General features: G+C 45.2%; 1 protein-coding gene across 3 annotated transcripts; it reads right to left on the bottom strand.

The window, feature by feature from the left end:
- Nucleotides 1–17,184: 17,184 nt before the first annotated feature.
- Nucleotides 17,185–37,010, bottom strand: LOC136549665 (serine/threonine-protein kinase CTR1-like). Of its 3 annotated transcripts, none has more exons than XR_010781993.1 (17): nucleotides 36,167–37,010; nucleotides 35,448–35,746; nucleotides 35,197–35,338; nucleotides 34,855–34,958; nucleotides 34,409–34,617; nucleotides 34,141–34,236; nucleotides 33,673–33,879; nucleotides 33,448–33,488; nucleotides 32,843–32,911; nucleotides 32,570–32,670; nucleotides 32,377–32,461; nucleotides 32,181–32,279; nucleotides 24,548–24,616; nucleotides 24,338–24,469; nucleotides 24,072–24,166; nucleotides 23,684–23,969; nucleotides 17,185–17,347 (listed from the first exon to the last, which is right to left on the bottom strand). XR_010781993.1 is itself a non-coding variant. In XM_066541044.1 (16 exons), the coding sequence occupies exons 1-16, from the start codon at nucleotides 36,623–36,625 to the stop codon at nucleotides 23,873–23,875; spliced, it is 2,304 nt and encodes a 767-aa protein (XP_066397141.1). In that variant the 5' UTR covers nucleotides 36,626–37,010; the 3' UTR covers nucleotides 23,226–23,872. The 3 variants fall into 3 exon arrangements, 1 of the variants encoding a protein (XP_066397141.1); XR_010781992.1 differs by lacking the exon at nucleotides 17,185–17,347 and adding an exon at nucleotides 23,226–23,576; XM_066541044.1 differs by lacking the exon at nucleotides 17,185–17,347 and having other exon boundaries at nucleotides 23,226–23,969.
- Nucleotides 37,011–72,089: the final 35,079 nt, after the last annotated feature.

Below are 72,089 nucleotides of genomic sequence, written 5' to 3'. Positions count from 1 at the left end.
GAGGTATTGTTGGGACATTATATAAGACTCGGCCTAGGGAAATCAGGACTCGCACGTATATCTCATAGCAAAACGGTTGCGGCCTGGTAAACGGATAAGTATGAATTTTGGAATAAAATCACTTTTTCCCAAAATTGAGGATCATGTGTTTACACTAAAATTTGGAGAGAAAAGCACAGGAACTCGAAACTTCCAAAGTCATACCAATCAAAGAATCGATTGCATAAGGATCGATATCAGCCGATTCGGATACGACTCTGGAGTCGGGTCTCTTTAGATGACGTCAGCAGATAGCGGTGATGAGCTGCGGTTGGCGCTAGGAAACTACATATCGGACTCTACAAAAAGGGAAAGATTAGGGTCCAAGTTATCTTAAATTAAGAATATTTTCTTCTATGCCGAAGATTATAATAAGTCATGCTCGAGTAGGATTCATGTTTAAGCTCCGGGTATAAATATCAAACCCCGGCTATAGTAAAGGACACAATCAATCCAATACAAGTTACTTACTTTTTTCGGCTCCTGGCCACCCCTTAGGAGTAGGAGTAGAGTAGATCTCAGCGAGTACGGCTGCATCGATTCGGTCGACCTCCACTGCTTGTCTGTAAGTACCATCATGGCTTATACTTTTGTTCGTACGGCTGCATCGATCCGGTCGACCTCCACTATGACTCTAGTATAAGTTAGTTATCAATTCTTGTCTAGTTCAAGTAAAGCTGCATCGATCCGATCGACCTCCACTGCTCAAACTAGATTAAGGTCAAGTTATCGACTCTAAGGGTGGCGTTCCTTCGGATAGATTCATTAAGTTACCGATATTGCTTATTGCTTCCATTATTTATTTAATTATAGCAATGTCACTTCGCCCGATTAGGATTGATCTAGATCGGCCTTATATCTTGTTTAACTCATCGTTTGTTAATCTAAATTGATCTAATCTGCACTTTAAATGATGAGTTATGTTTTATCGGTTGTTTTATATCAATCTTGATCAGTGCATAGCGTGCGGTTAAGGCATGTCTGATCTTGAGTAGATCTATTGGCCCCACTAACAGTTCATGTCACGAGACCGTTGAAGTAGGGATATGTTGAAAGATGTGTTAGCCCCACGATTTATTATTGTATTACGGCCTACATGATTCTGCCTCATGCCCCACTAATATTAGTAATAAGTTAGGGTTATCGAGTCTATTGTTGTTTCTACGGCCTGCATGATTCTGCCTCATGCCCCACTAGGTCATAGCGATAGATGAGATCTAATGTGTTCTTTAGATTTATCTTTATTAAATAGGTTGAATGGTGATGAGCTATTTCTTTTATATAAAAAGGAGTTCAGTTACTTGCAGTCATTGACTTAGCATAAATTAATCATTGTTGACATCCTTTTTCCATTGACCAATATTTGTCTAAATAATGATATTCATCCTGAGTGATAACCGATTCTTCTTACACAACCCCTAAGAGCTTTAACTGATTTATTACTATGAATATGCTGGAATTGACTATTTAGTCAATCTCCTTTCATATCGGCTCTCAGAGCCAGCACATTCGGGACGTCTGGCAACACTGGCATGTTCTGCCCTAAATTACTGATAAACTTTCTCTCCTTGTCAATTACAGGGTCAAATTGACTCGCATGTCTCGGGAGGTGTGCGTAGGATCGACCATCCCTGTGCTGAAGTTAGGCGGATCTCTAGCTCCATCGAGCGGACCCTTCCGGCTTGCTTGTGTGCCCTCGGCATGAGAAAATTTCATGCCGACATGATCAGAGAGACCATCCTTCCCACATCGCTCGACTGGGTCGCTACCCGCTCATCGTCGACCCCATCATCCACAAGAAGCGCCTCACCTAGGTGCTGATGGACCGGAGGCAGCAGGCCTCAATATTCTCTACGTCGACACCCTCGATGCCATAGCGCATCCCTCGATCGAAGCTCTGCCTAGTGAGCTCTCCCTTCCACGGTGTGATCCTAGGGATGCAGGCATATCCACTCGAGCAGATGGACCTGCCCATCATGTTTGGCGACCACACCAACTTCCACACGGAGGTCCTAACCTTCGAAGGCAGTGGACTTTCGAGGGTCCTACCTTGCCATCTTGGGGCAGCCATGCTATGCCAAGTTCTTGGCGATCCCCAACTGCACTGTACCTCAAGATGAAGATGCCAGGGCCGAATGACATCATCACCATAGGTAGCACCTTCTCTCATGCCTACACGTGCAACCATGAGCATTACGAGCTCGCCACTGCCGTCATCAACTCCATCCGAGCTCCTAGAGCTTGGGAATTCGATGACTCCAGTAGTCCCTGACTGCAACGGGCCGACCTCCTCGAGTGCCTTCCATCTGACCGAGGAAACCAAGGCAGTGGATATCAACCCCACTGACCCAACCAAGACTGGTTTGGGTCAAGACTAAGCTTCCCGGCCAAATAGGAAAGCGAGCTCACTGACTTCCTACGCGTAAATCGCGATGTCTTCGCGTGGGAGCCTTCCTAACATGCTGAGCATACCGATGGAGGTCGCCGACCATGCACTGCGCATTGTTCTGGGCTACAAAGCCTACCAAGCAATGCCTACGTCGCTTTAACGACGAGAGGCACAGGGTCATAGGCGAGGAGATCACCAAACTTCTAGCAGCTGGATTCGTCAAATAGGTATACCACTCCAACTGGCTAGCTAATCCTGTTCTTGTGAAAAAGAAGAATGGGAAGTGGAGAATGTGACTATACTGGCCTCAACAAGGCATGCCCAAAAGATCACTTCCCTTTACCACGCATAGATCAGATAGTCGACTCCACCTTAGGGTGCAAAATCCTCTCCTTCCTGGATGCCTACTCAGGCTACCACCAGATCACGATGAAAGAGTCCGACCAAACCGCAACTTCATTCATCACCCCATATGGTTCAAACTATTACGTAACCATGCCTTTCGGTCTAAAGAACGCTGGCACCACCTATCAACGGTGCATGCAGCAATGCTTCGCCGACCAAATGGACCTACTCGACCAACCTGACCAAGTCGAGCGGCCGAAATCGACAATCGCCGTCTATGTAGATGACATAGTGGTGAAAACGACTCAAGCTAGCGACCTAATCGCAAACTTGGCCACAACATTCACGGACCTCCGAAGGTTCAGCATCAGATTGAATCCTAAAAAATGTGTTTTCGGGGTTCCGAAGGGGAAGCTGCTCGGATACATCATGTCCAAGCGCGGCATCGAAGCCAACCCCAAAAAAATCATGGCCCATCTCCAACATGGGCCGTATACGCAATGTCAAGTACGTATAGAGGCTCACCGGCTATTTGGCCGCCCTAAGCCGGTTCATCTCCTGACTAGGCGAACGTGGGATGCCTCTCTACAAACTTCTCAAGAAGACAGACGCATTCGTCTGGACAAAGGAGGCATAACAGGCTTTGGAAAGCCTCAAAACGTCACTAACATCGGCCCCAATCCTCAGCGCTCCCAAACAGGGAGAATCCCTCCTCCTCTACATCACGGCAAGCAACCACGTTGTGAGCGCCACCCTCATCGTCGAGAGGGAGGAGCCAGAACACACCCTGAAGGTCCAATGACGGTGTACTTCGTCAGTGAGGTACTCATCGATGCCCAAATCCGCTACCCCTAGGTTCAGAAGCTTTTGTACGCCGTGCTGATGGCGACCCTGAAGCTCCTACACTACTTCACCAACCACAAGGTCATGGTCGTCACCTTGTACCCACTCAGGGAGGTCGTTCGTAACCGTGACACCGCTAGCTGAATCTCCAAGTGGGCTCTCAAGCTCATGGGCCATGTCATCAGGTATGTCCCCTGCACCGCTATTAAGTCTCAGGCTCTTGCTAACTTCATCACCGAATGGATGAAAGTCCAGCTCCTGACCCCGGACGTCACCCACGAGTACTAGATGTACTTCGACGGGTCGGTCATGGCGCCCGGCTCGGGGGCTAGAGTGGTTTTGATCTCCCTGGATGGGAGCAAACACTGCTATGCGATCCTTCTCCATTTTTTAGAATCGAACAATGTCGTAGAGTATGAGGCCCTCATCAACGGACTATGCATCGCCATCGAGCTTAGCGCCATGCGGCTATATGTCTACGATGACTCAGAGTTGGTCGTCGACCAAGTCATGGAGTCCTCTTGCAAGAGCCCACTCATGGCAGTGTACTGCTAGGAGGTGCGCAAGCTCGAGGACAAGTTCTGAGGGATCGAACTGCATCATGTCCCTTGAAAGGACAATGATGCTGCCGACTTCCTCGCAAAATTAGTGGCTAGACAGGAACCACCCGCTGACGGGGTCTTTGTAAACCACCTCCATGAGCTGTCTGCCCGCATCCAAGAGGATCCGACCCAGATGCGCTCCAACACCAATCTGGCACTCAGGGGCTCCGACCCCCCAACATGCCCCGACCTCGATCGAGTGCTCGGGGGCTCCGACCTTGGTGCCTCAATGGCAACATTGCCCGGCAACATTGCTGTGATGGCACTCCATCTGATCTACTGGAGAGCACCACTGCTAGCCTACCTCCTCGAGGAGGTTCTCCCATCGGAAAGGACTGAAGTGCGACGAATCGCTCGATGCGCCAAGACATTCGTCACCATTAGTAATGAACTTTACAAGAGAAGTTCGTCGGGAGTGCTCATGAAGTGCATCCTGACCGACCAGGGGAAACAAGCTTCTCCTTGAAGTCCATACCGAAATCTGTGGACATCACGCGACCCCAAGGTCGTTGGTTGGGAAAGCCTTTCGCCAAGGTTTTTACTAGCCCACTGACGCTGTGAGATGTAGAGGAGGTGGTCCGCAAGTGTGAAGGATGACAGTTCTACGCTTGGCAAACTCATATGCGGGCAGGAGCTTCAGACCATCCCCATCACCTGTCCATTCACGGTCTGGGGCCTCAACATGGTCGAATCCCTCAAAAAGGCCCCGAGTGGCTTCACTCACCAACTCGTGATAGTGGACAAGTTCACCAAGTGGATAGAGGCGAAGCCCATCACCAATATCCACACGGAAGAGGCCATCAAGTTCTTCCTCGACATCATCTATCGGGTTGGTGTTCCTAACTGTATCATCACCGACTACGGAACAAGTTCCTGGACTTCTATGATGGATACAGCATCAGGATCGATTAGGCCTCGATCGGACACCCACGTAGTAACGGTCAGGTCGAGCAGGCCAATGGCATGGTCCTCCAAGGACTCAAGCCCCACATCTTCGACCGACTCAAAAAGTATGTCGGGCGATGGGTTGCAGAGGTCCTAGTGACCCTCTAGAGCCTACGAACGATCCCAAACCGATCCACAAGGTTCACCCCTTTCTTCTTGGCATATGGAACTAAAGCAGTGTTGCCATCCGACCTCGATCACGACGCCCCAAGAGTAAAGGCCTTCAACTGAGACCGAGCCAAGGAGGCTCAGTAGGACTGTGGTCGACCTACTCGAGGAGGCTCGTGAGACGACCGTCATCCGCTCCTGCTCATTACCAGCAAACTCTTCGTAGGTACCATGAAAGAAAAATCAGGGGAAGGACCCTCAAGGTCGGTGATCTCGTACTTAGGACCTAGTCAACCAAGGACAAATATAAGCTCTCTCCACCATGGGAAGGACCAGTACGCGATGGCCGAGGTGATCCAATCGGGCGCCTATCGGCTGAAGGACGACAACATCAACGTTCTCACCAACACATGGAACATCAAACAATTACGTCGTTGCTATCCCTAAAACTCGGTCTTACCGTTTGTTTCCATTCAATGCTTGCTCCTGCAGCGCCCTAGCCTGAGCACTCTCGGCCTGGGTCGCTCGGGGGCTCCACGAGGGTGCGATACCACCCTTCTTCTTTTAACTATCATATAGTAACACTTTTCGTCCAAACAAAAGGGCGTTCCATTCCTTTGATTACCCTATGAAACTTGCGCTTTAACCTCTCCGACTGATCACACCCCACGACTGACCTACAGTTACGAGCATCTAAGACTCGCGAGCCACCCCCGGGTTCTTAAGGTTGTATCCTACGGGTCAATGGGCAGGTGCAAAAAAGAAAGGACAAAAGACAAAATTACGCAAGGATAAAAACAAGGGCAGATGGGACACGCTTCCCCTCACTAGTGATTTCATCACAAAAACAAACTTAAAATATTCACAAATGTAAAACTGTTCACACGGGGGCTCCCCCACGAATTCATCTTTTACATAAACTGACTATTTCTACTCTAAACTCTATTGTGGCCCCCTGGCAGCGTCGGTTGACGATGCGATTGGCGAGGACGAAGGCATCTCGATTGTGGTCGAGACGACGATGCTCGACTCAGATGCAGTCGGGACGACGTTCAGCTCGATAGGGAGCAGGACGACGCTCGCCTCTGACCCGGCCTCTGCTGCCTCTATAGGCTGGACGATGTCTTCCCGGCGCACATCTGCAGCCATGGTCGAACGGCGAGCCTCCATCACCCACTATGCGGTGACCTGCTCAGTGACCATCTATGCGTGCAGCACCAGACTTTCCCGCAGCGCATGGATCTCATCTACGCTCCACCTGTCGGTATATCCTCTATAGATGGCCGCGAAGTCCAGATCAGGGTAGTGGGTCGCCACCGAGCTCAGCACCCCCGATGTCCTATAGAACATGCCGTCGGAGATGAGCACCCGAACTTTATTTAGGACCTCCTGCCAGCTTGACGACGAGCGTACTGGTGCTCGGTCCTGACCCAAACACCTCGAAGACCACCACCTACACAATGTTGCAAATCTGGTCGAGCTCTCCCCTCGAGAGCGTGTCGCTCCTCAAGGGACTGGGCAAGCGCCTTCGTGGCCCGACCGACCACTACTTTGATCATCTCTAGCTCTTGCACCAGAGAGCCGATCTTTCCACCTAGTTCTAGAAACGGACGACAAATTTAGGAGCAAGGAAAAGAAAAAAAATCAAGGCATCAACTGAGGGCAGAATAGGTATGTACCAAGGCGAGCGCTTTCAAGAATGGAGAGCCCTTCCTCTTGTCGGGTCACCCTCTCGAGCAGCCGAGTGTAAGACTCCTCTGCCCCAAGCATCTACCTCCGGAGCACGATGACCTCCCGCTCGGTGTCCAACTTGGCCTTCTGCTCCGCTTCCAGAGCCTCTAGGGACTTCCTGAGCGCCGCCTCGATCTCCGCCAAGTGGGCCTTTGCCATGTTGAGTTTTTGCTCGGCAGTAGTAACCTGCTCGACCGCACGCATCTTCGCTGCCTGTGCTCCCGTCGCCTTGACCGCCCAGTCTTGGGACTCATGGTAGGCGGACTCCAACTAGTGCCTGAGCTCATCGACCCGCCGTGATGCCACCACTTCTTGCTCCATCCGACCGTGCTCTTACCGAAGAAATCGAGACTTGCGGATCGACATCATCTCTAGGTCATGTGAGACAAGAAGTAGGTGTGCTGAGACAACCATTTAAAAGCCAAGGAATCAAAGACAACACCAAGAACGTAGAAAACTTACCTATGCAACGCGTGGCAGGTCGACAGTCATGGCCTGATGGATGAGGTCAACCCTCTCCAAGGCCTCCTTGAGCCTTGCCTTGGTAGGGCGAGATCGGACTCCATCGATAGTCCTCTCTCCTCGAGCAGGTGCTAGAGCTTCACCTCCTCCTCATTGCGAAGGATGAATTAGGGCCTTTCCCGGCTCGCCGGGGCAAGGCCACACCAGCTCGCGGGTCACCCAGACCCGCTGGAAGATCCAGCCATCAGTAGTATCATACGACGACCGGATCATCACCAACTCCTATGATGGCGGGACAGCTGGTGGCTCCACCGCGGTGTCTTCCTCGCCGTCAAAGGGGATGTCCATCGCCAGGACTCCATGGCTCGCCGATGGCTGCTCTACCTCCGACCTGGCTACGGCTCCTCTATACCCCTCTAGCTTTGACTAGGCAAGCGAACCGTGCGCTCCTCCACCGAGCGAGATAGGGATCCTGGTTTCCCTCCTCTCCGCCTCCGCGACTAGCGGGGGAGGGACCATAAGAGTCACCTCCGACCCAGCCTCCGTCGTCACCACGGGGATCGCCGCCATCACGGCCACCGCCTTGCTCATGATCGGTCGGGAATACGCAACCCCCATTAAGGAAGCTCGCGCCGCCACCAGCTTGCTTCCCCCTTCGCTCATCGCAACCCGCCGCAGGCTGGGTCTCCACTCTTCTTGCACGGGAGGTCGAGAGATCCCTAGTCCTACCGGCTCCTAGCCGCTGCAAAAAAGGGCATAAGCGCAAGTTAGTCACACCCAAAAACTCAACTATGAGGGCAAAGGAAAGCATGAATACATACCCAGACGAAAGCGATAGAGCCTTGAAACCTCGTCCGGCTGACGACGAGCCGACTGGACGAGGATCGCTCGGGGGTCACAGTTCATGCCCCCTCGGACCGACCGAGGGTAGGGACATCATGGCCGGACCCCATTCGGCTCGTGAACGGTCACGACCACCAGCTCGAGGTGAGACCACTAGAGCAATCGGTGGGGGATCTCCTCATTGAGGGCCATGCAGCGCGCGGAGACCCCAAGGGAACGAGCGGACGATCGCGCTCCCCCTGATCGATCGGCGCGTTTCGTCACACTCGGAGCAAGCGGCTGAGAAGCCAATGGTGCCTCTAAAGGGCGCGGCGCCATGCCCGCTTCGCCTCTTGTTCTAGGGTGGCGTCTTCACTCGCGGCGTGCTCCCTTGATTCAGGCATGTCGTCGCGTGTCTCTGTACCACGCCCAGTCATCGACGAGCGCGACAGCGGGCTCATGGCGCTCCACCAAGGTCATAGTAGCGCCCCTTCTCCCTTGTCCTTTGAGGCACTCATGTCGTCACCCATCTCTGTGGGCTCCTCCAACTCGAGCTTCGCCTCCACGTTGCTCCGGCTCTCGCCACCCTAGAGCCACCGATTGATCTCCTTCTCCTTATCAAACCACCTCCGAACCTTCTCGGCTTTCTTCACCTTCTTGGTAAGTGCGACCTCCCTCTAGGAAGCTTGTTGAACCGCGCCATCTGGCCCTCTTAGAAGATGCGGCCGGGATTTAAAGCCCGCGAGTCCCTTCAAAATGAGCAACTCAAAATCAATCAAAACATCAAAACAAGAAGGAAAAGGTCATGGGAAAAAACATACCAAATTGGATAGCTTTGCGGTTTGAAGGCATCCGGACATCCCTTCGAGGGAGTCTTCATCCCTCAACTATAGTGTCTGACCAAGATAACTCCAGACTTCATCTTTCGACAACTCCTTCGGCGATGCACGGCCGGGATCCGTCGAACGGGAGTATTCCCACATCGGCCGCATCCTTTCCCCTAGCGGGGCAACCCGACGATAAAAGATGGTGTGGAAGACCCACAACCCATCGAGGCCATTCCACATGAACTTTTGAAGCTCTAGCTCGATGAACACCAACCTTTTCTGTTGATGGGAAGGACCCCACGTCTAACTTTCCATCTTCTCCGGCCTTCCCCCGATAAACGTTGGGAACGGTGCCTCCACCAGGTTCCTGATATAGAACCACTCGCTATGGCACCCACACTGGGGGACTACGCGGGGTAGGGGACCGACGGCTTCGGTCTCTTCTACAAGGCAAACCCCCTAACCGGCGCGGTTTTGGGCGGTTTCCCCTCGGACAGGGCTCGCCCGTTGAAGACTCGCCAGAATAGATCCACATGTGGCTCCATCCCGAGGAAGGCCTCGCAGGCGGTGATGAATCTGGCAATGCAACACCCTAGTTGGGTTGAGATGCTGCAACCCTAGGCCCCACTCATTGAGGAGACCGTGTAGAAACCAATGCAAGGGGTACCTGAGCCCACGCTCATGGAAGGCAAGGAAGAAGACGACCTCGTCGGCCTGGGGTCACAGAACAACCTCCCCCGGTGTGGGAGCCCTCTAGTGCACCACCTCCTTTGACGATAGCAGCCCCTTCGCGGCGACTAGCACGGCCTCATCCATGTTGGAAGGCCTCTAGTTCGACATCGCAACTCGAATTTATGAACAAATCAATGAGTTTTTCCTCTTCCTCGCTCTGCCCTCCTCTCTCCTAAAAACCACCGTGGCACACGAACAGGCTTGGCGAAAAGGAGAAAGGAGAAACGACAGCGATTGAAGAAAGGCGAAAGAATGAGAGGAAAACCCTCTCCCTTCCCCCTATTTAATGCAGAAAGGCGTGCGACGGGACGTGGCCCTAGGCTGAAGGGAAACAACCTGTCCAATGGGACGTCACTTGGCTAACAGGATGTGGCCTAGGCAGGGCCCACCACTACCGCAATCTGGGCACAAGAAATGAGGCGCAACCACACAAAAACAACCCTCTGCCTTCCCAGGCAGGGTTTAGAGGTGGCCCACCGACGGAATCTCCATCAAGGAGAGGCTAGCGGGTCCCTCGAGTCGATCGGACGGCTGCCTAAGAGATAGATAAGGAGCAGTGGGATGCCCCATACAGGTTATGCTGACTCCGTTAGGAAACGATAGGCCAGGATTCCACTCGGACATATTCGATAGGAGCTCCCCGAACCCATCACTATAGCCATCGAGGTAACTTTACCAACCCCGTTTTACTTTTCCAGTGCATGAGCATACATTCATCCATTCTCATGCATGCATTCATAAATTCATTCATACATTCATCCCAAACACCCAAGCATTGCATATGCAATTGAAGTATCGAAACATGTCGCGTCGCGTCACGAAGTGGTAGTCGTCTCATTTGGTATGAGCGGCAACCGACCGAGGTTCGAAGGCTGGCCCGTGAAGGGCTCAAGGCCGCCTCGCATCAAACAGAGCTAGGGAGAAAATGCAGATGAGCCTAGTGGTCCTTGTCCGACCCACTCAAGAGAGGACAGGGTCATCTCAACCTTCTCGTTTGATCCAGACCTCGAGCTGTTCCCATAGAATCTCCATCGAGGGGAGGCCATTGGGCCACCTGAGTCGCTCTCCAGAATGACTAGGGCATCTGTCGGGAGGCGGGATAAGGAGAAGTGGAGTGCCACATGAGGGCTATGCTGACCCTATCATGAACGACTGGACCCGGATTTCACTCGAACATGCCCATTAGCGAGCTCACTGAAGCCCACCACTCGAGCCATCGAGGCAAGTGGCGTTAGCTCACCCCCTTCGGTTGTAGAAACCACGAACGGGTGACTTAGAAATCATGCGATCGACCCTGACCGACCCCTAGTGGCTCAGGGTACCAAGGTGCTCAACCTTCGACCGACTCCCTAGTCGGCCGCAGGCTCATGGGCTACACCCACCAGGTGCGCTCGAGCACAACCGGTGGAAAACGGATTACCAGCGAGTCTCCTCCTCAGGGGTTGGTCGCCAATATCCCTCTGGCATGCCTCCACGGCCTTTGCTAGTCCTCCCCATGGAGGTTGGGTGCCTGTATCCGCTCTATGCGCCTCCGCAGCCTTTGCCAGTCCTCGACATGGAGGCTGGGCACCTAAATCCTACTCGGTTACCCTACGCAGTACAACAAACTGAGGGGAAAACACCAAAGTTCCAATAACAGCCCGCCTCCATGGCACAATGGGTACAGGAATACAAATACAAGCTTTCATTAAGCTAAAAACACAAGCCCCTAGCTTTTACAATATCTCGCGACACATGTGTGAATAGCCCCCTCACTGACTTCACAGAAGTCCCAGAGGGGCTCGAGGGCTCCTGTCGGGTTTATAAACCCGAGGTCCCCAATGGACCCGCTTCCCTACAAAACTTGGCCCAGCACACTGACGCAGCGACAGCACGCGCCTGGCTGGCGTAGATACATAAAGACAAGCCAAGATAATGATCCAGGTCCCCGACCGGAAGGCCTAGCCGAGGTCGAACCGTAGTCCGACTCCAACCCCCTTTCTCTGACCAAGGATACCCTGGACCTCTGCTCGCTGCTCTTTCTTGACCGACACAGTCATCGTCGACTGGGAACGACTGACCGAGGACGCCTGCTCAGTGTGGGCCTAGGGAGCAGGCAGAGCAGATAAGGTAAGACGCTCAAGTCAACCGCAATACCTAAGGACCATACCCTGCCATGCCCTGCGCACCTATAGGACTGGTGCCATCGAGGCATGTCGGGCAAACACGGTAGAGCCTGCCAGATGTGTCTGAACAAAAACAGTACTGTGAGTGCCATCGTTTGCCAGTACCAGGCGAACATGGTAGAGCCTACTAGATGCGTCTGAACATAAACAATATTATAGGCGCCGATGACCATCCGATACCTGATGGTGTGGGTAACAAGACTAGGCAGTGCACGCATACACACTCTCTCTTTTTCTCTGACTTGTAAGGTCATCCCCTTCATCTATAAAAGGTGACGAGCTCTCTCCTAAAAGACCCCCAAAGACTGTTTGACTCGAGGACTCGACAACTCAACAGCTCTAGAGCCCGATAGCTACATAGTCTACACGCTCTCAACAACTGATAAGCTCGAACACATAGAGCATACGCTTCGATACTTAGCGCATGTTTGAGCATCCAGTCACTCTTGTCCACTTGGTTCAGAGTCCAACCAGGCCTCTAACACCCCCTTCTCATTCTTTATTCGTTTGTAACCCCACAACAAATTTCGGGCACCTAGGCTCAGGAATAAAGTCATCGACCGACTAAAACTAGATGTAGGGCACATTGCCTAAACCAATATAATCCTATGTCATCGCGTGCTAGGCCACATCCGATCACAATGCATGACAAAAATACAAATATTTACTTGTTAGCCACATTTCGCATGGACATAAGCCCTCAGCATATCCTCATGTACCTGATTGACTCTTTCTGTCTGACCGTTAGTTTGTAAATGATAGACTGAACTTCTGAGAAGACTAGTACCAAGACATTTCTGAAGTTGTTCCCAAAAACAAGAGACAAAGACTGACCCTCTATCGGAAACAATGGTAAGAGGAACTCCATGTAGGGTCACAAATCGATCAAAATACAACTTGGCATACTTCTTGGCTGAATACCTTGTATCCACCTGGGAGAAAATGGGTGGACTTGGTAAGGCGATCCATAATGACCCAAATAGAGTCATACCCCTTTGTCGTGCGGGGCAAACCCAAAACAAAGTCCATGGAAATATTCTCCTATTTCTAAATAGGGATAGGCAAGGGCTGTAGAAATCCAGGCGTACGCATATGGTCCGCCTTAACCCTTCCACAAATGTCACATTCTGAGATGTATTTGGTAATGTCCTATTTCATATTTGGCCACCAATACAAGTGACGCAAATCATGATACATCTTGTTACTTCCTGGATGAATGGATAACTTGAAATTGTGAGCTTCATCCAAAATTTTTCTCCTAAGCTCATCACTTGAGGGAACCACCAATCGGTTCTTGAACTTCACTACACCTTGATCATCAACACTAAAATGAGGACCACGCCCTTCGACAATTAACTTCTTGATGCTCAGAATTTCTGAAACATCTTGTCTTTGCTCTATAATAATTTGCTCAAGTAAATCCGAGACTAGAGCATTATGGGCTAACACCTCAGGATGGTTGAGAGACAAAGATTCTTCTTCAACTTGATGCGACTTCTAACTTAAGGCATTAGCTACCACATTACCTTTTTCTGGATGGTAATGAACCTCTAAATTATAATCCTTGATTAGCTCCAGTCATCTCTATTGCCTCCTGTTCAGCTTGGACTGAGTGAAAATATATTTGAGGCTCTTGTGATCCGTAAAAATATGTACTTTATTTTCCAACAAATAATGTCTCCAAATTTTTAGAGCGTGCACCACAGCAGCCAGCTCTAAATCATGGGTAGGATAATTCACCTCGTGATTTTTTAGCTGGCGTGAAACATAAGCTATCACACGTCCATCCTGCATAAGCACATATCCCAATCCAGTCCTCAAGGCATCACAATACACATCAAATGGCTTATCAATATCTGGTTGAACAAGAACAGGAGCAGAGGTAAGAAAATGCTTCAGAGCTTGGAAAGCTTCTTCACAAGCCAGACCATACAAATTTGATATCTTTTCTAGAACACTTGGTCATTGGTTGGAGTATTTTGGAGAAGTCAGGAATGAAGTGCCGATAATAACCAACAAGACCAAGGAACTGACGGATCTAATGCACTGACTTTGTAGACTTCCAATTTAACACATCTTGCAGCTTGCTTAGGGTCCATAGAGATACCCTCAGGTGTCAGAACATGTCCTAAAAACTGCACCCGATCTAACCAAAACTCACACTTGCTGAATTTGGCAAACAACTTGTGTTCCCTTAATCGAGTAACTACTATCCGAAGATGTTGTGCATGCTCTTCTTTATTCTTGGAGTACATCAAAATATCATCAATGAACACCACCACAAGCTTATCCAACTCCGGCATGAAGACTGAATTCATGAGATACATGAACAATGCAGGAGCATTGGTGAGACCAAAGGATATGACGAGGTATTCATACAGCCCATATCTAGTAGAGAAAGCGGTCTTTGGTATATCTTGTAGTAGGATCTTAATTTGATGATACCCAGAACTGAAGATCAATCTTTGAAAACAATTTTGCATCAACCAACTGATCGAACAAAGTATCAATACGAGGTAAATGATACTTGTTCTTAATGGTTACCGCATTGAGAGGGTGGTAATCCACACACATCCGAAGAGTGTCGTCCTTCTTCACAAAAATAGCTGGGCAACCCCATGGTGAAGAGATAGGACGGATAAAGCCCTTCTCCAAAAATTCCTCCAACTGCTTCTTCATTTTTGCTAGTTCTTTAGGAGCCATGCGGTAGGGACGTCATGAAATAGAAGCAGTGCTAAGTTCTAACTCAATAGTAAACACCACCTCCCTATCCGGTGGCAACCTAGGTAGATCTTCAGGAAAGACATCTAAAAACTCACAGACCATAGGAATAGAAGCAAGATCAAGAGAAGCTTCAACATGAGCAACAACTGGTAAGGCTAGATCAGAGGGCATAAGAAGAGACATCCTATCCTCGTAAGAAGGAAGCCATAACTCAACAACTCTCTACTTAAGGTTCAAGACTACCCCATAAACTCGCAACCAGTTCATGCCCTAGAATTGCATCTATGCCTTGCCCATGCAGCACCATGAACTAGAGGCTGTAAGTGTGAGTGGCTAGCACTAATCTGACTGTGTCCGTCCGAGTATTAACGCACAACTGCGCACCTAGGACTACTGATTCTATAGGCAATATGAATAGCCATAAGAGATATATTGTTCCTTTGTGTAAACCCCATGCTCATGAATGAATGTGATGCACTAGAATCAAACAACACATATGATGGGTGGGAATCAATGGTAAACATACCAGCCATCACAGGTTCATTCTGCAAAATCTCCTCAGCCTCAGTGAATGTTGACTTGTCTAGAGCGGCTTATGGGCACCTTCTTCTTGATAATCAGTCCTCTTGACCTAGACGGGAGTTGGCTGAAGGCTGGGAAGACTGTGTAGGCTGGTTCTATGGACACTCCCGAGAATAGTGGCCCTCCTTGCCAAACATGAAACAAGCACCCGGCTTGTTTCCCTATCCCTGATATGAGGCAGAACTTGCTAGTCCCTGAGGCTACTAGTTGCACCTGCAGAGTAGGTGCACGGTACTAAGTGAAAGGTGCTTGGTGAGTCTACTAAGTCTAATGGGACGACTATCCACCTAGGGAGTGATAGAACACCCTCCTCACAACCTGCACCTTCTGAGCCTGTGGGTGACTCGAAGATTCAGTGATCACCCGCTTGCACTTCCATTCCTGCCTAAGAATCACACTGAAGTCCCTCCATAGCAATGGCTGCATTCATCAAAGCGCCAAAAGTCTGATATCCCCTAGTGTACAGCTCCTTTTGCAAGATGCAAGAGAGGTCATGGTAGAAACGGTCCGTCTTCTTCTCATCAGTGCCTACATGGGTCCCAGCATACTGTGCAAGATGGTTGAACTTGTTCACATAATCCATCACAGTCATACTCTCTTGCTTCAGATCTAGGAACTCAATCAACTTTCGGTTCAGCTAACCAGCGGGAATATAGTACTCACGGAAAGTAGTGGTAAACTCCTACCAAGTCACACGGTGGTCCACAGGCTACAAGGCGTTGAAAGTATCCCACCACGCACTGGTAGACCCTAGAAGCTGTTGTGTGACAAAGCGCACCTTCTGCTCTTCAGTCACAGTGAGAAGCTAAAACTTCTACTCTAGGATATGAAGCCAATGCTCCACATCTAGAGACTCAGCAGTTGGCGTGAACATAGGCGGGTGTGTCTTCATGAAGTCCTGGTAGGAATAGGGCTCCGCGAGAGCATGGGCACCACCCCCATTCCTGTCCGTTGCCACCGGGGCCTCCACGGGCGAAGCCACCAATACCCTAAGCAAGCATCTCCAAGGCACGGGCTGACTCACGCCGAGCAGCCAACATCTCCGCCATCATCTCCGCATGGGTCATCAAAGGTGGATGGTGGCGGAGGAGGCGCCAGAAGTAGGGCCTCGTTGCTATCCCCATTGGTGTTGCCAATGTCCTCACCACGACTATTATCACCCTGATCTGCGCTAGCGCTGGTACTCCCCCGACCAGACCTTAGGTTCATCTATAAACAAAATAGAACCAACCATTAGGGACAACCCTCCATATTAGGAACAAGAGACTTATAGAAATGATAAGACTTATATTAAAGCATTCTTTTAGGTTATCCTATCAATTCACTAATCCAAATTATACGTGTGAGGAGAGTTTAGTTTAAGCAAGATTCTCTTTTCAAGATGCATGCACCGGCCTACCCAGTTCACTCAAGCCAGAATATAGCAGCATTCGTAAAAAATTTTGGCACATCGCACACTCACTTCCCGTATGCTAAACGATTCTTACGTAGGGTAAGTTAGTGAACCTACAGAAGATTAATTAGATAAAATCAGTGTTGCCTATCCTAGATAGACCATATTACTAGGGCTTATACTTATTTACATAATTTTATCGCATCTTATTTTTCGCAAAACTTTTGTTGGTCAAATTTTAGGTTTTAAAAAGAGTGATAAAACTCATAACTCATTATTGGCTTCGATACCACCTGTGGCAGAACCACCCGAAATAGCACGCTTCTAGATGTGCTCGTCTTCCGCCAGACACTAAGCACCTTAAAAGTTGGCTACATCGGACAGTTCCGTCGAGCACACTCCAATGGAGAACTCGAACAATCCACGTTTTCATTTAGAACCCAATAATGAGAACGAGTTTACAATACTTAGTCCATTTCATACAACAAAAGTTCTCAGAAATACATTATTATAATACCAAGTTTAGAGTGTGGAATTTAAACAGCGGAATTGAAATAAACATCTAACGATAAGATTCAAGGATCCGTCTGTTCCCATCAGAAGAATCTTCCACACAATAGCCACTCCTCAAGCTGCACCTGCAACAGGGGTAAATAAACTCTCAGTACACAATGTACTCGCAAGACTTACCCGATTAGTGGGAATAATTTCCCGACTCCAAAGGATACGATAGGCTTTATGGTATGCTGGGTTTTCTTTTTGCGAAAAACATTACTAGGAGTGAATCCTTATGTACTTGTTTTATTAGCAGTCATGATTAGTTCATTAGCTAATCATTCTATGTAAGCACCTATTCTACTTTCAAGCAAGAGTTGAGCAATCAGATCCATTCATCCCCTTTCATCTTCTAGTTCTTACTACGATGCTAGACCATAGCCAAGTCATATCATATCACACAGCGATTCATGAACCAATGTATCCCAGCTAGGTACCCCAAAACACACACCCCACATGTACCCCAGGCACAAGTAAGACCAACCCACCACTCTCCTGTCAAAGGGATCCAGGTCCCCGTCCAAACTTAGACTCCAAGCCCCCACTTATTAGTCCCGGACTCAATATGGTGCTTAGACCTCCACCATCCCCACCTCCAATCAGTCGGTCCGGAAAGAGCCTGAAACCCACGACAAGTGAGCAACGAGCCTTCCCGCTCCTATAAGCAAGTATATGCTCAGGATAATAAGTCTATGACCTGACTACCATCCACAGCAACGGACGATCCTTAATCGACATGAACAGGAAAAATAGTGTAACCAAGCTAAGCCCCGTTGCCCTGTGGGACATAACCTGTTACACCCACCAATACCCATACCATATCCCTGCCCTGTCTTCATTTTATCATAAGAGTAATTATAATAATCACCTAGTGTGAATAACGACAGGTTACTCAAGCTATCGAAACCTAAGCATAGCAGCTATTCGAACCTGTACTAATAGGACTCATAGGTAGGTTTATCTATGCATGTAGTTTCAATATCAACCCTGTAACGTAAATGCACATCCCATATATATATATAGTGATTATTCAAAATAAGGGTTATGCACCAGGGCTTGCCTTAGGAAAGGCAGATTGTCAGCTATCAGTAGTCGGTGGCTCCGAGACTTCCTCCTATACGACCACCTCCTCGTACTCCTCAATCACCTCCTCATACTCTTGCTCTCCGATGATCATGAACTCTACCAACTCGTTCTCTATATGCATGCAACGATGATGCAACACTTAGTATTTTAGCAACAACAACTCTTAAATAAGAATACATCTACTAATCTACTAAGCTAACTCTAATGATTAAGATACTAAGTTAACTAGTATTTTCATCAAATAAGGTACAAATTCATCTAACACGTAATAACTTAACAACTAAAGTATATTCTTGCTTCTACTAGCGATTTAACATATATTAAAACAAGGAGTATCTAGCTACCATAAAGCTTAGCCTATTCTAAGGCTATAAAAATTACAGCGAACACATAATAATACCAGAAAACTACCATAAAATTTTTTAGAGCTAAAGCTATTACCATTTTACCACAAAAATTCCTACAATTATTAACCTAATAATATTAAGTATTTCTAATTGATTTAATAGACCTCAGTTTCATCACATATATGTATGAAATAATTATAATAACAGATAGAGCACAATTTTAGGAACTTAACAAAATTTGTTTCATAATTTTTGGAGACCTACATGATTTTATATGATTTACCAAAGATCAACTCAAAAATTATATTAGAAAACTTTCTAATTCCTTATGAAAAAGAAAATTGAATTCTCCCATGTGGCCCACACACTGCAGCCCACACGACGCAGCGAGCGCGAAGAGCGCGCGGCGGCCCACGGTGCGGCCCATGCGGCGACGGCCCGTGACGAGGAAATCCCACGCGCGCTGACATATTAGCAAAAATGCCCCTAGACTATGAATAAAATAACCTGCAGTCCATGTTACTATTTCTAGAGACAGCACCTATGCAAAAAGACCCTTGTACTCTCTCCTCTTTACAATGGCATGGTCCCTGGCCTCCCCCACACGCTCCGGCAGTGGCAAGCGGTGGCACTGGCGATAGCGCCGGCCACCCGGGACCCATGCTAACCTAGCTAATAGGCCGAATCTCACCAAGGGGGTCGACGCGAGGCGATGGGCGGCGGTTGCACAAGCCGGGACGCCGTAGAAGGACCTCTCCACGACGGCTGGGCACCCTGCGGCAAAGGCGACAGTGTTCTGGTGAGCCGCAGCAACAATAAGACAGTAGAGGGTAGCGGATGAGCAACGATGATTCACCAGTGACCCAACCGAGGTGCCAACTCAGCCGAAGACGACTTGAGAGAGGCTGGCCACGTGCGCGCTGCGAGGTGAACAGCAGACCGCAAACAGCACGACCGTGTCAGCGGCAAGGAGGCTGGCACTAGAGCTGCGACTAGCGTGCACACGACGAAGAGGGGTTCTAGGCGGGGCTAGTGGTGCGGTCAATTCGACGCGAGATGGCGAGGTTGGAGCTGGCCACGGTGAGGCGGGCTGGGCCTTAATGGCACGGCGGTAGGAGCAAAGCTCCAAAATTAGAGCTCGGCTTGGCTGTAATCAAGGCGGGGTGGGGGCGGTCGGCAAGAGGACGTAAAGGCAGAGGTGCGAGCACGAGGAATTGATGAGAGGATGCTCGTTCTCTGGCTCACCGTGACCGCGACTCAACGACGACGGAAAGCAGAGGGGAAAAGAGAGAAACGGGGCGCGACAAGTGGGCTCAGTTCGTCCTCGCCTTGGCGGGACGCGAGCAGTTGTGGTCAAGGGACCTACGTCCAAGCACGAGGGGACGAGCACGAGTGCCCACGACCGTCCATGGCCCGCGCGCCGTAGCGCCATTAATAGCGTGACGACGGCGTGCACGGCCACATGCTGACGGCACCCAACCGGGCTAGGGAGGGGGCAGCGCGATGCAGCAAGCAGATGTGAGTACGGGAGTGACACGACGGCAGCGGCAATGTCATGACGCGATGCAGCAGTGGGCGGACACGACGACAGCGACAAGCGCGACCACGACGGCACATATGGCGGCGATGCGAGTCTGGGTAGCAGGGCGCAGGGCCAGCGGCTCGCTGCGGCCGGCCTCAGCCAAGCCTAGGAGGCCCGACTGACCCAGCGTGGCGACGTAGGGTGACCGCGCGAAACGCGACCATGTGCGCGGCGTGGGGAGGCCGCGTGGTGACCGCACACACGGCACAAACCAACCCGAGACATGTGACGCGCACGAATTTTAAAGCGTCCAACACGACTAAACGGTTGCTCCAACAGCCAAACCATCTTCACCATGCTTAAGATGGCATATGAGACTACCAAATCGAGCTATAATAATACACCACCTTTTAACCCAATCTCTCAAAATAATTTGCTAAACATAGCAATATCTAGCTGTTGACAGACTTGAAAATTTTCTAAGTTTTGAGCTAGATTTGTTTTCAAGTTCCGTTTCTAGACTATTAGAAATATTAGCTAGTAACATTAATTTTCTATAGCAAATATTTCATTGTCATCTACAAAGTTTGCACTTCAAACTTTATTTAAGTATCACACACATGTTCTATAGTATTTTTGATTCAATAAAAATTAGTTTACACCCCTACTTGTTAATTGTAGAAATCGTGGGGACAACTTTCATTTAGCATTTTTATTGATCGTTTTGAGTTACAGAAATTGATCTACATACTTTATCACATGCATTAACGCATAAACATGATGCTCATGACATGTTTTAATAAATGATTTAGGGTGTAACACCGAGGGTGTTACAGTGGAGGCCTTGGGGTGGTCGGTTGACCAAGGGGTCGGCCGACCCCCTCAGGGCCATCCCCTCAAGTGTGGGACCTCTTGGCTTGATCCTTAATGGGTATATGCAAGTAGGGACCTCTTTAATTCTTTGGATGGTGGGGATGTGGGTCCTTCAATCTGTGTGGTTCATTTGAGAACCGTCTAGAGAAAACACACATCCAATAGTTGATATTGCTTGGAAGTGTGTGTGATGGATCATGAAGGCTTGAGGAAGGGTTGAGAAGGAGCAGTGGGCCCATAGGGGGTTGGCTGACCCTATGTGGTCCCATAGCACCATATTGCCTCCATTTTGCCTTTGCATTCAAATATTCTCCATGTACATGTGGAACCAAGTTATTATAAAAATGTGATCATGTTATGCTCAATTCCTTCCAAGGGTGACACATTGTTGATGGTTTTGACTATGTAAAACCATGACTTAATTCCAGTCAACACTTATCATCAACTAAGGATCCGACCTAGTGACATTCCTAAGACGGATTTGATTACGAGATATAGACTCTATGAGTACACTTTCATGTCCTTTAGTCCTGACTAATGCTCTAGTGTACTTCATGTACCTCATGAACAAAGTTTTTATAGAATATCTTGATAAGTTTGTGGTAGTCTTTATTGATGATATACTAATATATTCTAAGAATGAAGAAAAACATAAAGAACAATTGAGACTAGTCTTACAGAAGCTGAGAGAATCAGTTGTATGCCAAGCTGAGTAAGTGTGAATTATGGTTGAAGGAGATCGCTTTTCTTGGGCATGTGATTTCCAGTGGAGTTGCTATTGAAACGAGTAAGGTCAAAGATGTTTTAGAGTGAGAACCGCCTCAAACGGTTAGTGAGATCAAGAGTTTTCTTGGGATGACTAGGTTACTACAGAAGGTTCATTGAGGGTTTCTCAAGTATTGCCAAGCCAATGATAGCTCTGTTAGAAAAAGCAAAGGAGTTTAAGTGGACAGATCAGTGCCAAGCCAATTTTGAGGAGTCCGAAGAAGAGGTTGATTACAACATCTGTTCTGATTTTTAGCTGACATTACAAAGAGCTTTGCTATTTACTTTGATGCTTCTCGCCGAGGAATAGGATGTGTGATGATGCAGGAGGGAAAAGTAATTTCTTATGCTTAGAGATAGTTGAAGAAGCATGGACAGAACTATCTGACTCATGATCTTGAGTTAACAGCCGTGGTGCACGCCTTGAAGACCTAGAGACACTATTCTTAGGCACAAGTGTGAGATCTATACTAAACATAGAAGTCTGCAATATATCTTCACTTAGAATGATCTAAACTTGGGACAGAAACGATGGTTGGAATTGATCAAAGATTATGAGTTAGGAGATTCACTACCATCCTAGTAAGGCGAATGTAGTAGTAGATGCTCTTAGCAGAAAGAGTTATGTGAATATGGTATTAGCTACAGAATTACCACCTGATTTGTGTGCTGAGTTTGAACAAGTCAACCTAGGGTTTGTTGCAAATACTAAAGGTACATCTATGGAGGTTGAGCCTACTCTTGAACAAAAGATCCAAAGGGGCCAGCAAGAGGATGAGAAGATCCAGGAAATTGTAATTCTCATTAAGGACAAAGTTTGCCTGAATGACACATTTCGTAAATGTTAAAGCCGACAAGTTTGCTGGAATGCTGGAATCAACGTGCCATTTTGTGCAGACCTCCGCCTGCCGATCGTCAGCAATCAATAATTGTTCATGATCGATGTAGGAGCCCATGAAGAAATGGCTATATTAGTTTCTTGGTCATGGTAACCAGTAAAGCTGTTGGGAGATCATCAAAATTGAATCCAAAGATTCGAACTCCACACAGAAGGGCAATGGGTTAGCAACTTAGCTCCTGAAGCAGCGTGAGTACCTGCATGCACTGATGGAAGTAATATGCACAACCACTCCATGAAACAGAAAATATTCCATCAGGTCAAACATATCTGCTGCAGGAACAATATATCTGGCAATCCATGTGAACCCGCACCACAAGCATGCAAGGAGACCGAAAAAGGTTCATGTCTGTTTGGCACACTTGTCTTCAGCAGCAACAATGGTATAGATCAACAGAAGTTAATGCGCCATCACTAAGTAAATTTCAAGACATGTTACACTACAAGAGACGAAGAAACAGGCACACATACGACAGATATCACCTTCTATGGCACTGCATTTGCTCGCTCCGGAGCGGTATCAGAAATGAGGCCTGAACATTGTCAGCCTAAACCTTTGGTTTTCATGGTTACCTATAGTTACATACTGTACAAAGAAATCTAGGAGAAACTAGAATTTACAAGGCACTGGCCAGGGGATTTTCATAAGGGTGTACCCAGTGCAGAGAGCTCCCGCTCTGTGCGGGGTCTGGGAAAGGGTGTCAGTGGCAAGCCTTACCCTCGCCTGTGCAATGCGAGGAAACCGCGACTCGAACCCGGGACCTTCCGGTCACATACGGTAATAGTTGAAAAAGTTAATATGTGTTTGATTTTGTATTTACCTGAGTTAAACATTGTTGCAAATATTTAAGTAAACCTCACATTCAACAATCCATAAATACATGAAAATGTTGATGGGAAACAGAGCTCTCTGAAAATGGTAGCATACCTTAGGCATGGAAAGAAGTTGCCAGGTACACTTCATTTGAAAGTTTATGAGGAGAATTGTATTATCAGAAGGAAGTAATACCATCCAAGGATTATTCAATTATAGCAGGTCAGTATTAGAACACTCCTCATGTTGATGTTATCAGGACCACTCAGTAAAATACATCTTCCTGTACCTGTATAGAATAGGCTACGAATCCGAACGAATCAACTGTGCTGGAACCTTATTAATTAATGGTTTCAAAGTGTCCATAATATTTGCAAATGAGGGTCTTCGCCATGGTTCACTACAGAAGGCATAGCATTCCTATAGTTAGGCCCAGGTCCTTGTGATTAAATTCAGAGAAACAAAGCTGAAAGGGGTATATAGGTGGAACAACAATACATACTTGGCCCAGCAACATTCAATTAATGCGGCTACTAGAGGATTCAGATCTTTTGGGATTTCAAGCCTTCTTCCTTTGAAACCTACAGCAGCAACCACCTGCATAATAGCATATAGCCATACAGAAAACTGAGGATAAATACAGTAATGGTATGCATCACTTCATGTGTATGTTGTTTGTCGATGAGCAGAAAATGTGTTCTCAATGCATTTGATAATCTCCATGAGTGCTTGTGTTGCTTCATCAATGCTGCTACCGGATAATGATACCTGGGCAGGATTCAGGTTACACCATGGTTGTTGCAGTGTCATTAGTTCCCATAGGATTACACCGAAACTGTAGACATCAGATTTCTCATTGGATGGTTCATCTCGAAGCACTTCAGGTGCCATCCATTCAGGCTGATATTTAAAAGATAGGATTATACAAGGCAAATTTCAGTGAAAGGGGAACTTTAGAAAAGTGGAAGAGGCTCTTACAGTTCCAGCCAAAGACTTGGAAGACAGGAAAGTATTAGCTTTCAGTCTTGAAAGGCCAAAGTCACATACCTAAGAGAAGTTAAAACATAAAATGTTTAGCCAAATGGATACCTTAATATCACATTGTGATCAGACAAACAATTACGAGTAAATGATAACATGGAAACTAAAAGAAAAAGGCGAGTCAAGGAAATATTAGATTAACAAATCTTTTAATATGTCTTCTATAAGGAAGAATGTCACAACTGGGAACCCACATGCTATGTCAAGAGCATAGTATTTTTGCAGTTTGGTTAGGGAACTAAGCATCTCTGGCAAATACTTCCCATGAATATGTTTACTAAAAACCATGATCACTGAATACCATGGCAAGCTGAACTTAGAAATGAATCATGACTGCAAGCTGCAAACATCTCCAGTGCTACAAAATCATTACAATAATTATTTGTGTTCTTTCAGTGAATTTTCTCTATCAAGATTCAAGGGATTGTTTGGATGCAATGGGGTTAGGCTCAATCACCATGGACTGACCTGGAAAGGAAAATAAACATCCCCACCCAGAGTGGAGCAAATCACAGGTTACCCAATGGAAAAACAAGAACATGCAAGATTATAGCTCTATTCTCTTCCTAAAAATCATGTTCGCTAGGATTAGACGGTAGTTAGATTCAAATGTCATTGCAATTTTTGAAGTGCACAGGAATATTCACCAAGATAACTATGATTACCAACCACATGTCATCAAAACATGGCAGATTAATGAATCAGGCGGGAAGATTGGTAATGGTTCGAGTAGTTTTAACAGCTGTTCCCATTTACCTTTTGATCGCCATGGACTTGCCAAAATGGTTTCTGAAGGCTATTGATAAGAAAAGGAGAGGCTTCCTTTGGAAAGGCCAGGAGCAGGCTAACAGCGGTAATTGTTTGGTGGCTTGGGAAAGGGTGCAGCAGCTTCTTCAATATGGTGGCCTTGGGATCCATAACTTGGAACTCCTTGGCTGCTCTTTAAGGATCCGTTGGCTGTGGGCTGAGAAAACTGATCCATCAAGACCATGGGCTGGTCTTTCAGTACAAGTCCCCCGCAAGGCTCAGGCCCTCTACAATATTGCATTGGATGACATAGTAGGGAATGGTGAGAAAGTTCGGTTTTGGACAGATAGATAGTTGGATGGCCACACCTTAGCTGAGTTGGTCCCTAACCTGTTTAATGCTGTCCCCAAACGAACAGCCAAGAGACTGTTGCTCAGGCACTCCAGAACCGAAGATGGGATGACATCAAGGGGGCTCTCACAGTCGCCCTGGGCATTCGGTTAACCGAAACCGATCGGTTCAGGTTCCTCGGTTTCTTGACAAATTCGGTTTCTCAAGAAATCAGAACCGATCGGTTCTTTTGAAATCCAGGAATCGACCAAATTCGGTCTTGGTCAATTCGGTTCGGTTTCGGTTCTGACCGAACTAACCGAGGTGCTACCAAAGAGAAAAAGACCACACAGAATCGCACATGCCCCACGCATCGCCGTGCCTCGCGCTGCTCGCCACCACGCTTCGCCTCACCCTGCTCGCCGCCCCGCAATTCGCCTCACCCTGCTTGCTACGGCGCGGGGTGGGGAAGCAGGGGCCATGCGCCGATTGCCGGGGGGAGAAGGAAGCAGCGGGCACGCACCGCCGCGTCGGTCGCCGGGGTAGGGAAGGAGGCAGGGCCGGCCCGCTGCGCCGGCTATCGGGGTGGGGAAGGAGGAGGAGCGCCGCGGGTCGGGCCAAGGAGCAGGAGCGCCTTGGGAGCAGGAGGCCAGGAGCGATGCGGCTTGGGAGCCTAGGTGGGATGTCATCTCCCGAGTGGGGAATTCACTTCTTATATACCTAGGGTTACAAACATGGGCTGAAATACACTGGGCTTTTGGGCCTTTATACAAAGTTCGGCTCTTTCGGTTAACCGACAGCCAGAACCGAATTAACCTGATAAATTCGGTTCTTGAGAACTGGGAACCGAACTAGGAATCGAAATTTTCGGTTTCGGTTAATTCGGTTTCGGTTCCGGTTATTTCGGTTCGGTTCTCGGTTATTTTTGCCTAGGGCGATCTCACAGTACCAGTCCTCATCGAGTACCTGCAGCTCTAGGGACATGGTGGACGGAATAGTTCTGCACCAACAGGTTCAAGATCAATTTACTTTGAAGCTAGCCCAATCCGGTTTATACACAAGTAAATCAGCTTATGCTGCCTTCTGTTGGAGCGTGGGTTGCTGCGTAGGGAATAGGAGTGGGAAATGGTTGGCCTAGGCTTGACTGCCCGGTGGCGGACTGGCGCCGCCGTTCTCGGCGCCTGGACTATCACGAGAACGAGACGGAGCGACGGAGAGTAGTAACGCCAAAGAGTGAGAGAGATTAACTCAATCTCTGGCTAATCTTCATTAAGCAACAATGTTCCATACTTATACCACAATCCTAACAAACTCATAGCTAACTTTAAGGAATAATCAATAAAGATAAATCTCTTTCCTAATCAAATGGATCGGCTAACAAACTCCTGGCGGCGACGAGGTTGGCGCGCCCTGGCTGGTGACTGCGCACTGGCGTGGCTTGGCACGGCCCACTCCTCAGCCACGTCTCGCCTTGCGCCGTTGATAAACGTTCCCCACCATAACATCTCTCCCTCCCTCGAGAAACAGCTCGTCCTCGAGCTGGAAGTCGGGGAAGAGCGCGCGGAAAGCTTCAACGGGTTCCAAGGTCGCCTCGGCTTCGGCTTCATCCATGTTCGCCCAGTGGATGAGGACGTGCCAGACTCCACGGAGAAGCTGAGTGTGGAGTGCGCGAGTAGGGTGATGCACTAGTCGTCCTAGATGGAGCAACCCCCGGAACGGCTTGAGAACGCCAACGTCGAAGACATCATGAATGCGAGCGCCATCGGGCAGCCGGAGGCGGTAGGCGGCAACTCCAACGCGTTCCACCAAGTGGAAGGGCCCTGCGAAGCGCGTGCTAAGCTTGCCGCGCGGACCGGGTACCAGGGACTGAGCAGGGCGGTGCAGGATCCGCGCCACACCCAGTCGTTGACGGCGAACTCCAGGGGCCTGTGGTGACTGTCGTAGTACTTCTTGGCGTACTCCTGAGCCTGCAATAAACGATCATGAACATTGGCCAGGAAGGCGTCACGGCTGTCTCAGTGCGGGCCGTCCCTGTAGTGTAAGGGAGCAAGGCAGGCAGCATACGCCCATAGACCACCTCGAACGGCGTCGCCCGGAGTGCCGAGTGATACGAGGTATTGTAGCAATATTCATCCCAGGGGAGCCAATCCAGCCATGCGCGTCCCCAGTGGTGCACCTAAAATACATGGCGGTCGTCTTGTTGACAACCTCAGATTGGCTATCCGTTAGGATGGAAGGCCGTGCTCATCCAGAGCTTGACACCGACGAGTTTGAAGATGTCGCACCAAACATGGCCAGTGAACACTGGATCCCTATCGCTCTCAATGGAGTTTGGGAACCAATGCAGTCGGACAATGGCTTCGAAGAACGCCTTCGCCATTGTGGTCGCCGTGTAGGGGTGACTCAAGGCGATGAAGTGAGCATGCTTGGAGAACCGATCAACCACCGTCAAGATGGCACTCTTGCCGTTGACATGCGGCAGGCCCTCAATGAAGTACATGGCAATGTCTGCCCAGACCTGCGACGGGACCTCGAGTGGTTGGAGAAGGCCAGCCGGGTGCAGCGCCTCTGTCTTGTTGCGCTGGCACGTCGTACACGAGCGCACGAACTCGCGCACGAGTCGACGGTCATGGTCGAGGACGAAGTCGTGGCGGAGGCATTGTAGGGTCTTCTGAATGCCTTCGTGGCCAGCGGCGTGTGCTAACTGGAGCACGGCGGGCAGGGACGCCAAGTTGGCGGGGATGAAGACGCAGTTCCCCCGCAGAACAAGGCCGTCGACCACGCGCCATGGCGCACCGTGCTCGGCCACTACGGTGTCGCGAAAGGCACACAGGGCGGCGGCGGCCGCGAGCTCCCGGCGAAGATCATCGAAGAAGTGGAAGGACAGGCCCGAGAGCGCAGCGAGGTGTGCATCGTCGTCACCGCACCACGATAGAGCAGTCCGCGACTGTGTTGAGATGCCCCGGTCGGTACTCAACAGCGAAGTCGTACCCAAAGAGTTTACTCACCCACTGATGTTGAGGAACAGTGGACAAGCGTTGATCCAACATGAACTTGAGCGCATAGTGGTATGTCTGGACGGTGAAGTGTCTGCCCAAAGGTAGGGACGCCAGTGGCGAACCGCCTAGGACGAGCCCAATCAGCTCGCGTTCGTATGCGGCGAGCTTGAGATGTCGAGCCGCGAACGGACGACTGAAGAAGGCGAGGGTGCCATCGCCTTGATGCAGGACCGCGCCGAAGCCCGAGTCCGACACGTCGCAGTCCACCGTGAAGGAGTTGGCGAAATCCGACAGCTGGAAGATGGGAGCGGTGGAGAGCGCGCATTTGAGGGTGTCGAACGTCGTGGTCGCTTCGGGGTCCAGAGGAACCCCTCCTTCTTGAGCAGCTGTGTGAGGAGCGCGGCGATGGCCCCATAGTCTTCAATGAACCGGCAGGTAGTACCCCGCCAGCCCGAGGAAGCCGCGGAGCGCCCGCACAGAGCGCAGCTGGGGCCAAGTGGCGACGGCCTCGACCTTGTCGCGGTCCATGGCGACCCCCTCGGCTGAGATCACATGGCCGAGGTATGCGACAGACGGCTGCGCGAAGGAGCACTTGGAGCGCTTGAGCCACAGCTGGTGCTCGCATAGGGCGGTGCGGACCACGTTGATGTGTTGGAGATGCAATGACCAAGAGGGGTTGTAGATGAGAATATCATAAAAAACACCAGGACAAACTTACGTAGGAACGGCCGAAGAACGGAGTTCATCAAGCTTTAAAAGGATGTCGGCGCGTTCGTGAGCCCGAAGGGCATAACCAGGAACTCGAAGTGACCTTCATGGGTGCGAAACGCCGTCTTTTCAACGTTGTCGGCGTGCATCCGCACTTGGTGATAGTCCGAGCGCAGGTCGAGCTTCGTGAAGAAGTGCGCGCCATGGAGCTCGTCGAGCAGCTCTTCGACAACGAGTATGGGGAACTTGTCCTTGACCATCTGCTAGTTTAGGGCGTGGTAATCCACGTAGAACCGCCACGAGCCATCATGCTTCTTGACGAGGAGCACCGGTAGCGAAGAACGCCGACGTGCTTGGGCGAATAATGCCTTGGTCAAGCATCGGGCGCATTGGGTCTCCAATTCGTCCTTCTGTAGCTAGGGATAACGATAGGGCCACACTACCACCGGAGCTGCGTTGGAGAGCATGATGAATCCGGTGATCGAACGGCCGCACGGGCTGTAACCCCTGCGGCGCTGCAAAGACGTCGTCGAAGGAGTGAAGGAGCCGCTCAAGCATGGTCGGCTCAATGTTGCGAATGACGTTGAGACAGCAGTGTGGACTGCACGTCATGGCTGAGTGGAGCCGATGCCGCGCCAGAAGACTTGACGACCCTCACGCCAGAAGGCCATACATAGATCATCGAAGTCCCATAGGATCGGCCCCAGTGTGCGAAGAAATGTGACTCCAAGGACCATGTCATAGGTGCCGATCAGGATAGAGTAGCAATCGATGGAGAAGATTTCATCGGCAATGCGGATGCCGACGTCGCGGGAGATGCCACGGCACGCAACGTGATCACCATTGGCCACGATGACGCCCGCACCAGGACACGACGCGAACTGCAGGCCAACGCGGCGAGCTCCCCTCGAACGAAGTTATGGGTGGACCCCGAATCTAGGAGCACCACTGAACTGCTCGTTGCCGATGGTCACGTAGAGCTGCATGATGTCCTCCGTGCGAATCCCCGCAATGGCATGGAGCGAGATCATCGGGGTTTCGGGGTCGAACAGCGCTGGCTCAGCGGCAGCATCTTCCACAGGCTCCTCCGGTTCCTCAACGATGTAGTCCGAGACCTCGAGGTTGAAGAGCCTGGAACACTTGTGGCCACGAACGGATGGCTCGTCGTAATTGTAGCAGAGGCCCTGCTTCCGGCGGTCGGCCATATCCTCCAGTGTCAGGCACTTGAAGGGTCAGCGGAGGGGGCACCGAGGAGGAAGACTACGACGTCGCTTGGGTCCCGCTAGCCGATGGCGCCGCGGGTAGGGCACTAGGGGCACGGCGAGCCGGCCTGGTAGGCGGGACGGGCAGGGCGAGGAGGGGCACCATATTACGGCGCTCATACGCGTGCGCCAGCCGCATGGCCCACTGCAAATCTTATGGATCATGGAGCTCGACGTCAATCTGGATGTGGTCCGACAAGCCACCCGTGAATAGTTGTGCCTGCTGATACGGCGAGCCAGACGACGTGCGCTATCTAGGTCCTGGAACGCATCTAGGTAGGCCTCCACGGACGAGGTGAACGGCGGACACACCAAGTCCGCCAGGTGGTTGGTGCTGAGCGGTAGCCCAAAGCGCTGGTGACACAGCTGCTTGAACTCATCCCACGACGGCACGCCGGCGTTGGGTTCGAGCACGTAGTACCACTTGCTGAGCGGTGCCGGTGAGATGGAACGATGTGAGCCACACTTTGTCGGCCTCGCGAGTGAGCTGGGCTCAGGAAGAAACGCTTGCAGCGATTGAGCCAGCCCAAGGGATCCTCCTTGCCGTCATATGTTGAGAAGGACAGCTTGTGGTAGTGTGGAACGCTGGCGGCCGTGGCTTCTGGTGGATCGTGGGGTAGGGGTGGCAGCATGTGCATCGTGGCCGATGGCGATGGGTTCAGGATGTTCACGATGGATGAGAAGGAGGGTACGGGTGAAGGCGACGTCTCGCCTTGCGCCGCTGATAAACGTTCCCCACCATAACACCTTTGTGGGAATGGTTAGGTCTGGCCCTTGGAGAAGAATTCAGAAAATCTAGGCACCTTCCCTTTGCAAATTTTTATCTGGTTGGTTTTCCACAATCGGTGTTGGACGGTTGATCACCTTGCGAAGAGGGGATTGCCCCATCCCGAGGCTTGCCCTCTGTGTGATCAAGCTGAGGAGACTTCACCATATCCTGGTCGGCTGTGTATTCACTCATCAAATATGGGCTCGAATCTTCCAATATTTTGGTCTCAGTTCTCTGTCGCCAGAACCTACAGCATCTCGTTTCTCTAAATGGTGGTGGAGGGCAAAATCGCCAGTGCCCAAGGACGAACAGAAGGGTCTCAGTTCCCTGATAATTTTGGTAGCCTAGGAGGTACGGAAGCACCGTAACTCATGTGTGTTTGAAAATGCCACGCCAAGCATCCAGGAGGTTCTTAGGGCTGTCAGCGCTGAGAGCAATCTTTGGTGCAGTGCTGGAGCAAGAAAACTCTAGGAACTCTTGGTCAGGGAGCCGACCTTGAGGGTATAGGGCAGGCAGTTTTTCTGGTCGACTTCAATATATTTTGGTGGCGTGTCTGTTTTAGTTAAGTGGGTGTGTGTATGTGGTGTTCTTGTACTCAAGTAGGGTCTAACCAGACTCGTGTATTTTTTTTCTACCTTAATGAAATGACACGCAGCTCTCCTGTGTAGTTGGAGAAAAAAAAAACATGGCAGATAGCATGGAAATGCAATTTTGTTTGCTTAAATGCAATAAGATATGAGGTTCATTAACCATACTTTGACAGTATACTTCTTGTCAACTAGAAGATTTGGAGACTTCAGATCACGATGAACAATAGGAGGGCTGCGTCGATGCAGGTAATTCATTCCTTTGGCCTGTAAAGCCAGCACAGAGGGCTCAGATAGTAACATTGTATTGCTTTAATTCCATAACATGAAATAAAGCTGTGGAGGAAACAGGTGGTCACAATACCATGTCAAATGCCATGTTTAATCGGCGTCTTTCATCTAGAACTTCCTTTGCACCACTCCTATGCAAAAGTTTATACAAACTGCCCCTGCAATGAAAGAAGAGCATCACTTGTTAGAAGTAGCCAAGCTGGTAAACTATTATGGTATCATATAATGAAGACAAACAAAGGTATAACTGGAAGGAACTTCCATACCTAGACAAGTATTCTGTAACTATAGATAGGTTTGGTGGTTCTGTAACAGCACCCATGAATAGGACAATATTTGGATGTCTCAGACTTTTCATGATTGCAACCTACCACATTAAGAAAAATATTTATAAGGAAACTACTTTGAACAATAATTCTCCATAAAGGCATAAGCATGATGTAGATACAGAAGAGTACTGCCATAAGGCAAATATTGTGCCCTGCCATAAATTATTCAAAAGATTCCCATGCAACCCATGTAAAAATTATTCAACAGACCTCTCTCATAAATTCCCTGAAACGCTCTGGGTGAAAATCCTGCTCCATAAGTATTTTGACTGCAACATCCTGTGACAATATAGAATTGATTTTAATATTGAGCCCAAGATCACCCGGAACAGAGGACCGGCTCAGAGGACAAACAGAATAATAGATGAACTGAGACAAAAGAAAGGCTTAGATAAAAGAATGTAGTGTTATGGAGTTCGCTACAATTTTTTGTGGACTCTGTTTAGTGATAGATGAGTTTGCACAAAATGAGTAGTAGTTAGCTGGATTAGGAAAAGAAGTCCAGCTTGATTTTCGGGAAGGGAACGAGTCCAATTAAGTCAATCTGTTTTTTTTAATTATAAGTCCAACTAAGTTAAACCCATAGGGTTCATCCATAAGGGTCGACTATGTAATAGACTGGATCAAGCAAGAAAGAAAGGAATCTACTTTCCATTCCTCGACCCCTCTAGTTTAACATACCTACATCTTCACAACAAAGTGTGCCCATGACAGAATAATAGAGCGAAGTCGATCAAACAAAGAAGCAAAAGCAGCAATCCTTTTTACAGTTGCCAGTTACAGGTTATTGATAAATAGAGAACGCAAAAGCTTACAGATCCATGCCAATCAGCACGATGAACTGTTCCGAAAGAACCTGGAAAGAAAATGGATTCAGAAAATTGTTCCTTTGATAGGATTAGATCTAACAGGCAAATTGCTCAGCATGATTCAAATCTGATTAAATACTAAGATTGCTAACACAATGGAAAGAATAGTCCTATTAAGAAAAAAATGCTATTATTTTCTGCCGGACTAGAAAAGGCTGAACTTTCGAGTACCTGCACCAATCTTCTCCTTTAAAACCAACTCATTCCATGGAATGATCAAATCATCCGCAGCAAGTGACAGATCAGTGACTGTATTCCACAACTGCGGAGTCACCAATTCTTTCTTTTTGTCAAGCTTCATATTGGAGGAAGTAATAAGTGGCAAAACCTCCCGAGGAGCTTCTGGCACCATAATATCTGGCTTCATTACTGCTTGCCCTACATCATCAGAACATACATATAGTGAAAAAAAATATATATAGTAACTTCAGACAACCATGCAGTTATATAGGTGAGATGTACGGGCTACAGTTAATTATGTGATTTCCCAGTACATGAGCAAAAAGGATATCTTGGGGTGCATAATCTGTTTCGTGATAACGTGTTCATGTAGCATCGTATAACATTGAACCCCATATTTAACGACTGAGAACAAAAAGGGGTGGTATATTTCCAAAGCCTAGCATTAGCATGATTTACCTTTTCCTGGCACCCAGCTGTTCATAACATCATCCCCAGCAACATGCTTCTTAGAATAAGGATGGTCCAGAGAAACTACAGTGCTATTAGTAACACCTGAAAAAAATGTATGGTACAGTCTATGTCACACTCCTGACAGATAAAAACATCCTTGATGAAGAATCCATCCTTAGCCTATAGCAACTGCTTAATAGACAAACACCAATATAAGTAATAATGCCCTGTTGACACATGAGGAAACAAGTTAAGACATTCAGAAACTAACAACCTGTGGAAGAATCATTGAACAAGAGATTCAAGGAATGGCAATCTGAGAAGTATTGCTTGGCTACCGAGCCAAAATTTGAAGTTATCTCCAATGACCTAAATTTTGGGGGATGGAGAGGTGAGGATACTGATAGTGAGTAGGGACCATTGACAAAGGAATCAGGATCAGTAAGTGGGCCTCGATCCCCAATTAAATCAACCAAGAATTCCCTGCCAAGTGAAGTTAACAAGAGTTGAGTACAAAACACAAGGCAAATTAAGTCAACCAATCAATGTTATCAAAATAACAGGTAGATAAGACAAATATTCCAGATGCACATGAGAATGAGTCATCCTTGCCCATAAGTTATCAAAACAACGATTAATGGAGAAGCAGTAATATCTGCAAAATGGTTCAAGATTCATGCATTAAAGGGTTCTACTCCGAGATCTTCAGAGGCAAAATACCTTTCAAGCCCAAAGCGTACAAGGCAGGAGGAGGCATCATCAGATTTACAATATTTACATCCCTTGACAACTCTACAAGGAATACTGACTTTATCTGCTAATACCTGCAGCATATAAAGTATAAGTGTAACGTCAGTAAAGATCCAAGGTTGCAAAAAAAGAATAACTTAAATGGTAACTAAGTTATTAATTTCTAAAATAAAATATAGTTACAGTCACAAGCATACATGTGACAGCGCTCAGATAGAACTCTTTACTAACATTTTGGTTGTAGTTGTCACTGTATTAACATACTTCCACAAGATGAACAATCAGGAAAGCAACTCAAAACAGAAAACATACTTTAAATAGCAAGGAGCGGTGCTTGCAGAGACCAATAGGGAGCTTTCCAAGATGAAGCACAACAGATCCTGTACTTGACTTGATGGCCTCAATGCACTCTTTCCATCGTTGAAGCAAGTTTTCTTCATTGGAAGTTGTACCCCTTGACGATAAACAAAAAATTATATATTATATATAAAAAGAAGTTTCAGAAACCACATGAATCAGACCCAATCAAAAGGAGTATAGGAGCTTATTGATACAACCCTCACCCCATTCTTGAAGATATGAGTTTGGCCAGTTGGATTACCACATCTTTGGCATCAGCAGAACTGGAAAGGATGCTGGAAGCATAACTCTCCAACATACCTAATTCAAAATCAGTTCTTCGATCGATAAGAATGGCTTGAATGGAAGAATCATCAGGACGGACAGACTTGAGCGATTCCATGGAGGGTATGCAGTTCTCTTCCTGTACATCAGTGCATAGGGACCATACGAAGGGGTCCATCCCATGAATCAAGTAAAATCCATCTGGTATTGTGCTGTTGTATGATAGCGAACCATTTACCTGAAAAGGCATTATGAAGCAAGCATGAAAAAGAAATCCAAGACAAGCTGCAAAGAACACCAATACAACAATAAGATTTGTCTCGATAGGTAGTAAATAGAATTTCAATTGCACATATATAAATGTATCTTTGGTGGTGTTTGATGCACTGACATACTGTATGATTTCATTTCACATGAGTTCAGCTGCAATCCAAACATAAGATGTGGTAAGCATGAACTGCAGTATGATCTACCAAGTACCAAGTCAAGCAACTGAACCTAAGGCTTTTGTTTACAGATTAATTAACGGTTTGTTCAGCACTGTTTGTGACCATGTTGCAGCATTCTGAAATCTGGACTTCATAAATCGCCAGCAGCCGTTTCCCGAAATGACACTAAGAGAGCATACAGGAAGGGAAGGTATGCTGAGAGTGCTGACCCAGAAGCGATGCGAGAGCGACTCCGCAGAGGGCGCGGGCTGCGCGAGCGGGAAGGCCCTCCCGTTACCGCTGCCCCTCCCGCTTCCTGAATCGCCTGGGTCGAGGAAGCCCGGGTCGGCGGCGCATGCAGCGTCGGCGCAGAGGCGGAGCGCGAGCGCGAGCTGCAGCTGGTAGGTCTCCTCGGCCTGCTGCGCCCAGCTCTTGCAGGGCGAGCCAGCCGCCCCAGGCGGCGCCGCTGCCGATCCGGGCGGCGCGACCCCCGCGGCCGAGGCGGGGGGCTGCAGGTGGAATGGGTAATCGCTAGAGGTGGAGATAGAGCTGCCGGCGCCGTAGCTGCTGCCGCTGGACTGGCGCTGCAGGACGTTGGCAGGGGCGGGCGCGGGCGCGGCGGCGTCGTCGGGGAACTGGGGGAGGAGGGAGTAGGTGGTGCGGCGGGTGGCGCCCGTGGGCAGGTCCATGGCCGGCGAAACCAAACCCTAGCGTCGGCGTGGCTCGTCGGCCGGGTCCGCTCCCCTGAAAGGGCAGGCGGTTAGTTTTTGGTGGGAATTGACGGGGTGGGCAGGGTTGGACCAAATCGCCGTCGACGTCTCGTCGGTAGTACTGTAGTAGGCTAGAAGAGGGTAGCAGTAGCAAGGAGGCAGAGCCGCTTGGCTAGCGCGAGGAAAGAGACGTGCGCAGTGCGCTACGCTGCCTTCGGGCGGTGGGCGTGGAGATAGGAGGAGCAGCGGCCACAAACAGACCGACAGACAGCAGCCGGGAAGACGAACCAGACCGGCCGCCGCTCACGCCCGAGTGGCTGTGCGATGTGGTGCGGACGGTCGGCTCGGGGGAGGCACGGCCGGGGTTGAGAATGTAAGGGCGTGTTTGTATGCAGGCTCATGGACTGGACGCGTTTTGGGCCTGGTCAGTACGCTGTTTAAAGTAGCCCGGAGGCACGCCCTGGGGAAACGTCCTTCCCGTTCGTTTCTCCAGAGCCCGGCTCGCTCGGTCGTTCGGTGGGCGCTTCCGTTACCTCCTATGTTTTCACCGCCGTTGCCTTTCTTCTCCCTTCCGTTCTTCGCCACCTCGCCCAGTCTCCGAGCTGCCGCCTCCTCCGCCCCCTTCCCTCTGTTCCAAGCGATCTCGCGGCCTTGGTGGCTCGAGACAGTAAGGACGTCTCCTCTCCGTACGAATCTAGAGAGTTGGCGACCCAATGGGTAGGGCGGGTAGGACGAAGGCAAGCGGCGGGACGGATCCGCCTAGTCCGGGCTGGACCCCGCCGCGCTGGCAATTTCCGGCGTGGGCACGCACCCCGAGCGAGTTGAAAGGATCCAGATGTCCCAGAGAGGTGAATAAGACTAATTCTAAATTCTTTCAATAATTAAGCCCTACACTTACTCCATTTCACCCCATTTACCTCAAAGTGTTTCTACTGCTCTATCGCACAAAAGTTTTGCATCATAAATTTCAATTCTACTCTTGAATGACAATTCTAAGAATGTAAAGACATGAATTGAATTGCTCAAATATAAATGTTCAAAGTAAAAAGGAGGACAGGAACGCGGCAATGTTTTTTTCAAGGTATCGGAGAGTCGTCACTCCCCACTAGTTCTCGTTGGAGCACCCACGCAAGGATGTAGCTCCCCCTTAATCCGCGCAAGGATCAAGTGCTCTCTACGGGGCTGATTCTTCGACACTCCGTCCTGATGAATCGCCCACAGCCGCTCACACGATGACTTGAGTCATCCATAAGCTCCGTCAGATGATCACCAAGCTTCTAATCACCACCGAGACATCTAGGTGATGACGATCAACAAGAGTAACAAGCACGAACTCTCAATTGACCCAACCAAGCCTAATGAGAAGAGTAGATGCACACTTGCTACTCTCTATATACTAATGAGGTCCTCAATCTTGGATTAGCAAATCTCAACAACCACACTATACTCTTGCTCTTCCTTGCACACCAAATGGTTTCCTCGGCTGAATAAATAGGCAAGAGAACCGCAATACACGAGATAAAGGGGTATAAATAGCCCCAAGGGATGAAACCAGCCGTTGTACCCCCACTCAGCTTTTTTGAGGTCACCGAACAGCAAGGTGGCACACCGGCCCCCTGTCCGGTGCCACCCCAATGGCTATTTTTCAAGTAGCCGTTACTAGGCTGGTACCACCACCCCAGTGGACGGTGACCAAGCCTTAGTTTTCCTCCTCTCTAGAATAAAATGGCGGTGGCACCGCCATCCCAGGGGTGGTGCCCTATCCGGTGCCGCCAAGGCCTGGGGGTACTCTCTGAAAAATAGTGGCGGTGTCACCGCCACCCTAGGGACGGTGCCCTGTCCGGTGACCACCCTAGAGTACCCAATCTCTAGATAAAAGGGGCGGTTGCACCACCACCCTGATGGTAGTGACCAGGACGATGCACACCGCCCTATCCATAGCCACCAGTAGAGATGCGCTCTGTTTCAATTCCCGATTTGAAACGGTTTTTTACTTCCGATGAACTTGGGCTTTCTTTGAGCTACCTAGTGCTAGATTAGACAAATATGCACCACATTGTTCTCACTAAACTCGCCTAGGTCAAGCTACCCATTCATGCCCCTTTATAGTGCGGTGAAAAGAAAAACAAAGTCCTAAAGCTAATCCAAGTGTCTCTCAACGACAAAAGACCCTTAGAACTAGTCCGTCCTTAACCTTGTCTTCTATCTTTTGAAAACCGAAACAAATTCCATCGTCACGGCCATGAATACCATAAGTGCCCAATCAATCACTATTACCATGACCTAACTTATAATGCCTCTGCAAAACACACATTAGTCATGGTAATCTTGTGTAGTAATTAATCACCGAAACCCAACTAAGGGTCTAGATGCTTACAATCTCCTTATTTTTTGTGATTGATGACAACACAATCTCAACTATGTGTAAAAGAGAGATTTGAGGTTTTCAACCGCTTGGTTTGCATGAACTTGTGGCAATAAGAGCAAAGGGGTTAGAACAAGTTCATGCATACCAAGTCCACAACATGTATTGAATAGTATATGAAATAAACTCGAGTACAAGAAAGTAAAGCTCGTTTAACATCGGAGTAAGGCAAAAGCATAGTAAACGAGCAACACAACAGAGACATGATATATAAATAAAACGATAAGTCAACATGTCTCACAAGTCCTTACACATGTGTTGATAAACCATCAATATTACTTGTATAAATGGCTAAAATGGATCACCAATGTAGACTTAAGGGTTTAAACTGATAAATTCCACGAGTTTTGGTGAATCTGTGTTTTCAGCAGGATTAAATTAGAAAACCGTCAAGAAGGACCTATTCATCAAAAGAAATCATGGAATTCCACACGCGTAATCAACATAGGAAGACTCTAGAAGACTCTAGAAGCTGAATCACCGAAGCGGGACACATGTCTCTGACACGTGTTAAAGTAGTATTTCGTAGTATAAGCGTGGTGCTTAGACTCGGTTACTCATGAATGTACCCTATTTTTCTGGATCGGTGGTAGCTCGCGAGGGTGACTCTTATAGCCTCGTTGAATCCTTTGTAGTCCACCTCCCGTTAGTAGGCTTAGCAGGACATTGTTGCTATAGGAAACATACTCTGCCTGTGTTTTCTCTAGTAATATTCCTAGAATTGAATAATACAAGACAAAGCTTACCGAAATTAGAACTAGAAGACCTTAGCATTCTCCTCTACGCTCATATTATCTAGCCTTGATTATGAAGTTGGGATAAGTTAGATTTAGTTATTCTCACACACGTTTCCTCGAGTTCGATATAAAACTGGGTACTCCCGGTGAAGTGCTACATTGGTATAATATCTGTGCGCTTGTGGATTATTCTATGTGCATTAATTTATACTAACAAGCATTTCAGGCGTTGTTGTTGGGGAAACGGTTGATGAGTTAACTTCGAACCTAGATTATCCTCGTATCATTATTCTTTTACTCTTTTTCTTTTTACCATGGATCTAGAATCCACCTCTATCTACCAATATGGTGCACCCACAAGCGCAAGCCTACAACCAAAAGAGTCTTCAAAGCCTATCCTAACATCTGGCTATGAGCTGCACCCACATTTAATTAACATGGTTTAGGATCAACCCTTTTTGGGCAAAGATGATGAAAACCCCTACTCCTACCTAAATGAGTTTGAGCAAACTTGTGCATGCTTGCGCATTGCAGGCATGTCAAACGAAACCTTACGATGGAAGTTTTTTCCCTTCTCTTTAACGGGAAAAGCTAAACGTTGGTACAATCTCACCATAGGGGGTAGACAAGAAGATTGGGAAGCACTATGCTCTAGCTTTTGCTTATAATTCTTTCTCATCTCTAGGATAGTCGAACTTCGTTTAGAGGTTCTATCTTTTAAACAAAAGAAAAAAAGAATCTCTAGGCACGGCATGGGAATGCTTTAATACTCTTATTAATACTAGCCCTAACCTTGCCATTCAAGACTCTATTCTTCTTCAACACTTTTATATGGGTCTTGATAGGAAAACCTTGAAGCTTCTTAATACTGTCTCAGGAGGCTCGTTCTTGCATGTCTCTACCAATGCAGGGAGAATCATTCTTAAGAAAATCTTAGAGAACATTCCCAAAGAACTAGAAGAGAAGCCATTAGAGGACGAATCCTATATAGCTGAACCCAAATCTTTACTAGACTCATCACCAACTTCAGCTATCCTAAATCCTAAACCACAGGAAAAGGAGAAAACTTCAATTTCAGATTTTATGCTTGAATTCGAGGATGAAATTTTTGATGAATATGGAAATACCTCGAATTACAATACCATGAGGAGACCCTAGAAGTCTAGAAAATCATTGCACGAAGAACCTCTAGATTCTTCTGAGGAAGCTTTCCTTTAAAAGACTACGAAAGAGCTAGTGTCTATTATAAGCAATGAATGATTAGAAAAATCAGAGCTTTCCTCTGATGTGATTTGTTTAATTAACAAAGCTCCTTTCAATGCTCTTTACCATCTAGTTGTGGGTATTAATATCATGCCTGCATCTTTTGCTCTTGATTTATTGAAACACATGCCATTTACCCCAACAACAAAGTTATTAAAAAGTCTTTCAGGACACATTCTCCCAAGTTTAGGAATTTTGTATGTCCTCCCTATCTAGGTAAAAGGAACCAAAGTTTATTTGAGCTTCTATATCTTTGATATTATAGAGTTCAACCTATTGATAGGACAATCAATTGAAAGACTTATCTAAGAAGGATAAACATGAAAGTTGAATATAAGACTCAGGAAAAACTTTAAGCTTTCTATACCCATTACTCATTCTCTAAATGCTGAGAGTGAGCCAATTCCTGAGGAAGAACCAATGGAAGAGGTTAAGGTTGGATCTCTTGACTATTTGATCGAACCCAACCTTGAAGATGATGCCTAGTTCTTCATCGAGGAGGAAGATAAAAATCCCATAGAGCCTGAACCTCTAGATGATTGCTAGAACCACTTAAGCCCACCACTAAGCTTAAAACCCTGCCTTCTGGTCTTAGATATACTTTTCTCAATAATGATCAGGATTCTCCTATGATCATAAGTGATAAACTCTCTCAGGAAGAATCCCTATGCCTTCTAACTATCTTAGAAAAGCATCGTTCTATCTTTGGCTATTCATTCCAAGACCTTAAGGGAATTAGCCCCGCTCTTTGTACCCATCACATCCCTACAAATCCTAATTCTATACCTTCTAGGGAGCCCCAATGTAGGCTTAATAATGCGATAAGAGAGGTTGTTAAGAAAGAGATTTTAAAACTCTTGCACGCCGGGATCATCTATCATGTGCCACATAGTGAGTGGGTTAGCCCTGATCAAGTTGTGCCTAAAAAGGGAGGCATGACTATTGTTAAAAATTAAAAGAATAAATTAATCCCCCAAAGAACCATCACTGGGTGGCGAATGTACATTGATTACCAAAAACTTAACAAGGCAATAAAGAAATATCACTTTCTATTGCCCTTTATTGATGAAATATTGGAGTGACTAGTGAATCACTCTTTCTTCTATTTCCTTGATGAGTATTCAGGTTATCACCAGATACCGATCCATCTAGATGACCAAAGCAAAACCACCTTTACATATCCATATGGAACTTATGCTTACCGTAGAATGTCTTTTGAACTATGTAATACTCCAGCTTCTTTTCAAAGATGCATGATGTCTATATTTTCTTATATGATTGAAGAAATTATGGAAGTTTGCATGGATGATTTTTCTGTTTATGGAAAAACTATTGATGATTGTCTTGAAAATTTAGACAAGGTTTTGCAAAGATTTAAAGAAAAGCACTTAGTCCTTAATTGGAAAAATGTCATTTCATGGTTAGAGAAGGCATAGTGCTTGGACATTTGGTGTCCGAAAGAGGGATTGAGGTAGATAGAGCTAAAATTGAAGTAATTGAACAATTACCTCCTCCTGTAAATATTAGAGGGATCCATAGTTTCCTTGGTCATGCTGGTTTTATCACCGCTTTATACTAATTGTTTATACTGATCATGCTGCTTTAAAATACCTGCTCACTAAGAAAGATGCTAAGCCTAGATTAATACGATGGATTTTGTTACTCCAAGAATTTGACTTAGAAATAAAAGATAAAAAGGGAGTAGAAAATTTTGTTGCCGATCACTTGTCCATAATGTTGTTTGAGAATTTGCAGGAACTGCCCATCAATGATTCGCTACAGGATGACATGCTCTTCAAAGTCACAAAATCTGACCCCTGCTACGCAAATATTGTTCACTTTATGGTTGCAGGTTATGTACCACTAGGGGAGAACAAAAGGAAGCTTATCTACGAAAGTCATCTTCACATATGGGATGAACCGTACCTCTTTAGAGTCTACTCTGATGGCCTACTCAGAAGGTGTGTACTGGTGGAAGAAGGCATCAAGATCATCGAACGATGCCACTAATCACCATATGGAGGACATTATGGTGCATTCCGCACTTATTCAAAGATCTAGCAAAGTGGATTCTTCTAGCCAACCATGTATAAAGACATGAACAACTTCATTCAAAGGTGTGGAGCATGTCAGAGGCACAAAAATATTAATTCAAAAGATACCATGCCACTCACCAACAACCTCCAGATTGAGCTCTTTGATGTCTGGGAAATTGATTACATGGGATCTTTTCCAAAATCAAAGAACTATGAATACATCTTGGTGGCAGTTGACTATGTCTTCAAGTGGGTTGAAGCCATGCCCTGCAAAATTGCTGATGCAAAGAACTCTAAGAAGATGTTTGAAGAGATAATATTTCTAAGGTTCAGAGTTCCAAGGATGGTGATTAGTGATGGAGGCACTCACTTCACTGACAAGAATTTTCACAATTACTTGTCAAAACATGGGATCTGTCACAATGTCGCTACTCCATACCACCCTCAGACAAGTGCCAAGCAAAAACATCAAATAAACAAATCAAGAACATTCTACAAAAAGACAGTCAATGAGATGGGGACTATATGGAAGGATCGACTACCCGATGCACTATGGGCTTATAGAACGGCCTATAAAACACCGTTGGGCATGTTACCATATCAACTGGTCTACAAGAAGACCTATCATCTTCCTATTGATCTAGAATTCAAGGCTCATTGGGCCATCAAGCGATGCAACATGGACTTTGAAGCCATAGGAAATAAGAGGAAGATGCAACTCTCGAAGCTTGATGAATGGCATGAAAAAGCATATCACAACTCCAAGATTTACAAGGAGAGAACGAAAAGATGGCATGACAAGAGAATCCAGAAGGAGTTGGCCCCAGGAGATAAGGTATTACTTTTTAATTCTATGGTTAAATTATTCGGGTATGGAAAACTTTAAAGCAAATGGGAAGGACCATTCAAGGTGATAAGCACTTCATCGCATGGAGTGGTAACACTTCAAAATGATGAAGGTACATTATTCAAGGTAAATGGCCACCGTCTCAAGATCTTTCTAGAACCTAAAAAACCATCTGAGGATTTGGATGAGGTAGATTTCTTGATTTTACCATAGATTTACACAACTATCATCCTCTTTACATTTCGTAACGTAAAAATATATTTTTTGGGATTAGATAAGGATTAGAAACCACCGCAAGAAAAATCACCATGAGAGGATGACATGTGGGGCTACCCAGCCCCACCTAGAGGCCACCCGACCCACTTGTTAGTCGCCTCATGCCCAGTCAACTTTCTTGTGTCTTCTAGATCCTTCCTCTCCGTAATCCCATAGTTTTTCGACGCATTCAATTTTTCATCGTTACAAGAACCCATGTGGATAGATCTTGACCCCTGCTATAAGTTTCCCCCCTATATAAGTGAGCCTCTGCCTCGTCCATAGCCATCCCATCAAATCCTTCTCTCTCCAATAGCAGCAAAGCTCTCTTCCTTTCTAGTTCCTATGGCCAACAAAAAGATTGTCCCCTATGATTTTGATCCTAGCAAGAAGCCCGACATGCTTGCACTGACAATCGTTCCTCCTGAAGTTTCCCCCATTCATTCAAGCCAATCTTGCTTCACCTAAGCTATTCGTTGTTCGGTCCTTGTTCCGCCGCCGTGTCCACTTGAAGACAAGCCACGTCAATAAGAGCCTCGTCTAGACCTCTAGAAGCTTATCAAGGCGAGGAAGGAGATCAACCTCCTTCCTTCAAAGGGACACAAGGTGCTGACTAGAGTGAAGACCAACAAATTTGGAGACGTTAGATGTGCAAAATACAACTCGGTCACCCCTCGTACCACCATTGATAGAGTTCGCGCTATGCTGGATCAGATCAAGGTTGTTCCACCTAAGGAGAAGAAGAGGAAGGCACCATCACCACCTATCCTAGAGGCTGAGAAGCATCCAAGGATGACTATGGCCCTCCTAGATAAGAAGATGGAAGACCTCTCTGATGTCATCTATACCCTAGAGCAAAAGATCGACGAGGAACACTGTTTATCACAAGAGCCTACAACTCGATCTTAATGCTTTAAATCACTTTGTTGTTAAGATGAGCAAGTGAGAATTAGATAGTCGATAATAAGGCATGAGTGGTTAGGTCATATGTTTAAAGATAGTATGTTTAGCTTACTCGTTTAGCTCAGATCGTTAGAATATTGAAGTTTGTGTTAGGTCACCAAAAGTTTGTGTTTAGTATGTGCTTGTGTAATAAAGTGCCTTATATATTAATTAAGTTTTCTTCTTCTTATTATCTACTCTCTATTTATTTTGGATATATGTTTGTCTCCACATGTTGTGCATAAATTTATACAGGAAAACAAGTGTGGGGGGAGACACACCACGATAACAAGATGGAATTCGATCGTGAAAATCACAAAATTTAGAAAGCAACAGAACAAGACCACGCTCGCCAAAGTTGGACCGAAACGGGCCCAAGAGTGGGGCACCCAACCTCCTCTATGGGCCGGCTAGCCCATCACTGCTCTGCCTCACCTCATGCTTCATCCATGGTCAGGTTGGAGCCTAATACACTCTATTTTTATATGTTTCACTTTCTGTTTCGAACCGAATTAAGAATCCATTGATAAACAACTTTAAAACCTGAGGAAATATTATTTCAGTCATGACTTAAGGATAGACTCACATAATACTTTTCCTAGAAGTATTGCTACTGTTAGGAACTTATTATTAGGGACCCTATGTTACTTAAGTTGTTGTGGAATGAGATATAGTAGAATAATGAGAACTTGATTCTTGATGTCTTGTTATTGGAGAATTTTATTTCAAAAAGTAAAAAGAATAGCTATACCTCTCCTTTGTGATAAGCAATGTCCTACCAGAGCCAAATATAGACTAGAGAAACCTTCTACATATACTACTTGTCATTGTATTGAGTTTGGTCAAACCTTGTGACCCTTGTTGAGAAACTTATCATGCTCTCAAGATCAAGATCACGTACACTCCACATACATTTGCTGCTCCTACACTGGGGGTACGCAACAACATGTTTTCCATCCACCTAAAAATGTTCTACTCCTGCACTGGGAATAGACACAAAAATATGCTTGATAGGATAATGCTCCAAGTTATTGTAAATGTCTCTCTTGAAAAGTCTCAATTGCAAAAAGAGAGGCATGGGCTATGCAAAAGTTATTCATAAAAGAAAAAAAGTATTGAAAAAATGGACAAGTGTCTGAGATATTGAAAACAATGGGTATTTAGATGCCCGCCTAAAAAGAAAAAGAGAGAGAGATGAATGAATAAGATAGCTCATGTTTTCTTGCAAAAGTTTTTCAAGTTTCAAACAAGAGAGATATGTTTCAAAGAGCATAGTAGAATTAGGTTAGCCACCATATATACATCCACACACATGCACATCTTGATCTAAGAGTATGACATCTTTCTCCTTAGATCCTTGTTTTGACTTTACAATATATGCAATGCAAGAATGTTTTCATATTCATCCCTACCTCAGCTCCACATAAACTTTTAGAAGTAGGAAAAAAGAAGGCAAAAGTCATTAATGCCTTGGTAAGGATCCAAAAATACCATATATATATAGAGATTTAAGAGTACTACAAAAGGAAAAGGTAAGCTATGTTTTGTTTTCAAAAGTATTAAAACGTTTCTCCAATTGACTTGACTAAAGGAAGATGGTGATATGTTTCAAGCTATTCTGTTCTTCAACCACCCAAAGTTTTATGGTAGACACTTTGAATCCTACAGTGCATGCATGACTAGGAATAGTTTTGTTGATGCCTTGTCCCAAGGTTATGTCTTGAGTAATCCATCCTTTTATCGAGGATGAGTAAAAGCCTAAGTGTGGGGGAGTTTGTTGTCGATAGTTAACAACCATTATAAACCATCAATATAACTTGTATAAATGGCTAAAATTGATCACCAATGTAGACTTAGGTGTTTAAACTGACAAATTCTATGAGTTTTGATGAATCTATGTTTTCAGCGGGATTAAATTAGAAAATTGCCAAGGAGGACCTATTCATCAAAAGAAATCATGGAATTCTATCGCGTAATCGATGTGGGAAGACTCCAGAAGGTGAATCACCGAAGCAAGACACATGTCTATGATACATGGGGCTACCTAGCCCCACCTAGAGGCCACCTGGCCCCTATGGGCCCCACCTGTCAGCCTCGTTGTTATGTCGATTCTTCATCGCCTTAAGGATTGTATCTCTATCGTTCTTTAAGTCGGTTTGATCCAAGGACTCACGTTGGACGCTCTAGGCTATATATACTAGCCTATACCCTCTTCTAGGGTAGATGTCTTATTTGATCCTGAGAGCTGAGAAGCTAAAAACCCTAATTCATATATCCACTAGGATCAGAGCTAGCAATCAAGAGAAGATTAGTCCTCAATAGGATCTAATCTTGTATTAGAGATAGTGAGATAGAGTGAGAGGGAAGAGTTTGGAGGAGTCCTGGCCTAGTCGGTGCTCTCTCTATGGTTTGTATCCTAGCGGAATCAAGTTCTTCTTGAGCTTGCTTTTGAGATTTCTCTAGTAATCGACTTCTAATTCAAGTAAGCATCTTGTTCATATTGTTCTTCAGGTTTACGACTCTCCTTTGAGTACTTTAATCCTTGTAGCTCCTAGGTTAAAGTAGTATTCATAGTGTAATCATGGTGCTTAGACTCAGTTACTCATGAATGTACCCTATTTTCTGGATCGGTGGTAGCTCACGAGGGTGACTCTTATAGCCTCATTGAATCCTTTGTAGTCCACCTCCTGTTAGTAGGCCTAGCAGGACATTGTTGCTATAGGAAACATACTCTGCCTGTGTTTTCTCTAGTAATATCCCTAGAATTGAACAATAAAAGACAAAGCTTACTGAAGTTAGAACTAGAAGACCTTAGCAGTCTTCTCTACGCTCCTATTATCTAGCCTTGATTGTGAAGTTGGGATAAGTTAGATTTGGTTATTCTCACACACGTTTCTTTGAGTTCGATATAAAACTAGGTACTCTTGGTGAAGTGCCACACTGGTATAATATCTGTGTGCTTGCGGATTATTCTGTGTGCATTAATTTATACTGACAACATGCAAGCACACATATAAAACAATGCATAGTGGAAAAGTAAACATGCATGCAACAAAATATGGGAGTAGCACACAAAGATATCAAATCCCTCTCATGAGCTCTCCCTCTATCTCACATACTCTCACCCTCTCCCCCTTTGTAGTCAAGCACCAAAACCTAAGGGTCCTATGGTGAGGTCAGAGTAGTAGTGCCAGGTGCCAAAGTGTGCGATGTAATCTCAAACTAGTCATAGTCAATGTTTGAGTCAGAACTCTGCCTCTCGGGCTGACCAATGGGTGTTGTAGCTGCAATTGTCACTAGCACTATCTCTGGAGCCTCTGTAAGTAGAGGTGGAGGAGGCTGACTCGCTAGGACTACCTGCTACTGCTGTAGGTCAGATGAGGCCACTAAGGAAGGGATAGTGTCATCGGTGCCTGTCTGAGGTGGAGCTATAGGGAACATAGGAGTTGAAGTAGACTGACACTACATATGAAGACTCTCCTGTGACCTAGCTATGTGTGGTGGAGACTAGTTTGAGAAGTCTGAGCTACTATAGTCACCATGATCAATGACGATGTCTGAGTAGCTATAAGCAGGAGAGGTTGAGACACGTCGTTAGCTGTAAGCGAGAGCTACTGGAGAGAAGTCGAGTGTAGTGGGGTGGATTGGAGACACCTAGGGGAAGCTCTGGCCCTAAGGTACGCTATACTATATAGCTAGGGCTAGAGAAACCTGCTAAACTAGTGCAGGAGCTACTATCTAGACTAGAGGTGGTGCAGGTGAGATGCCTGTCTACTAGAGAATGTGCTCAAAGTAGTGGAAGTGTCATGCCTCACTAGCAATCATCCACTCCTAGAAGGAATCCTGCCGAGCCTAGATGTTCTCAAACAAAGTAAGCATCTACTGGCCTAGCTTAGCCTACTTGGTATGGGCCTCTGCCTCACATCAGTGCCTGCTCAATAGCAATCCTCTATATCTCAGTGGCCTATCTCTGCTGCTTAGTGATCATTTGCTAAAGTAAAGCTGCCATAGTGGGGTCTGTCGCTAGAGGAACTAGAAGAGTAGAGTGGGAACCACTAGCCTCACGGTCATGGGTTCAAGGAGGTGGAGGTGCACATGTCAGCTCTGGGAGCTCATCCTCCTCCTCATCATTGTCATTATCAAAGTCATCATCATAATCTCCACCAAACTACTGCTCAGTGTCCCTGACTAACTCATCCTGAGGGTCCTTTGTCCTGGGCTACTCAATAGGCTCAATCTCTCTATGTTGCTCATCTATCCCAAGAGCAACTAGCCTATAAATCCTAAAGGCTTTGGCGTGAGTGTCATGAGTCATGATGTACTAAGGATGGTGGATCAGCCTCTCAAAGATATGTGACAAGTAGTGAGCATAGGGAAGCTAACGACAAACTCTACATCCATCCATCACTGTATCCTCAATCTCACAAAGCAAGAAGTCTACAACATCGAACACTATGTGAGAGACTAGTGCCCTAAGAAGCCACTGCTGTAGGTGTGTCAAGGCCTCTCTAAAACTAACTCATGGTAGCAAGGTCTTCCTCATTGCTATCTCAAGCACCTGAGCAAGATGAGTCATGTCCCTCAGACTCCGTCTAGAACCCTCGTCAAACGACGAACGAAAGATAGCGGCCACATGGGCTGCCAGAGGCTACATCCTGCCGTGAGGACGTCAAGGAGGGTCAGCTATACCATAACACAAACTGTGTAGTCTCACTGGTGTCTCTAGAAACTTGTACAACTATCCAATCTCAGAGGCTAAGATCCTATAGGTCTCACCCTTGAAACAGAACTGAATAAACTCATGGCTTGGGTCAACCCAAACTATGGCATAGAATACTTTGACCCACTCATCCATGTATAGTCCTAATCTACACTTTAGCTCCTCTAGTCCTGGTAAGTAAGTTATGCACTGTGAAATCTCACGAGTGCCTGCTGCTCTACTCAAATAGGCCAAGTCCAAGACTCTATGGGGCCTCAAGCCAACACGCTCAAGCATCTATGCTCTATAGAACGACTTCCTGAATAGTCATGCTGAACAACTCTAAAGCATGCTCCTCTCTCTGTGTAGGTAGCCACTCCTCAAGTGGGATATTCCAGAACCAACAGTTCTCATCACACTCAATTAGGCGAGGGTCATCCTGAATCTACTCAAGACCCTACTGATCATGCTCTCTGACGCGTTGTCTGGGTGGCACTAGAGGCAAGTCCTCCTCAAGGTCCTTTAGCTACTCCTACTGATGCTGACTTGGCATTGGGTGCATAGTGGTGTGTGCATGAGACAACCTATGAGGTTGAGGCATCTCTATTTACTGCTCTGACTGCTGTGTCTCTGTAGCTATAGGACCAATGTGCAAAGAACCACCCCTGTCACCTCTCACACCTCTGTCATAAGCTGTTGTGCTTCTGCCAGTGCTTGCTCGACCTCTCAGTGCTACCTCTTCTACTTCTTGGTCTGCTCTATCACCTTTGTCTTGCCCTTAACCCTCAGTGGATGGCAAGGGTCCTAACCGTCACCATGTCCGCTAACTAGAGAAACAAGACTGGTGCGCTTCGTACGTGCCATAGCAACCACTAATAAGAGAACCACTAAGCTACAAGATCAACTGCTAGAGAATCACTGCCTAATCAATAGAACCCCCTAACTCAAGTCATCCTACCCAACTGTCACTCAAGAGGCTTGGCCTCTATTCCATACTCGTGGGCTTGGCCTTGAGTTCAACTGCCAACTGCTACTGACCAAATCACCTCAACCACTAACACTGACAAACATGCCGATCTGGCCTTCAAGTAGTAGGAAAGGAGGTCACTGCAGCCGATGACATCAACTATAGAAGGATATGATAAAAAAGAGTGAGCAAAATAAGGAGTGAAGCTGGATTTGGCATTTCAACGAAGACCTTGCAAGCAGCGGAGCTGCTCACCAAGAATGAGGCTGCTGCAGATCAGGGATGATGCCCAAGGGTGACCAAACATAGCACAAAGGATAGCAACATGGTTGCCGAAGAGGATGGAAGGCAAGCTCTAGCAAAGTTCAAGGCGATGGCGTCGAGCTCGACCTCTAGATGGCGCACGTGTAAGAAGAGCCAATGCACATAGATGAGTGGTTATGCTGGAGAAGATTCACGCATGTTGGTGAGGTCACAGCGGTGCAGGTGTGGTGGCACAGTGGCATGGAGATGGCACAATGACTAGTGAAGGCAGCATGTGGCGACTAGGGTTGCTGCGCGGGGTGCGCACGTGAGTAGGCAGGGCGAGGCCGCGACAAATGAGAGTGCGGGCGAGCGACTGGTGAGGAGAGGCATGGCAGCTAGTGACGCAGCCCAAGGTGATGAGCGACGTTAGGGTTATGGCTTGACCGATGGTGGCATACGAAGGTGCGGCGGTTTGGAATGAAGGCGTGGGAGCGGGCCGAGAGAGAAAAATGAAAGGGATAAGGCGTTGATGACTCAGGACCCACGTGATAGGATAATGAACCATGCTCTTCAAATTGGCACCAGACTTACACTGTGCACATGGCGGTGACAGGGGCGGTGCACCACCAGGCCTTATTTGGTGTACACTAGGTAGGGGCAGTGACCGCGGTGAATTTTACCCTATTTGAGCTGGCACCGCCACATGAATAGTACCTATCCGGTGATAGGTCCGGTGCCCTCCAGTCTTCAAATTTGAAAATTGTCTTCGCTGAACCTACACCCAACCATGTCCCAACTTCAAGAAGCAACTAAACTGCTAGTTGGGACTGGTATGAGTCATCCTCGCTCAAACTATCATTTCCAAATTAATTTTGCCATAGGCTTCATTAATTTTTAAGAAAATAGGTAGTAAAAAGGCGAGGAGGCATCATATGGCCACCACATAGGGGTCAAAACCATTAGGAGCTTCAAATGCTCCCCTTATCGGTGGGCAAACATAGTGGATGCTCAAACTTAACCAAAAAGAAACAACAAGAGCAACACACATGCATATACAATACAATACTTGAATTTAAATCTAGTTGCTTGCCAAGTTTGATCCAAGGTTAAGCTTTTTCACATGCTTGTTGGTAGTTATCCTAACCATGTTAGACAAGCCATAAGTGCATTACTAAAAATCAAACATGTTTTATATTACAATGCAATGCAAGGGACAATGCAAGCTCATTTTTTTAGTGAAGTTACTTAGGTCAAGCACATTGAGCTCATTCCTTAATCTACAAAAGGTAGCCTCATCTAGCGGTTTTGTGAAGATATCTGCCAATTGATCCTTGGTCCTTACACCTTCTAGTGATATATCTTTTTAGCAACATGATCCCTAAAAAAGTGATGATGGATATCTATGTATTTGGTGCGAGAGTATTGAATCGGGCTATTAGTAAGCTTTACAACACTCTCGTTATCACACAAAAGAGGTACCCTTTCTAGAACTACACCATAGTCTAGAAGAGTTTGCTTTACGTAAAGGATTTATGCACAACAAGCACCCGTGAAAATATACTTAGTCTCGGCGGTGGACAAAGCAACACTATTTTGCTTCTTAGAGGTCCAAGACACTAGTGATCTACCAAGCAAGTGGCACCCTCCGGATGTGCTTTTTCTATCAATTTTGCAACCGGCATAATCCAAATCAGAATAGCCAACTAGTTAGAATCTAACTCCTTTGGGATACCAAAGGCCAATGCTTGGTGTGTGCTTAAGATACCTAAGGATTCTTTTAACTGGCAACTAAGTGAGCTTCCTTAGGACTAGCTTGAAATGTAGCACACATACACACACTAAACATGATGTTGGGCCTAGATGCGGTCAAGTATAACAAGCTACCAATCATAGAATGGTAGAGAGTTTGATCAACCAATTTACCTCCCTCATCTAGGTCGAGATGTCCATTTGATGACATTGGTGTCTTGATTGGCTTACATTCATCCATTTTAAACCTCTTGAGGAGATCCTTGGTATACTTTTCTTGAGAGATGAAAATCCCTTCTCTCATTTGCTTGACTTGAAAATCAAGAAAGAATGTAAGCTCTCCAATCATAGACATCTTGAACTCCTTCGACATCAATTCACCAAACTCTTTGCAATATTTTTCATTTGATGAGCCAAATATGATATCATCAACATATACTTGACAAATGAAGATCTCTACATCAAGCTTCTTAGTGAATAGTGTGGTGTTGACCTTCCTAATGGTGAAGCCCTTCTCAATAAGGAAATCTCGAAGACGCTCATACCAAGCTCTAGGGGCTTGCTTTAGCCCATATAGCGCCTTGGACAACCTATAAACATAATTATGATATCTAGGGTTGTTTGCACCAAAATTTGGGAAGAAAAATGCGGGAACTTGAAGCTTCCAGGATTGAGTCATCGAGGAATTGATTGCATAAGGATCGATATCAGCTGATTCAGATGCGGCCCTAGGATCGGCTCTCTTCGGATGACATCGGCAGATAACGCTAATGAGCTACAATTGGCATCGGGTAAGACATATTGAACTCTACAAAAAGGGAAAGATTAGCGTCCAAGTTATCTTAAATTAGGAATGTTTTCTCTTAGTACTAAAAGTTGTATTGAATCATACTTGAGTAGGATTCATGCTTAGGTTCCGGGTATAACTATCGGACCCTAGCTATTGTAAAGACATCCAATCAATCAATACAAATTACTTTTTTTGGCTTCACGCCAATCCTCAGGAGTAAGAGTAGTGTAGATCTCGGCAAGTCCTTCAACAAGCAAGGCTGCATCGGTCCGGTCGACCTTCGACTTGTCTGTAAGTACTGTAATGGCTTATACTTCTGTTTGTAAGGCTGCATCGGTTAAGTTCGACCTCCACTGCGAGCTCTAGCATAAGCTAGTTATCAATTCTCATCTAGTTCAAGTACGGTTGCATTGGTTAAGTTTGACCTCCACTGCTCAAATTAGATTAAGGTTAGGTTATCAGCTCTACCTAAGGGTGGCATCCTTCTGGTAGATTCATTAAGTTACTGATCTTGCTGATGTTCCTATCGTCATTAGTTTTCAGCAATATCAACCTGCCCAATTGAGATCGATCTAGATTGGCCTCACATCTTTTTAGTCCATCATTTATTATGTTACATTGCGATGGTTCTTACTTTAAACGACGGATTATGTTTCATCAGCCATTCTACTTCAATCTTGGTCATGCATAGTACGTAGTCAAGGCATGTCTGATCTTGAGAAGGTTTACTAGCTAGTTGAATCTGGTCCATAGCTCGCTATTATGGATGTATCGATCTAGTCGACCCCACTATTAGTACTTTAGATCGGAGGATGCTAGCTGGTAGATTTGCTTTCGACCAGGCATGACCCTAGCTATTTGCTATGCCCGCATCGGCTAAATAACCAATCGCCTATGTTTTAACGCCTACAATGTGTCTTCATGATTCTATTAAATGTGAATAGATCTAGTTTACTTTAAAGGGTTGATTTGTTTTCTTTATCATGGCTGCCATTGATCTGGTTGAACCCCACTATTAAAGATAACAGGTTAGTTCTGATGAGTTCATAGATCTAGTCTATGTTAAATAGTCGATTGTTCACATGCTGTAGTCCTTTTTCTACCTGAATCGGCTATTTCAGTCGATTCGCTTGTGCTTTCACACATATAGCATGTCTTTCAGAAAACCTATCATTGTATAGATGGTTTTATGGATTCATCGGTTTTAGTTTGTTATTATCATCATAGCTGCCATTGATCCGGTCGAACCTCATTGTTGATAGTAACATATTAGATTTAGAGCATTTGTAGATCCATTTGTACTAGACAAGTCGATTTGTTTGTGTGTTATATCCTTTCTCGTTAGATTCATTGGCTCAATGCTTTACATTGGTAATATCCACCTAGTTGATGATTTTACTTACGTCTACATGCATTATACTTATCATCATAAAATCAATCACAACCTATGAGCTTTACAACCCTTAACAACCGATTTCTTCACGTATTGGCTGTTTAGTCGATTTTTCCCGTCTGGCTACTCCTGAAGCGGCACACTTGGAACCATCTGGGCAAGACTAGCATGTTCCACCTTAAATTACTAATAAACTTTCTCTCCTTGTTAATTGCAGGTCAAATTAACTAGCACTGCCTTCAGGAATTCATAGGGTCGACTGGTCCTGTGTTGAAGCCAAGCGGATCTCTAGCCTTGCTCCATTAAGCAGATCCTTCTGGCTTACTATGTGCCAGGCACATTAACATGTTTTTGTGTCGACACACGTTCGGGCATGCCGGTGGGACCCCACAATTGTCATGGCAACTCACAACAATAGTGACATCCTTATGGTACCTTATGAAGACCTACAAGATGAGGATAAAGATGTCATTAGTAAAGCTATAGAAGAATTTTAGAATAAGTGTTTGTTGTCCTACACCAAGACACGTGACAATAAAGTTGTTCAGAAATATCCACTACCAAGAGTTTTGTTGCATGGGCAGTCAGATATAGACGAAGCTGAGGATAGGCGTTTCTTCGTAGAGGCTGTAAACAAATCTATTCATGATGCCATATTGAACCATAATATAGTTTTCTTGAACACATTCCACAACACTATAATTGAGGTGTTTCATGGATATCCAATTGATCAGGTTGGACCGGTTTACTATAATATTCCACATCTGTCGACTCAAGGGACTAATAAAGCCAGGTACTAGCCATCGAGAAGCAGCACTAGCTAGTAATGATGATGTCTAGATAGTTCAGAGCTCATCTGAGCAAGTTCAAGGTGCTACTACTAATCAGATGCAGTATAATCCTAGATCATCAGTGCAGCATGTGCAACAACCGATGGGGCAAGTTTAGAATCAAATGGTTAATTTTGGCATAGCAGGCTAGATACCGTCATTGGCTCAAAAAATAGCACCATCAGTTCAAAGGATTGGTTAAGATATAGATCCCAGCATTTACAACTAGAGACTTCAAGTAGCAAACCAGTAAAGGACCCAATAGATAGAGATTCCACAAGGGTATCATTATGGCATAGATTACCATACCCTTCATATGATTCAAATCTAGGATATCAATGGTACCCGAAATTTTAATCCGTAGATGGGTCAATAATTGCAGAGAAATCCAGATTCAAGTGCTGATGAGTTATTGCTCAGAGTGACCGAGATGATGGAGAATCAGTTCAGTTTGAAGCCAAAAGGGTAGACCTTCTCGTACAAACACCCATATCCAGAGTGGTATAATTTGGTCGCTTTTCCTACAAATTATAGGCTCCCAGAGTTTGCTAAGTTCACTGGCCAGGATAGCACAAGCACAATAGAATATGTCAGTCGGTATCTTACACAATTAGGCAAAGCATCCATTGAGGAGGCTCATCGAGTTCATTTCTTCTCCTTGTCCCTATCGGGACTAGCCTTCACTTGGTTTTCATCATTGCTAGTTAATTCCATTGCCAATTGAGCTGATCTAGAAAAGAAGTTTCATACATATTTTTACACTGGGATAGGAGAAAAGAAAATTACTGATTTGACGACTATAAGGCAGAGAACTAATAAATCAGGGCACCGAGTTTCTTTAGAGATTCTGAGAGATTAGAAATTTATTCTTCTCATTGAATCTAACTGATGATCAGCTAGCTACTTTGGTCATTTAAGGAATGTTGCCAACATGGAGAGAGAAGCTATTTGGGCAAGAGTTTGACAATTTAGGTCAATTGGCTCAACGAGTGGATAGCACTCAATAGCCAATCTTAGAGTATGCGTAGGGATACCCAATTCTAGAAGAACGCCGTGATTGCTGAAGCCTATAACCCATATTCAGTCGATGACAGCGATGGAGAAGAAGAAGAAGAAGAGATTGCTATGGCCAAATGGAATTGGGGTAAGAAGATAGTAATGGTGCTAAACCCTTAGGGGAAAAGGAGTTGAAGAGAGTTATGATTTTCGACATCACAAAATCAGACAAACTCTTCAATTTCTTGCTTGAGAAGGGACAAATCAAGTTGCTCGCCAATCATGTTATATTGCCCCCTAATCAATTGAAGAATAAGAAGTTCTGCAAGTTTCATAATGCCACTTCTCATTCTACTAATGAGTATAAAATCTTCTGGCTACAAATACAGATTGCTATTCAGCAAGGGAAGCTTAAATTCGATACACCTCGAAAGATGAAAGTCGATGATAATCCTTTCCCAAGAGATCAAAACATGGTCGATGCTAAGTTGCTCAAAGGAAAGACTAAGGTCCTGACATCAACCAGAGCAAGAGAAACTAGAACAGTCGATCCCAAGATACAAATATCAGTTGATGAATATAGAGAAATTAGAAGGTGTTGTGACTAACAGAAGAGCAGATACGAGCAGGGAGAGACGTCAAGGAATGGGGCAATAAGGCCGTGTGTCACATCTCGAATTTTGTTAAACAAGTGGTAGCAGGCAGAAGGAAAAAGATTATCAGCGTTGGTTAGAAGAAAAAGAATACCAACATCAATATGAGAAAGAGAGGTATGAAAGAAAACAAGCCAAATCACATTGGAATTGTCCTTTCTTTAGACATTGCTGGAATGAAGGTTTGAAATTGCCTACCAGAAATAACTGCCCGGAGTGCAGTGAGCAATATTGGGAATTTACGTAATCTTAAGCCAACGCTAGTCTATCCATGCTCGAGATGAGTATTATCATAATAATATAGATCAATGCTTAAAAAAATAGAAGTGTTCATGATCGGCTCGAAAAACGAGTTGTTGATCAAAACTGGACTAATTATGAAGAAGAGGGTACTGAGGAAGAGTATGTTTGGTAGAACGGGCAATGGTGTCTAGGAGGTTTGACGAGAAGCTAGAAAAGATGGGTGCAACACATAAGAAATAGAGAGCTAGAACAGACTTAGGCATCTGGTAGACCTCAAGTGTGGCGTGCTGAACAAACAGCCGATAGGGGTCAACCATCGGCTAATATTCAAATGGCTTTTCTATTACCGTTAGAATTTAGGGCTCCAGTAGATCAAGAAGTCTATTCAGATTTCAATAAATTGGAGTATGAGGAAATAGTTGCCAAGTTGACAGTAGTACAACAAGCTATATTTGATAAGCTAGTCAAGCATCGACACTTAAAGGCTTTATATGTAAAAGGTTTTATTGATGGAAAGCCGATGAGCAAGATGTTGGTAGACGGAGATGCTTCTGTTAATCTTATGCCTTATACTACTTTTCGCAAGCTTGTCAATGGACCAAGAGATTTGATTGAGACCGACATGATGCTTAAAGATTTTAGGGGGCAATGCATCCAAGACCAGGGAGGCAATGAATGTTGAATTAACAATCGGAAGTAAGACTTTGCTCACAACATTCTTCATCATTGATGGAAAAGGTTCATATAGTTTACTCCTTGGTTGTGATTGGATCCATGCAAACTATTGTGTACCATCGACCAAGCATTAGTGCTTGATTCAGTGGTATGGAGATGTTGTTGAGCTGGTTCACACTGATGATTCTATAAATATCACAACAGCTGATCCAATGTATTAGGAGCTAGAAGACTTCAAATGTTTTTCTAGTAAGCTATGGGAAGGAGGCTTCATTAAAGTCATTGGTGAAAGCCAACAACCAATCCAAGCAGTCGGCTCTAGGAATTTGTTTTAATGGATAATCCGATAGATGGTATAGATGGTAAACTAGGGTAGGGCCTTATGTCGGCTGATGAATTAGAAGAGATAGATATTGGCCCTAGAGATAAGCCTAGGCTGATGTATGTAAGTGCTAAGTAGTATCCTAAGTATAAGCAAGAGTTGGTGGATTTATTAAAGGAATTTAGAGATTGTTTTGCTTGGGAATACTATGAGATACTTGGTCCAGATTGATCAATTGTTTGATCCTTGGTCTAAAGAGTTCTAGTGCAACCTATCAAGAAGTGATCAGTGGAAAATGTCTAGAAGAATATTATCTTAGCGTTTGGATTGATACTTGATAGCTGATTCGTTCAGTTGTCGGCTCTAATAGCCGGTACCAGAAGGGTATCGCCTTTAGCTCAAAATTACCCCAAAAGCGGGGAAAAGCCGAATATGTGATGTATCGCCTATAGAGCAAAAAAACATAGAAACAATCCTAATGTATATGAAGACATTATAGAAAATACACTGAGATACGATCATAGAAAAACAGAAGATTTTATTCATTGATTAGTTTGCCCTAAATACAAACTAATCAAAGACGTTATTTATCACATCCTGAGCGGATATGATGTCCACGATGGCCTCCTGTTGCATCGACGAACTCCTCGATCAACTCCTCGTGCTCCTCGAGGCCATTGTCCATCGGGAAACCTGGTCTCCATGGTATGGAGCTCATACCTGGTCTGGACCTACGCCGCGGCCTAGCGCCACCAGTTGCGCCATGATGAACGCCATAAAGGGCGATCTCCTAGATGTGGGCCAAGACGTCGGGGAGGCAGGCATTGATGAGGGGCCCCCAAGAGTTGATGACCACAGTAGCCACGTTCGCCTGCTAGTTGGAGGGACTCCAACTGCACCATCAGGGCTAACGATCACAGAAACAAAAGAGCTATCAAGATAAAGACAGTGAAAATCAAAATAAAGGTGTTCTTGGAGTCCATCTTACCCACCACCATGGCGTCAGACTCAGGCCAGCCATGCCCTAGCAGGGCTAGCCTCTTCCTCGGTGGCGTGAAGGGTGGCTTGAGAAACCTCAAGGTGGTTCTCAAGCTGGCTGTTTTCCCGAGTTGCCTCGGAATAACAGGTCTTGGGCTGCCCTCCACTCCCAAAGGAAATGCCAGGTGTTATCGCCATTGTAGGAATTAGAGGAGTCCGATGATGAGTCCGATGCGAAGGCAGCATCAGATACTGACATTGGAGGGCTCGCCGGCCTTGGGAGGTGGAGTACGAAAGCTATCATTCAAGACAAACCTATAAACGAGTTAGAAGAAGTTCATTGCCATGAGCAGAAGATATTGATCTCACCTCATATGGTAGAGGCGTAGGCTCATCGGTAGGTTCTCCTTCAGGAGCCTCCTCCACCACGCGGCTTGCCTCAGGTTATCCTCGCTGGCCATAAGGTTGATTGGATCTACTGAAAAGGTGGAGAAGTGCAAAGGAACAGGAGCAGTTGTGAGTATAGATGTGTTCGAGGTCAGAGCACTCGGCTAGTATTTGTAGCCATGAAGCGAGGTGGTGGACTGTCTCGGGACTTGCAAAAAGCAACCAGCAATTAATAGGAGCCATAGCGCCACTACACTAATGCCGAAGAGAATGTGGTGTTGATAATTGAGGATAGAAGGTTGAAGAGTTTTCTTAATAAAGGCTGTGTTTTCAGACTTAATTGGATTAAGGTCAACGGTGTGGAATCGGCTATTTTCAAATCGGCTCTTTAGCCGAGACAAGGAAGACAATAGATTAACAAAAAGTATGGTTCTCATTGGTTCCACACAAGATACATGTTAGTATGTAGATTACAAGTTTAGAACATCCTAGATTGCTTTCAATGCTTTTAGCCGGATAGCAACGACTTCTGTGATTTGTTGCTTGTCTTCTTCGACTGATCAAGGAATATCCTCAAGGCTGCTGTAGATGGCCCTGCCTTCTCTGACCTTGGTCAGCAGTTCTTGTTTCTTTTGCTTAATGGCATTTGGTATTTGGGCTAGTTTGGACTTGTGGCGATCAGTGACAGCCTTCATGTTCTCTAGCTCCTTCTCAAGTTCTGCACAGCTGGTTTCTAGTTGGTTCAGCTCTGGCTTGATCCTGAGGGGGAGTTCTTCAAATTATCGATTAGTTGTGCTAGCTCTTTGGCCTCTTGTCTGTTGGAGTTCTTCTTGGCCAATAGAGCTTCACTGATTAGACAGGTTCCTCTAAGACTTTTCACCTTTGGGGCTTGATCTTCAATGATGGATAAAGGTGACAAGACTTTGATAAGATCTAGGGATAAATTATCCTTAATGGCTAAGAAGACTCTTTGCATTGAATCTGCATCTTGGACCAAATTGGCTATATTCTTCTCAAGCGTTGGCAATATATCATTTAGCCGATTTCTGGTCTCTTCTGATAAAGCTTCTTTAGAAGAGGTGGCTGATGAGCTAATTTTGTCTTCATCTAGATACTCTTCAAGGTTGAAAGAGTAGCTCAGAGCTAGAAGATTAAGTACCTATATATAAGGAAATCTTGTTAGGAGGAATGAATCAGTTTATAATAAGATAAATGATGAAGTAAATATGGTACCTTTTCTGAGATAGCTTCTATCTGAGAAGAAGGAACGGACTAATGACGCACCAATGGTATCTGTTTGAATCGGCCCTAAACTCTCAACATTGGTATTTGCAAACATCAAGGAAGATTTTTAGTTCATGATTATTGTAGAAGGATAAAATAGATATATGATTTTCTTACCATCAGTTGTGTGTTGAACTGGGGAATCAACAGTCTAGGTGTCAACAACAACATGATCATTTTCAATGCTAATAGGATCATTTTCAATAGGGAGACTGTTAGACTCCTGCTCTTGCGTAAACATTTCCTCGGGGAGTATCTAGCGTGATAAATGGTCAGAGAAAGGTAGAAATTGAATAAGAATTAATAATTTTTGAGGAGGTACCTTGGCAACATCAGGGATTGAAGTGGAAGAGTTCTCATCTTCTGTAGTCTTAGAAGCATTGGTTGGTTCAACCAAAATCGGCTCCTCCTGAGGATCGACCGATGAAGGTTTAGTTGATGCTGAATTAAACACCTGGGACAACAGTTCCACACCTAGAGTTGATTGGGATGCAATCGTTGATAACTATGAAAAAAGGAGATTAGAAGTTGAATATCATTTTTAGGAAAAGATGAATTGTTTACCTAGGCAGTTAGTCTCAGTTCTACAAAGTCTTTTCGCAATAACAGTTTTCTAGGTTGTCCCTTGGGCTGCCTTGTGTTTTGAGGATTGATACGTTACAATGGTAGATGCAGCTTGAGTTTTCATTAGTTTCTTCAGTGTGGGTGCGGTTGATCCCATTCTTAAGGCTGGACATGGTGGATGATACTCTATAAGATGCCCCTTCCTATCCAAGCTTGGGGGATCAAATTTGGTGCCTTGAAAAGGTCTGTTAGAATAGTTGGCAGGAGAATTTATCAAATATTTTTTCTAAAAAAAGAATGGTAAGTTACCTCACTGTCAGAAGCAAAATCTCCATCCAGAGCTATGCATCTAGGATGGACTGACTCACAGAAGAGATGGGAGTGCCATTCTTACCACCAGGAGTCAAAAAGGTTGGAAGAGAAGTTGACTCTTGTCCAGTCATGCAAGCAAAAGGAAGAAGATCTGATCCTAGTTGAAAGACTCTGGAGGCTTCCATTACTTCACTGATACCTTCTCTTAGCTTCAGTGTATTCTTGAAGAACAATTGAGGAGACAGTTGACCAAGACCAAACCGACGAGCTACAAAAGAAGGGTTGTAAAACTCATAGGTTGGGAGGTTTCCTGGAAGGAAGGAACCTATAGACATTTTGCCAAGGCCATGACAAAATTCAGCTAGGAGGACATAAGGTTTGATGAAGGAATTAAAGATTGCAGCTGCCGTTTTGTCTAAGCAGCCTGATTCAAATCGGAATTTGAATGGGAAGACAAACTCATTGTTCTCATCTTCATCATAGGGTAGCCAAGTTAGAATATCTGCATCAAACCCTCTATAAAACTTCTTGAAGAGATGGCCAATATCGACAACAATTGTTATAACCAATGTAGCTTCACCATAGTTCATGCACTGATGGGTTCTTCCTTCTTCACCTCTGTATCCCTCATCAAAGTTGGAGGAGGGAAAGCTCAAATTCTAAAGATTTGGCATTATAATCTTATGCATATACAAATTTAACGACATTTGTATTAGCCACCAAGGGCCACTGATAGTGTGCAGCCGCCAAACCTGCACATCGAGCACCGCAAGAACCTACCCGAAAGTGAGGGTAGCTCAATGGCACGCTCAATTAGAGTTGCTCTTCGTGGCTCCCATGGGGCAAGCACAATGCCCCTAACAAAAGCTCTTCTGTGGAGCACCGCACAAGCTTCTTGTGGGCTTCGACGGAGACCACCACCAAGCCATCTAGGAGGTGGCAACCTTCAAGTGTAAGAAGAACCACCGGCTTGCAAGATGACCACCTAGTGCCACTCGATGCAACCTCGCAATGCAATCGCACTAGAATCACTCACTCACTCGATCGGATGAACACTATCAAGCTCAAGTGAGTTAGAGGGCTCCCAAGCACACCTACACAAGCCACAAAGGCTCAAGGGTGCTCAGCAACCAGCCCAAGGCCAGCCAATGCTTGGTTTTATAGCCCATAGGAAAATATAGCCAGTTGTACCCCTTCACTGGGCACTTTTTGAACTGACCGGACTCACATGTCATAACGACCGGACACACAGGTCACAAAGTCTGGTCACTAGGATGACTCCACACGTCCCCTCCTTTCAAAGCCAATTGTTGGGCTTCAATGGCTAGCTCCCGTGCATGCATACTCTTGACCGGATGCGCCTAGGTCCAATGATCGGATGCACCATGGCCGAGTCTGATTACCAATGCATTTCTGCACAACTGACTGGACTCAACTTTATCCTATGACTGGACATGACTCTATCAGCATCCAGTCACTTCTAGAGAGGTTCTAGAGAGCTCTTTTGATGACCAGACACATCAGGTAATCACTGACTAGACTCTCTGCGCATCTGATCGCTCCTGGATGTGTTAGAAACACTGACCGAACTCTGTGACCGGACTCGCAGGTGCTGACCGGACGTGTAGGTCACGCAGTCCGGTCACAGACCTTTCAGCGCTAAAACAGCTATAACTCTTAGCTCCAAACTCCGATTTCGATGATCTTAGACATTTTGGAAAACTTACTCAGAGGTCTACAAATTCCACAATCATTCTTGATCCAAATAACAATGAATCAAAACAGTATTCCAATCCAAGGATTATTCTATAGTTTGGAGTACACCGAAAAAACCTTTTTCTCTTCTCTAAGTTGATCCACAACAACTCCAACTTCTTCTCCTTTGCAAATGTGCCAACACTATCAAGTGTACACCACCAAGTGCAAGTGTGTTAGCATTTTCACAAACATTTTTCAAAGGATTAGTCACTCAATTTACCACGCCACTCAATCCTAGCAACATCACAAAGTTAGATCGCTCAAGTGGCACTAGATGACTAATATGCAAACAAGTTTGCCCCTCTTGATAGTATGACCATCTATCCTAAACTCGGTCATAAACTTCTCTTCACACCTATGACCAGTGAAATGAAATGCCCTATAGGTTATACCTTTGCCTTAGATATTCCATTCCTTCTCCTCCAATGTCGATGCAACACATGCACCAAAATGATCAACAATGATATGATCCACTTCATATCATCATGTGACCTTATTGGTTCATCGATCTTGAGCTCACTTGCTCTTCATCGTTGCATCAGTCCATCAGTGCCAAGTCTTTGCTCAAGCTTCACCACCACATGGTCCATCGCTCTAAAGCCTTCAACTTGCCCTTCACATTTGCATCTGGTCCATCAAGCCAAGCCTTGTCTTGACCTTCTCCACCTTAGTCACATGACTCTATGTCATGTCTTATATGCAATGAGCTCCTTCATCATATGTGTGAGCTTTGCAACATCTCTGAACCATTTTCACCACCATGACATATGTTGCTCACACACATGTACCTATGGACTAATTTCCTATGTATCTCACATCGAACACAATTAGTCCACCTAGGTTGTCACTCAATTACCAAAACCAAACAAGGACATTTCAATCTCCCCCTTTTTGGTAATTGATGACAACTCTACAAAGATATGGAAATTAAGCTCTTTTGGATTCATGTTGCTTGCCCAAGCAATTTTACCATATTTAAATGATTTTGTACAAGTACCACAAACACTAATTGGTAGTATTAGCTCCCCCTACATACGTGCTAGAGTATTTGGTTTGAAGCTCACACATATGCATATATTGGAATTGTGGGAGAGTAATTACTACCAAATGATGCTAAGGTGTATAGAGTAAACCTTTGAAGCGTGATACTAATCAGAGTTGCACCTTTAAGTTCATCCTTAGCACCATGGTTAGCTAGATATCACATGGAAATAAAAGCACTAGATACCTTGTGAGATCAACATTAAAAGCAAGGTACTAGCATTACTTGAAAAGCATACCAAGTGTATAGATATCATCCTATGCATGCTAGTTTTCATTCCATCAATCAAATTCTATAACTAGCATACACCACACAAGCATTCATATTGAATTTAAATGCTTATGCAATGCAAGCAAGCACATGAATATGCACATATCAAATGCAATCAATCAAAGTTCATGAGCTTGCTCCCCCTACTTGTGTGCTTCTCTTGTTTAAGAATTTTGATCCTTTCACATCCTTCAATGTTGCTCCCCTTGTTTGTTTATGTCCATGTCCAACCTCTAGTTCTTTGTCTCTACTTCTTTGTATTAATCTTTCCCAAAGATTTCATATCTTTGTACAATCTCTCCCCCTTTGGCATCAATTTACATAAAAGGTGTGCTTCTCATTGATGCAAAGGCTTGCTTTTGGGTAGATGGTTGAGGCTTGAATCTTGCATTTTTGATGGACATCACTTGATTATTGGAAGCACACCACTTGTATAGCTTATTGAGATACCACACATAGGATCTTTGACCTTGATACCAATTGGTGGGACACCTCCCCCTAAGTCATTTCATGGGTCATCCATTTGATAAACTTGAGCTCTTTGTAGTGAGGGATGCATTCTTCATTTGATGATCACTTAAAGTTGAGGATCACTTGTGGAACCACCTTCTTGTATGGTTGATATCATGTGTAGAGATGTGATACGATGCATATGATTGATTTGTCAATAAAAACTATTTCTTGAACATTTACTATTATCATGACTACCATGTGTAGGATATCACTTGTAAGTTGATCTAGACACCACTTGTGAATTCTTGATGAAATACATGAGTCTAGATGCCACTTGCAACAATTCAAACTAGATATCCATTTGTATTGTTGTCTTGTGCTTGTACTCTTGTCATTATCATGAGCTTCTAATTTTGACTTGACTAAATTGATTTGCCTAAGCTTCCAAGTCCGGTTTGAACCAATAACAAGCTTCTTTACACCTCTTGTAGGGGTTATCTTGCCAATGTTGCACTTGTCACTTGTTAGCAATCCAAATTAAATCAAGTACTTGGGTTCACTAGCTCATGAACAAATTCATATACTAACCACTAGATCAATTAATCATTCCAGCAATAGTGGTAGGCTATGAATTTAAAACTTTCATTTGTTATGCATGATCCTATGAAGTATGAACTATATGCACTAACCGCATATTAGTAAGGGATGAAATAATCATACACATTACAATGATACCTTTACTATCTTGGAGTAGAGGATAGTCACTAGTTTCCAATTAAGCTCCGCAATAGCAATATGAAGTCCAATTTATAGCTTGGTGAAGACCAATCATTATAGATAGAGTCCATTCTTCACCCATATGAAATGAGAACCACTAATGATCAAGTACACTTTCTTGTTCTGGTTGGCTTGCTTCATCTTTTGATTAATGCTTGCATGAGAGAACTATTTGGAATACCACTTGAATTGCCATGACTAACTCTCTTTTGGGTGTTGCTTGCTTTTCTTGATCAACCCTTTTGATTGCTTTAACTAACATCTCAAATGTCCCTCGGATCACCACTTCCATGTTAGACTTCTAAGTACCACACTTGGTTTACCTACATATAGGCGGCAAGCTCCTATATAGGGAGAAGTGACCCCTCTCCAAAGAACCATCCTTGATACTCACTTGAAATGACTTAATTGATTGATCCAAGTGATGAACTTAACTTGCTGAGTAACCTTAATTCCTTTTTTAAGTCCTTTTCTTTCTACTTGTTTAAGTCATTTTCTTTCTACCAAATGATTTCCAATAGTCACTAGAACTTAAACTTCATCTTCATGTTGAGTTTGATCTTGATCTTCCAATTTGAGTACCAAATGTGTGCAAAGTACACTCCACAATCAAATGGCCTTGTACGCTTTGCTTGTTATGCTTTTAGATCATCTCAAAACCAAATTTAGGTTCCTCAAACACTTATAAACATATTTCCAACTTGAGGATCTTACAATCAAAATTACTCCAAATAAATCCAATAATTGTCACTTTTCTAGGTAGATTCTGTACTCTTCAAAGAAAAATGCATATCTTCCAAAGTATAGATCCAAATACCACAAAATTGGTGGAGATGTGCTTCACTAAGTTATATGGAAGCTATAAAAAAATTGAGCTTCATTTGACTCCTAATTGCTACCATATTTTAATTCTTTGACCACTACTATATGCTAAAAACTGCTGCACTATAGCTAACAAGATTCACTCCAAAACCGAAGCATCTCTTATTCAATTCTTATGAAATTTGTACAGAATCTTATACCATAAGTCTAGAGCATGTACACCAATTATCATGCCAATCCAATAAGTTTTGATCACTCAAATATGGCTAAGATCACAGCTCACATAGATTTTCAATATAGGACATATTTCAATCACTTGAGCTATACTTCAGCAAATGTGAATCAAACTTAAAATCAATTTGTTTGAATACTTCACAAGACATAAATCCATTGAATCCACTTACTAAATGTTATCTTATGAACTTATCCAACACAAATCAATCCAAACTTGATTACTAAGCTATTTATCCATTCAAACATCTCATAGCAAGCAACATTGCATATTTACCCAATTCAATCAACTCATATGCACCCAAATGAAATGATCAACAAGAGATACACCTCGGTTAGATCATGATCAATCAATTTGCAAGCTTCAACTCAAATTCTTGCAAGCCATCAAATATATATATCCAATAAATCATCCACAACTTGAATATGACACTTGTATGTTGTAGCACTTTTGGACTTCACTAATTCTTGGCTTGGCATTGGGATAGGATTGCATTAAGCTTCAATACTTGGCTTAACATATGATGATCAATGTGAAATCAATTGAATCAAGCCTCCAATGCCGATAGTACCTACAAATAATCATCCACTTTTTGATGGTACCCAAATAAGTTTGGGTCCTCTCAAGTTAGGAGCAACATACTTAGGCATAGCCTTAGTATGAGTAGCAGGATGTTTTGCAATCGCAACCAATGAGGTACCATTGCCATTCCTTTCTAAGCATATTATTATCAATAATTGAAATAGGCTTAGAAATGTTACCTAGGTGACATGAATTAGCCATGTGTCCCCTTTTCCTGGTATGAGTAGCACTTTCTCTTTGCTTGAGCCTTTTCTTCCTTGCTTATGTTGTGCTTCTTGCTGCCTTGCTTCTCCTTGTTTGCTTGAGCCTTCTTCTCAAGCATTGTTTGGGCAACCCAAAGCTAGGTGACCCAATATGTCACAACTATAACACCTCATGTGAGCAATCTTTTTTATTTTTTGCTTCTTTGTTCTTGCTCATTTGCTTTGCATTTTGATTCATCCTTGGACGCATTGCTCTTTCTCTTGCTTTTCCACACCTTCTAGTTTTCTTCTTCTTTATCATCAAATCACCACCATCTTCATGGTTGATCTTGATTTGAGTTTGGGGCTTCTTTTCTTGCTCATCTTGTGGCTCTAGTTGAGGCTTCACTTGTTGCTTCACCAATTGCTTGGTTGGGCACATAGAGGTGAGTTGACCCCATGTTTGGCACTTTAAGCATTTTACATGCTTGAGCCTCTCTTCTTCTTTCATCTCCTTGAGCTTCTCTTTGTTTGGGCAAGTATTTGCAAGATGTCCCACTTCATGGCACCGATAGCACATGAAACGAGAAAGCTTCTCTTTCTCTTGCTTCTTCATCTTCTTTTTTTCTCTTTCTTTTGCCCTTTGTCATCTTCTTCTTGAAGCCAAGGCCACACATATCACCATAGTTTCTTTGAGTCTTCAACATGTGCTCAAAGATGACTTTTGAGTTGTAGCACCTCTCTAACTTGTTGCTCAAATTCTTCACTTCACTTTTGAGTTCATTGTTCTCCTTTAAAATGTTAGTCTCATAAGACATAGAAGTAAAACAAGCATCTATTTGTGAAGAACATGGCATTTCTAATAAATCATCACAAGAGGTTGATACATGCTTCTTGCCTACATCACAAGGGTTAGCAACAATATGTGATTGATCAATTGACCTATGTGATTGTAACACCTCTGGTGTTTTGACCTAATAAAAAAAATTTGACATGTCATCATGTGCATTGCAAAGCATTCATATAGTATAAAGTTTTGAATGCATTCACTAAATAGGTTTATTTCATAATGTTGTTATTTCATGTGATGTGTTTCAAAAACCCTAAATAAAGATCTTGACCACAAGGGTCAAATTTCATGTGATCATGTGAGGCCATGTGTCATTTGACTCAAATAACCCAAATGGGCCATGTTACTGGTCAAAAATCAAAATTTAAGTAAAAGGAAGACAAATCAAATTTGAATTCAAATTCAAATTATAAAAGTCCTTTTTGCCCCTTTTGACTAATTCAAAATCCATGTGGAATTTGGGGTTGAGGTAAAAAAGCAAAGTTGGAGATTATTTTATGTAGATCAACTTTGGTATTCAAAGTTTTTCAAGTTTACATATAAAATTTGGAGTAATTTTGAAATTATTCAAATGCTCAAATGCACCCCAAATTCAAATTTCAAAATGGAGGCAGAATTTGAAACTATTTCTAGAAGAAAAGTTGTAGAGTTTGAAAAATTGAACAACTTTCATTTTTGGAGATTTTTAACTTCTTTAGAAAATTTGTGAGTAATTTGAAAAATGGACGCAGTGGCAGTTCTGTAATTATTTCAAAAATCAACCTCCACCTCTCTGCTTGCTGCCGGCGCCACGCGGAGATCACCGCCGATCGGGTTTCGCTGCTTTCACGTGCAGTGACACGCCAATACCTCCGTGGCGAGTTCGCCCGTGTGCTGTCAACACCGCACGCCCTCCTTCTTGCTATAAATAGGAGCATGCCGTCGTCATTTGGAGTTTTTCCGTCGACTGCTCGCCGCCGGTGTCTTGCCCGTACTCGCGCACTTTGTCCTCGCCGTAGTATCTAGGGCCAATTGCTTTGGCCAGAAGCTCTGCCTCGTCTTCCTGCTCCTCCCAAGCCTGATCATGTCGCTCCTGGAAGTCTAGCGCCGCCACGCGACTTCGTCTTCTTTGGAGCCGGCCGGAGCTCCGCCATCCTCGGTCTTACGTGGTCCCGTCGATCCAGTACACCTCCGCCTTCACCGAGTCTACCTACGTGATCACGGTGAGCTCCTGAATGTGAAGACCATTTCGCTTTAGTCCCTACTGTAGCGTCACCGTGGCTACGCCGTACACCGTCGTGCCCAGTCCGCCATGCCCGGCGTGGAGGTGTCTCCGGTGCACCTTTTTCCTTTCTGATAGCTGAGATTGGTTCGGGGAAAGTAGTAGATCATTTTGGTGAGGTCTGTTTCGCCGGAGCGTCACCATCGGCGCATTTTGCGGCCGGTCAGTGAGGGCAGCGCCGTCGTGACATGTTTGAGTCACTAACGGGTGGGGTCAGCCTGTTAGTGCGAGTGTGCAAGAAGAACAGTGATGATTTTTATTTTCTGAATTTGTGAATAGTGCTGAAACTTTGGGAATTTGTAGGAAATTCATGATAGCTCCAAAAATTCTGAAATTTTGTGTGTAGCTTCTGTACATGTTCTAGTATGGTTTAAAAATTTGAAACTTGAAATTTGAATAAATTTTTAATGTTCAAATATTCAGTCCATTAATTGATAAATGCAATTTCCATGATTTTTGTAGGTCACTGTATAATTCCAAAAATTATGAAATTTGTTTTGGTACACTAATTTGTCATAAGGAAGCTTACATAAAATTTTTAGGTCATTTGGAACAAGTTCATTTTTGGGCTTATTTCCAAATTAATTCAAAAATAGATAAAGACAAACCCTAAGTGTTTGATTAGTGTTGGATCTTGTTTTGGTCATGTTTTGTGACTAGTAGGGTTTCAAGATCCATTTGGTCAAGTCACATGTGTGGTTCTTGATGGTAGGATTGCAAGTTGGTTTTGTTGGCTTGCAACTGTACCGTGAAATAAAATCTTTTGCGGGGTGTTTTTACATTTCATGTACCATGAAAGCATCATGTTTACATTATCATCATGTTAAAGCATATGTTATCATTTCGTGTAGAACCCGAGAGTGAAACGATTCTAGTTGAGCAAGTTCTGGAAGAATCCCCGGTTGTCACGGGATTCGATAATTGTGGTACTGATCCGGAACCTGAGATCGTCAACGAAGGCAAGCCCCGGTTTATGCATTAAGCCATTACCTTGTTTACTTTGGAAAGTTTATCACCTATGTTACTTATTGCATTAAGTTGATTTATTAAAATGTTTCCTACTTGATGCATTGCCTACCTTGATAATTGTTTACCATCCTTGAAGATGTTTTCATTTACAAAGGCGTAGTATGCTTAGTATGCTTTATGGTAGGCTTTCAAAGTAAAAGTTTCGATGCAATGAAAGATGGCATACTGGCCAAAGAAAGAAAGAAGATAGAATGAACTAGAGACTAGTTGGGTGACTTATCTTGAATGTTGGGTAATGTTGCCGACTATGTTGCTTAAAGGCCACTCATTGTGAATCTTCTGAACAAGACACTTTTTAGTACTAGTCACATACTCCGGTAAGCCTACTTCGGCTAATCCGATACTAAGACGAATGCCCACTCACTGGGAGTGGAGAGATGGCGGGAGTAGCGTATACCCTCATGGTTGGAATGTGGCCGGATTTGAGGTGTGCTGTGCTCTCGGGTGGCGTGGAGATGGCTTAGTATAGGGGGATCTGGTAGCGAGGTTGATATATGCAAGATTAAGTTCTACATATGTCGTGTGATAAGGAATCCCCAGCTAGGACTTGAATCAATTCGAATTGTTGGTGCTCTGCGGATATGGAGACTCG

The sequence above is a fragment of the Miscanthus floridulus genome, chromosome 4, assembly GCF_019320115.1.
Source record: "Miscanthus floridulus cultivar M001 chromosome 4, ASM1932011v1, whole genome shotgun sequence".
Lineage (NCBI taxonomy): Eukaryota > Viridiplantae > Streptophyta > Magnoliopsida > Poales > Poaceae > Miscanthus > Miscanthus floridulus.
Note: the sequence above shows the minus strand (reverse complement) of the source record. Positions and strands in the feature narration are given on the sequence as shown.

Coding starts and splice junctions, on each gene's coding strand:
- LOC136549665 (XM_066541044.1), bottom strand. CDS start 36,625: ATGGACCTGCCCACGGGCGCCACCCGCCGCACCACCTACTCCCTCCTC. Junction 33,880..34,140: donor CAGCTGGGTGCCAGGAAAAG/GTAAATCATGCT, acceptor CTGATGATGTAG/GGCAAGCAGTAATGAAGCCA. Junction 24,617..32,180: donor ACAAGAAGTATACTGTCAAA/GTATGGTTAATG, acceptor AACTTCTCTTAG/GTATGTGACTTTGGCCTTTC.